Source organism: Pyrgilauda ruficollis, unplaced genomic scaffold, assembly GCF_017590135.1.
Source record: "Pyrgilauda ruficollis isolate IOZ18807 unplaced genomic scaffold, ASM1759013v1 scaffold211, whole genome shotgun sequence".
Classification (NCBI taxonomy): Eukaryota; Metazoa; Chordata; class Aves; order Passeriformes; family Passeridae; genus Pyrgilauda; species Pyrgilauda ruficollis.
The window spans coordinates 4835-75997 of NW_024520429.1; the positions used below are offsets into that span (position 1 = coordinate 4835).

At 45.4% G+C, this 71163-nt stretch overlaps 2 protein-coding genes across 3 annotated transcripts in view; one reads left to right on the plus strand and one right to left on the minus strand.

The window, feature by feature from the left end:
* Positions 1 to 846: 846 nt before the first annotated feature.
* ACSS1 (acyl-CoA synthetase short chain family member 1) lies at positions 847 to 32207 on the minus strand. The gene is made up of 14 exons (XM_041468127.1): positions 31827 to 32207; positions 28557 to 28653; positions 20012 to 20211; positions 18704 to 18879; positions 16642 to 16794; positions 14875 to 15022; positions 14451 to 14588; positions 13774 to 13866; positions 9941 to 10053; positions 9377 to 9503; positions 7610 to 7737; positions 6079 to 6142; positions 5398 to 5516; positions 847 to 4025 (listed from the first exon to the last, which is right to left on the minus strand). The coding sequence occupies exons 1-14, from the start codon at positions 32119 to 32121 to the stop codon at positions 3852 to 3854; spliced, it is 2025 nt and encodes a 674-aa protein (XP_041324061.1). The 5' UTR covers positions 32122 to 32207; the 3' UTR covers positions 847 to 3851.
* A 5580-nt stretch (positions 32208 to 37787) lies between these two features.
* The window catches only part of TTBK1 (tau tubulin kinase 1), a 106924-nt gene continuing 73548 nt past the window's right edge, over positions 37788 to 71163 (plus strand). The window contains exons 1-4 of one of the 2 annotated variants that reach the window (XM_041468129.1): positions 38350 to 38411; positions 38622 to 38631; positions 54051 to 54215; positions 61066 to 61213. In XM_041468129.1, the coding sequence (XP_041324063.1) occupies positions 54108 to 54215; positions 61066 to 61213 (256 nt within the window). In that variant the 5' untranslated portion in view covers positions 38350 to 38411; positions 38622 to 38631; positions 54051 to 54107. Of the gene's footprint in view, positions 38012 to 38349; positions 38412 to 38621; positions 38632 to 54050; positions 54216 to 61065; positions 61214 to 71163 lie in introns of those variants that run through there. The other variant, XM_041468128.1, reaches the window with a different exon arrangement.

Sequence of the window (71163 nt, forward strand, 5' to 3'; positions counted from 1 at the left end):
GAGGATGTGTTTTGTGTCACTTACAAATGATCCAAGGCACCTGGAAAGAAATTCCTTCTCATCTGCTTGTCTCTGGAACAGCTATACACTTTCTACACAATGCTGTCTCTCATGTTGCCCACACACACTCTGCTTTCACTCATTTTCTACTTGTGCAAGGCGTGCACAAAGCAAGGAACTGAACTATCCATATCAACTAATGGTAATTAAATACCCCCACTCCTTATTATCTGTTTGCATCACACAGGAAGAAGTGTAAAGTAGTGGGATCTCAGGATTTATAGGGGACATGCAGTTTATTGACAACCAAACGTTCTTCAACTTAGCTCTTTTTTGCAGTGGCAGTTTTCTGGCATTAACTCATCTCCTCTGAGTTAGAGAAAAGCTCCTCTCTGCTTAGAGAAAAGGAGCAGAGCAAAACAGCAATTTGGATCACAATGCATTCTGATCTCAAACTCCTTTGCCTTCCTTTGAAAGTTCAGAGAACTGAGAAAGTCCCAGACCTTTGAGAGGATAGGTCTGACAGCTACAATGGAAAGCCAACCCATCACACCTATTTCCTTTATTGAAAACATGAATACAGAGATCAATGAAGACACTGGTTTTGATAAAGGACAAGAAATGTGTTTAAAGCAAGATTTTAAGTAAACAAAGTTCAGTTAAAGGCTTAACATTCGACTGTACAAAACATACTTCTAGACAGATGGAGCTTTCCCTTCAGAATTGGAAAAATCATGGTCTGTGTCTCCACCTGGGGGGGAAAGCACCATGACCAGGTCTTACTGGCAAACTGAGTGGGGGAACAAAAGTATTCCAGCCCTTTGCAATAAATGACAACAGGTAAAATTGACTTTGGGTCTCTTTTAATGAAGAATACAAAGGCAATCTGACAAACAACCCATACATCACTCATGAACACACAAAGGTTTAGAAAAATTCAACAACTCTGCTTTTCTAAATGAAGCAATTGCCCCCAAGTTTGTCCCACGATCCTACTGATATCTGACCACTGACTGGTGAAGGCTCTTGTCTTAAGAAGTTTCTGAAGTACCCCAGGCCTGGGGTACTTCAGAAACTTCTCCTTCCTGGCATTTAAGGCACTGAGGAAACCCATTCCAATTCTGTGGGCTGAATCCCTCCCTGAGCCACAAGCCTGCTGCATATGAAGTAGAAAGCATTGTCACCACACACCAGTGCTGCTGTTGATGAAAATGCAAAGCTCAACTCAAGCTTGCAGTGAAGAGGCAACTGCTGCTGTTAGCAGACATAGGGGGTAGAAAGAAGAAATGGGGAGTTCTCTGGATGGAAACTTTAAACTCTGGAATGAAGATGTAAAATTTCAATTTTAACTTAAAGCTTTCTATGAGCAGCCTGCTCAGTAAAGCACAGCGTGCTTCTTTTCATAAGAAGTGCTCTTTCCAAGCCCTGCCTAGCTGTGTTTTTACCAGACTCAGGGTGGCATTGCATGGGCTGGGCACAGGCTGTCAGCTCCACGAGCCAGTGCTGGGACACAGGCAGAAGTGCAGTTTTACCCAGAGACTGAGGCTGCCCAGCACAAGCTGTGCCCACTGCAGAACCCCATGTGGGCAGCACAGCAGCACCACCTGCTCTCTTGGAACACCCCAAGTGGGCCTCGGAGCAGATGGGCATCCCAAGCACCACAGCTCAGCTGTGGAAATGAGGTTTGTATGGAAAGGACCTCAAGGATCATCCAGCTAAACCCCCCCTGCCATGGGCAGGACACCTTCCACTAGACCAGGCAGCTCGCAGCCCCATCCAACCTGGCCTTCAACATTTTCAGGGATGGGGCATCCACAACTTTCCATCTGCACCACAGCTGTGCCAGCTGTGAATTCACTGTGCTTCTGCAGCTTCCCAGTGAGCCTGGAACCTCCCTGGCAGCCATGGTCCCTAAGCCTATGCAAGCTGAGACAAAAGGGATGCAGGTGAGGGAGTGCCCCCATCTCTCATCTTCCCTGAGCAGAGGAATTGGATGACAAATGTCCCAATGCACCAAAGCACATTGCTCCTCACACAGTCAGTGTTTGTGAGACAGTTCAGATGAATTAAACCATGGGTCTGTGACCACTGGGACAACACACAGGGAAATTTCAGGTCTACAAGACAAGTTCTATGTCCATAATATAAGAAATGCTTTCTTGATTAAAGAAAAAGTGTGTAATCTTGTTCAAAAGTAATTTTTCTTCCTCCACACTGTTATTTCAGACTGTGTGGAGACAACTTGTTTAAACAAGTGAGTGCACTTTTTCTGTCAAAAACATTAACTCTTGTCTGCTTCCCACCTGAAAATTACTTAATGAAGCAAGTTGGGTTTGTTTTTTTTTTCCATTGCAATGGCAATAAAGTGGTGTCTGTCTCCTAGAATATTAACAGCCTGTCAAACCTTCAAACCTTCTGATCTTCAACTTCCCAGAAAGTCCACAGGGTGTCTACTTACCTTATGTAAAATGCATTTCAGTCAGAAGGATGGGATATTTAACAAAGCATGTATCCTTACTGTATTATTCAGTCCCTAGAGACATTTAAAATAATTTTTTTAAAAAGCAAATGCAGCTGGTGTCCTCGGAGGAACTCAGGGATGTAAGACAACACACCTGTCTTTGAGAACATACCATACTTCAAGCAGCCTGCTTCCCACTGTGGTACCAGAATTTCTGCTGGCCAAAAAACTCCCCACACCTTTCCCAGTCCTACAGATCACCCACCCCTTTCCCTCCTGCCTTCCCTGCCTCCAGTTAGGTGCACAAGTTATCCTTCTGGTACACAGCCCCCCTGGGAAAAGCAGCGTTGATCCAATTACACTCAGGAGTAAGCAGGACTACTAGCAAATTCTTCTGTACAGCCCAAATGTAAGGAGCACTTCCACTGGAATGTGGTCATGATAAAATTAATCCAGAAATAAAACACTGACTACATTAAGTGCAATTTTGCATTTAAAGCATAGGAACAACAAAGGCAGTTTTTCCCTGCTATTCTGAGGTTGCTGGTCTGGAATGCTGCTGCACTTTCCAAAAGGCAAGAGGCACTTTAATTTTTAGAGGACTGTGCAGTTTGTGGGTACCCACATGGCAATTAACTCTTTGGTAAATCAGCGTGGCAGCAATGCACTGAGGATATGTAGGAAGTCCAGACATGGGCTTTGTGGCTCCTTTTTGCAGCTGCAAGTGCTGGGTGACCTAGGTGGGACAGGAAGGGTCACAGGCTAATAATCTCTGGGAAGCCCCAGGACACATGGTGGTAGGAACAAATCCATATGAGGAAAGCCAGAGGAGATATTAGAATAATGGGTAAAGTCAGGGAAGAATTATCAGAGTAGCCATGTCCTTCTCATGTCCCTAGCAATGCATATGAAACACCTACCAGAATACCCAGAAGTGCTGGAAAGGCACCACAGCTGCAGTGAAATACAGCTGCCTAGACTCAGATACCCAAGCTGAAGGAAAACATTGAAGTGTTTTCCAGGACTTCTTTTAAAACAGTAAGAAGTATTGTGTAAAAAACATTTCCCTGTACAGTAACATTAAAAAGAGGAACATTAAAAAGAGCATCCGCATCTTGCTTTAGCTCATGTTAAATTTCAGCATGGCTCATGGAAGCCACCAACAGCTGCTCTACAACAGCCCTGAGGGCAAGGAAAAGGAGTTCACTGATGGTGGAAAACTGCAGACTGCTCCTAGCCCTGTGCCATCTCAAAAATGTTGTGGAGTGGAAGATCTTGTTCCCCTAGATGGAAACAGTTTTTTAAAAAATGCCAGGAGAGAACGATGTTGTTTGCCTGGTTATTTGAGACCTTCCACATTTCCAAACGAGAGAAATTCCAGAGCCGCCTGTTACGAGGAATTCTTCTCCTTGTATTTCTGGTAAGCATCCAGTATCTCCTTGACAACACTTGGATCATCAAGTGTGGTGACATCTCCCATGTTGCTTGACTGTTCAGTGACTACTTTCCTCAGCAGCCTTCTCATGATCTTCCCTGATCGGGTTTTAGGGAGGCGCTTTACCACCTGCAAAGAAGGGAAGGATGCACTTTTAACAGAACTTGAGTCCTGCTGGAAACCACAAGGAAATCTGGCTGGTCTATCCTAAGCCTGACACACTATTTCATGGCCACAGCTCCTTTGAGGCTCCTGAGAAATAGATCATGCACACAAGATTACATCCAAGGAAAGGAGTGTCACCAACCATACATTTTATTCTTATTTTAAGTGGATTTTGTTCCCCATTTCCATGTCCAGACTGAGTGCTGTAGGATGCACAGCTCCTTTAGCAATCAGGACCTGAATATGCTGTTAACTATTAAAATCTAATCACACGTGAAAACTTAGGCACAAATGGTGACACAAATCTCAACACATTACCAGAACAGACAGAAATATATAGTCAGCTTTACAGAGCAGGAATATAAAGCAACACAATTCTGCACATCAGCTGCAGGGTCTCCTGCTCAAGGGATATCTCCTGTCTGCTGATGTTTCTCTCTGCCTGGTATCTGTCAGCCTACACACCTTCCTTCATAATCAGAACAATCTGAAATGCCTTGGCTAAACCTCCTGGGAAGGACTTAGCAGCAAATAAAAAGGCTTTAGCATAAATGTGAGCCTGATGAAGAGTTCTCAGACACTGAGCAGAGACACCAACAGGTCTCATATTTTGCTACACAATCAGGCCAGTAGGCTACAAAATTCTATAGCATGAACTGACATGCAAGGAAATAGTTAAGAGGACTTCTCTGCAGGACTACACCAAAATACAGAGAAATGGAGGTATTCCCTTCCACACCTGCAAGTTCTGGAAACTTCTCCAATCCACTGAGGATATCCTGGGATGTTCCAAGTTGAAGGAGCCACCCTTGGCTGCTCCTGTTGTATTCTGTTACCTGTGCCTTGGTGTCCACCTTAAAGCACGCGGCTAAAGTGGAGCCCCTCAAAGAAGTATCTGGTCACTGCCTCCAAGAAGAGAGAAATGATGCAGGCAGACCTTGGGGGACAGCTGAAGGACAGCTTTGTGAGCTCTCCCCTAGCAAATAAAGGAAGCTGCTGAAAGGTGAGGAGGCTTGAAGCAGAGCTTGGAGCTCCTCAGTGCTTCCAGGGCCAGGCCTGCTGTGCAACAGACACAGTCAGTGCTTTGAGGTCTGATGCTGATGCTAATCATCACTGCAAGCTAGCTGGGCAGCGTGACTGCATCTCAGTGCCTCTCTCACATGCAGACAGACCACTGCACCTGCCCTCCCCCTCCCTGGATCCCTCCTGCCAGTCCTATTTTCCTGCCTCTTTATCCTGCCAGAGCAGGACAACAGCAGCACTGCAGGCAGGACAGTGAGGGTTGTTTGATGGGACCATTTCCTCTTGCTGGTACCAGTTTCAGTCTCCCACTTACCAGGATGTGGTCAGGCACAGCATACTTTGCTATCTTGGAAGCCACTATGGTTTTGAGCTCTTCTTTGATATGGTCTGCATGAGCTGTCTCCTCCCTTAGCACTATGAAAGCAAAGGCACCTGGAAGACAAAGGAGCAGAAGCCATAAACATTGTATTAGATACTGTCTGGAAAGACCAAGGATGCTCATTTGAATGCCAAGGAAGGTTTCAAGTCATTCATATGCACAATCTAGGGGCTGACAAGAAAATATTGATCTTTTTTTCATAAGCAAGTCAGACTGCACCCCTCAAATGATGGCCCAGCCTTTTCTTGGAATCTGTGACTGATGTCAGTGACAATGACAAGTCAACATAAATTACCAAAGTGTTATTGGGATCAAAGGTTGGCCAACGTAAATCAGCCATTCCCATTCTGTTCCAAGGACATTCTAAGCACAATCCTATAAAGGAAGCTTTACCATATACATGAACATTATGTATGGAAACAGCTTAGGGAGTAACACCCAGGTTAGGAACATGTAGTTATTTTCCTGGCTATCTTTGTCTCTTGGGGCTGCAGTGCCAGTCAGCCTAAGGAAAACTGCCCTCCCATTCCCTCAGCAACTCCTAACATGCAGCCTGGGTTAGAGTTTAAGGGAAATATATGCAGATATCATGTCAGGACACTGCTTTTCACATACCTTCTCCTTTGATCTTATGTGGATACCCAACCACAGCTGTCTCAGGGACCTCAGGGTGATCAGCCTTCACAAAAAGTCAAGCAAAAAATACACAAATCAGAGCTGCTTCAAGCCCTACAGATTTTGTGCCAGTGCTCTACAAACAAAACAGCTTGCCATATCTTGCTCTCCCCTTGACAGATCCTGCTGAAGGCACAACAGGAAAGCTGGATGCCAGCCCCCTGCTGCAGGGTCAGCTGGTGGCCATGGCCACAGCCACGTCTCAGGGAGTAACTCTGTACTGGCCCTGCTTTCATAAACAAAAATAACTACTCCTACATCCACTGCTAAGCCCACTGCACACCAAGCTGAATTTGCAACAGCTGGAAACCCTCCTTCTCTTTCTTTGTGCACGACTGTGGTCCCAAATGGCAACTGGCCACTGCCAAATCACAAGCAAAACCAGTCTTGCAGTGCTCGGTGCTACAGAGAACTGTGGCCAGCAGAGGTAAAAAGTGAAGTTGCCAACATCACAGTGCACACTGGACTTGTGTTTATACGTGCCTAAAGCATACCAGAAGGCAGAAATAATCAGATTTCTTCATTCCCTAACCCAAATGCATTTTTGTTACTACGCTACCCATCAGTGATTACTTCTGTTGCACTGCAGAGTTTAAGTTAACATTCTTCTGCAGTAAGAAGTGCACAGACCAGAAGAAACCATGCATCTGCATCCCACACCAAAGAATGGATTATGTTATCTCAAATTAGCTTAAAATATAAAAGTAAACACCATAGAGCAATCTAGGCACATAAGTATATTTTCTTTTGCACATGCATACACAAACATAGATTGTGAAAGGAACTGGATCCTATAGTATGATCAGAAACTTGCACAGAAAAAAGAATTACTCACAGAGGATAAAGTAGGATCCTGTGCTCCATGTAAACACAGCTCAGGTTCATCAGATGTTACATTTAAGTGCCATTTGCAAGCAAGGCACATAATATAGAAATAAATATACAGGTCAAGCTTTAAATATAAACCCTCTGAGGACATTTTGTTTTCAATTCCCAGAGATAATACTATTTTCTCCCAAAATGACAGGCTAGCTTTGCAGCTGACATAAATCAGCGTTGCTTTGTGTTTAACACTGCTGAATTCTCAGGCGTACTCAGCCAGTTTATATAAACAGGAACCACAGGTTTAGGAAGGAGAGGTCAGCAGAGGGGAAGGAAGAAATAGGAGAGACACTTATGGAGTGCCCACCAGCATCCAAAATGACAACAGCAACAGCACATCACTGAGAGGAAACACAGCTCTGACAGCTCAGTTGCAGGGACTGCCCACAGTGTGGCTCCCCTCACTTGCTCATTTGCTGTCTCCTCAATAAGGGAGCTGTTTCCTCTTGCACCTTTGCTATTCATTGTGCACCAAGCCGTGTCTATGCAGGGGCAGAGGTCTGAAGGCAAGAGACAAAACTGCTTTGAAGGGGCCACCCTACCCAAGGGATATGCCCTGTCAAGGGACCTCCACCTGCGTGGAACTTACCATTGCATCTTCAATTTCTGCCGTCCCCAGCCTGTGTCCGCTTATGTTAATGACATCATCCATGCGCCCTGTGATCTGGTAATAGCCTTTGTGGCTCCTGTAAGCACCATCCCCTGTGAAGTAGTAACCTGCAGCAAGACACAGGGCTGATCAGCAGCAGCAAGTGTGCCAGTGCTGGGCTCTGGGGCAGGACAGACCGTGCTCTAGGATGGCCATTAGGGCAGGGTGCTTCGGGCAGCTCGCAGCCTTCGCAAGCTCACTCATAGCTGTGTGACCTGCCTCCCACCATCTCCCACCACCTCCCACTTCCCTCTGCCATCCCTGCCCTCCTCTGCTCTGCCTGGGCTGTGCTGGCTCCTAATAAGCACCTGAATAGCACCAAGATGGTGAAGCTCAGGTCTCTGCCAAGATGGACAAATCACTGCAGGCAATCAGCAGCAGCCAGTGGCTGATGCTCCTGTCATAAAACCAAGCCCAACAACACAACCCAGCCATGCTCAGCTGGATTTACAGAACCAAGAGGGCCTCTCTGATCTCTCTAGGCTTTGCCTGCCTACATCTGCACAGCAGCTGTGTGCTCACACCTCTTGATGCACACAGTACTAAGGTAAACCACTTCAAATGCCATTTGCCATCATGCCACAGGCTACTGGTCAAGTTCAGAACTGCTGCTGGCAGCACAAGTGGAAAACTACAGCTGTTCAGCTGAAAGGGAGCAGCTCTATTACATTTTGTACATGGGAACACTGCCAGGTTTTTTTTAATCACTTACACTATGAGGGATGAAAAGCCATTTTCCCTCCCAGCTAACGAAGATTCAGATCCCAGAGAACAGTCACTCTCTAGCATGTGAATGTGGGAGAAACACTGCTAATCAGATCAGCTAAAAACTCCAAACCACCCCATGATAAGCATAGAGGGTCTAAAACATTTGATGGAAACTGGAAAAGGCCCAAGGTTTCCTGGAAACTCCAGTGTCACTGAGGAACATCCTGTAACACAGATTGTGTTGGCTCTTCACCAAGCCCATATCTGGATCTGAACTGTTCCAGCAGCACATCTGAGAAGCAGCAGGCAGCTACTGCTGTGAAATCTGAAGGTGGTTCTTGCCAGGACCCATTATTGCCCTATTCAAGGACTCTCAGTCATGTTTTCTGCCCTTCCAGATCAATTAAACAACTATCAACTAAACACCAACAAGACATCAGATGCAAACGTAGTGAGTAATAAGAGACTATGGGGTCATTCAATTTCTTGTACCAGTTTCCCATTCTTATTATCCATCCCATTTTGTACAATTTTCAGGATTGCCTGTCTAATTCTTGCCACTCTGTAGCTTTCAAATCCCTTTCAATTTCTTCCCCTGAGTGAAGACAGTTGTCTTTTCCAATGTCCTACCAAAAATGTTTCCCTGCCGCTTCTAGTTACTTACCAGACAACTTGACCATATTTTAAAAAGGAAGGTTGTATCATAGGGTTAAGATTCAGTGATGCACGAGGTATTTCCCATCCAATATGCCTTTTTCCAAGTGAGATACAAAGCTCCAGAGAAAAGGTACTTGGACTTTAAAGCTTGGGCATTAAAGTTTTTTAGAAAATGCATCCCTTTTGACAGCTAGAAAGGTCAACACTACCTAAAACCATCAGGGCTTGCTCCCAACCTGTTACACACACCCCAAGCCACCATGAAAAAGCAGAAAGTACTGCTGAAAATACCCAGTGTGCTTATACTGCAGTGAAACTGCCTTCCCTTGGCCCTCTCCTTACCTGGGTAGGCTTTGAAATAGGCATCAATGAAGCGCTGGTGATCTCCATGGATTGTTCTTGCCATGCCAGGCCATGGCTGGGCAATGCAGAGTGCACCAGACACATCATTGCCCTCTATAACCTCTCCCTGCAGGTTCAAGCACAGCAAGGATGAACAGGTGAACAAAAGAGGAATAATAAAGAGCTTCTGTGTCATTGATCCAACAAGAGTCAGCCTGTTGCTCACTGCAGACTGCCAGTGGAGGGTCACAGGTGGAGAAAATAAATGCAAACAACTCTTCTAGACACTTGCAATGCCCTGTTGGCAAATCTGTATGGACAGCTGAGATATGATCTCTTTCTATATATATAAATATATAAATATATATAAATATTTATAAATATAAATATATATAAATATTTATAAATATAAATCTATATAAATATATATATAAATTGCTCATCTATTCTACCATTTTTAAGGAGAAACAAGCATCCTTCTGGATCCTGCTCCTTTGCCATCCAAAAGGTGATTAAAGCAGTCACCAGCTTCTCATTTGGGCACCCAGCACAGCTCCAACTCACATTCTCATCCATGAGCACAGGCACAATCCCAAAGAAAGGTCTCATAGCCATAGCTGGAACGATCTCAGCTTTCTCCTCTGAGGGCCGTGGGGCAATGCAGATGCCACCAGTTTCTGGAAGAAAAATGAAAAACAAAATATATGTAGTCCATCCACTGCTGGGTGAAAGCAAATTCCAGCTCTTCTTAGGTCAAGAAGAAAACAGTGAAGCCACCTTGCAAGAAAGATCCACTGGGAATGACTCCTGCAGGACCAAGAAGCACAGACATCTGAAAGCAGCACAGGCCTGGCAGGGGCAGTACTCAGCAGCCCCACTCCTACCCAGAACTGATTTTAAGGGAAAGCATAAGCATGTCAGGGGATTTATCTCCCTCTAGTGTTTCTACAGCTGTCTAAGGTTAGCAGGAAAAGCACTTCAGGAGTCTGAATTACTGTTATTACAGAATATGAGATTAACCCACCCCTTACAGGCAGGTTGAGCTTATCTTCTAGTCAAAATTGAACCTTTTAATCATCCTTTTTCATTCCTGCTGGGATGAACATTAAATCAGACTCCAACCTTAATGAGGTCTTTTCTATTCTAAATCTAATTCAGAAACACAAGAGAGAAACAAAAACAATGGAGAAGAAGGCTTTTAAAATACAGCTCTATAAATAAAGTTATGTTCTGCCACACAGAGAGTGCATTCCTCTACCAGCTTTGCGGAGCTTGTGAAAATTGAAACCAGGGGTTGGAATGGCTGATTTTGACCCTGAATTTGCATCCAGCTCTGAAGAAGGGTCTCTGATGTCCTTAAGCTTTAGACCCGTAGCAAATGTTTTCACACGTGGCTCACACATAGAAACCCATCATGATTTCATCGATGGGCATGCATTCCCTACATGTTTCTCCAAATTTTGAAAAGAGGAGCTTGAATTGTTCCAGGAAGAAGCACCCCAGACACCTGCTGTGCTGTTTGCACAGACAAAACCTGCATCAGAACAGGGACCCTGACTGAACTGAAGGTTGCTCTTGCTAAGCCAGTCCTCATCCTACATGCAGCACTGAGAGCTGTGTGTTCAGCATGTGGTGTTTGCCACATCCTCCAACACCAGGCAGTGAAGTCTCACTCCTGAGGCAGCTGCATGGTAGCAAGGGTGCCTTAAAAATTATTTGCATGGTGAAGACCTATTATAAATTGGTTTAGAAGTACCAGTTTTAGCCCCTGACAGATGACATCAAGCAAAAGCTGGCAGAGAAAATCTGTGTTTCCACATTACCTGTGCCCACGCTGTCAACAGGGTACAAACCCACCCAGACTTTGGGCAAGGACAGAAGTCTGAGCAGGGGATGGGAGCTTTGAACAAGGCTCCCCTCTGCCATGGAGAGATCCTGTCTGGCAGCAGAGTAGAGCAAGTGCTCTCTGCCACCACAGACAGATTGCAGTGACTGCTCTGGAGGGAATCTGTTCCAGAAGCACCAGCCCAGTCTAAGTAAAAGTGAGATGATACCAACAACAACAGCTTCCATAGGGTATTCAGAGATGTCTTTCAAAACCAACTTCTGTTCATGGCTGCTTTTTTTTTTTTTTTTTTTTTTTTTGTGAAATCAGTGACAAAAGTGAAAATACCTAGTGTCTCTTCTGCATCACGAAAAACTACACCTAAAACTCAAACACAGCTTTGATTCTATTACTGTCAATCACAACCTGGTATCTTAACAGCAAGATCCATAGGAATTTTTCATCTGCACACACCACACTATTAAAATTGCCTCTCATGATTGCTCTCTCACCCATTTGCCTCATCCAAAGACTTTAAAGTGGATTCTTAAATCACCATTTGCTGATGCCTGCCAGGCTTTATTAGCTGGCAACAGGTTGCTGCATTGGAGAGCAGTGTCCCGTGGAGGACACTGCACACAGCAGCACAATTAACCAGCCATTCTGAAACTGTACAGGAAAGGTGACACTGCAGGACCACAGCCAGCATCCATCAGATTGCTCCTGTGATCTCTTCCCACGCTCCTTTTATGTTTAAATGGCATATATAATCTTTCCAAGATTAAATTGGCTTCCTCTTTATTAAAGCATCAGCTGTAGAAAAAGATTGATTCCACTTTCTAATAAAATCAATGTCATGAATATTTATCATTAATTATGCTTCCAGGAGCTGGTAACTGTTTATTTACAAAACTGGTGCCTGGTTCAAGGCAAGACCAAGTACTCTGCACTAACAGATTGTCCAGTGAGTGTTTTTTAACCTGTTACCTGACAAAATCTCAGAAGAGATACAGTTTAATACAAGACCTAACGCTGTACTTTGGAGGAAATAGCTAACACAGCGTGAACACTGCATGCACCAGTTAAACAAACCAAAAATTGTTAGGGCAAAACTGGATTCTTCTCAATTACATCAATGTGCAGGAATCAACTGCTTCTCCATGGTGTTTTCTTCCAGAGCAGTGAGCAAGTAAGCATATGATGAGCAAAGACCTAGCCAGTCATCTTTCCTTCTGCTCAGCATGTAGGAACCCAAAAGATATAAGAAATCAGTAGGTGAAGTAGATAGCAGTTAACATTGCTGCTCTGAATTCTGAGGTGGTTTTATTTCAAATCTGAAAATTAAAAAAAAGAGCCTGCAAGTCTGGTCTGGATTAAATGGAACTTGGTTGTGCGCCAGAAGAATATTTATCACTCTGAGATAGAGAGCCTGCTAGCAGGAATAAGGACGAAGTCAGGAGCAGCTTGACTGGAAAGGGAATGAATATGCTGCTCAATGGTAGTTTAAGACTATTTTTCAGCAGAGGCAGAATGCCAGCAGCTGTGCTCCTGTCTCCATGGCAAACTGGATCTCATGACTTGAGAAGGACATATTGCAAGACACTTCTAGCAACTGCTGAGTGCTGGTGCCCAGGAAAGAGAGGACTGGGTGCTGAGGAAGGAGCCAGGAAGGAGCTGCAGGACTCCTTTGAGCAGAGGGCCCCACCAGGCAGTACAACCCCACTTTGGGTACAGCACATGGCCTCTCCCTGCTGCTGGCCAGGGAGGCCAGGAGGAAGAGGCCAGCTCTGCTCCAGCTGGACTGGAGACAGCAGCCACTGTGTCCAGCAGCTAGTACACAGCAAACAAACCTCAACTGCTGCACACAGCTGGGCCAAGCATGCTGCCAACACACAAGTGCATCCCTTCTGAGGCATCAGAGCTCCAGGGCCAACGCAGCTACAGAACATCAATTCAATCCTGGGAGAAGGGGCTCTTCAGCAGCACTGCTGGGTGATGGCCACTGTCCTCCAGCCACCTGATGGGCAGCCAGCAAGTCTCCACTCACTCCTTTCCAATCTGCCCAAGCAGTTGCACCAGGTCCCTTTGGCTTTTCCACCCTCCCCTGATCATTCCCAGAAAAGAGAACAAAGCACACTCAAGTATAGATTGTGGCTATGTGGTGCTATCAGTGCTTTAGCATGATAAGACCATAACAAGGTTAGTACAGTTAATAAACTGAAAATGAGTTTTGCAATTCAAGCTGACTATTGCCAGCTTTGCCCAGAAATTCAATCTCTGCCTCATATTTCTAGGAGCAAATGACATTTTCCAGCACTCAAAATATCAAAGAACATTTAGAGGAAAATAAAAAACCCAACACTGCTATTGCTTTTACATGTTGTATGTGACATTCTGCACATAACATTGCTGTTATGTGCAGAAACTCCCCAGTAGCTTTCAAAAGCTTATCCAGGTGCCAGGAGGGGTTCTTTGACAGACTTGTTGGATCAAATTGAAATGTGTTAATCCTTCTCTCCCCACCAGCAACCTGTCAATGGCCAGGGTCCCCTGTGCCAAGGCTGTCTCTCACCTGTCTGCCACCACGTGTCCACAAGGGCACAGCGCCCTTCTCCCACCACCTCGTAGAACCACTGCCAAGCTTCCTTGTTGATGGGCTCTCCCACTAGACCAAAACAAGAAAGAAAACAACCTGAGAACCAGGACACTGCAGGTAGTTCATTCTCCCTCTTGGTGCACAACAAGCTGAACACATGATCTCCAAGCAGAATGCTCACCACACTTTTCCTGGGATGCACAAAGGACTGCAATGCACTCATGTAACTGAAGACTGATTTTTTCCAGAAGGACCAAAAGGCAAGAAATTAATATCACTGAAAGTAACTAATCAATGCAGGTCATTTAATAAGAACCTCCAGAATATAAAATAATGCAGGAAAATGTTACTTGGTTCACCTATGCCAGTAAAATTCAAAGTGATTTCCTTTGACATTAGATAAATCTTTGTAGCCAAGAATGTGATCTGCAAAATAATCTAGGAAACAGGCAATCATACAAAAGTTCAATGGACCCAAAATGTGATTTTGTTGCTTCTTCTTCTTCGAAAATATCTGAAAAGCCAGACACAGAGCCTGCTTTATCATCTTTTTTCTAACCACATCCCATGTGATCAGCTGAGCTCCTCTGGCATCTTCATTTCACCAGACAGAACCCTTTGTCTTTTTCAGATGAAGATTTCATGTCCCTTACCTGAACCCAAAACCTTCAAGGAAGATCTGTCATATTTCTTCACCCACTCCTCTCCATAATTCAGCAGCAGGCGTATCGCTGTAGGTGCTCCGTAGAACTGATTAATTTTCAACCTTTGCACCACTTCCCAGTAACGACCTGCAAATCACAAACTGGCTTTTTACCCTTCCAGCACTGACATACTGCTGCAAACACTCACCTGAAAGGTCAACAGCTAAAGCTGGAGCTGTTACTACTGTGAGTACAAAGCAGAAGCAATGACAGCTTTTTTTTCCTACCCTGGATTCACAGATGTTCCTGAGTGTTGTACACACACGATCCAAAGCAATGGAGCTTACCTCACCTGAGCAGGCAGGTCATGCTGGACAGGTCTCTAAACATCTTTTGCCACGTCTAACCACTCCTTTTCCCACCACTTCCTCACCTGGGTCAGGATACACTGGAGTGCTTTCAAACAGGACAGAGGTGGCTCCATTGCAGAGTGGTCCATAGACAACATAGCTGTGTCCCGTGATCCAGCCAATGTCGGCCACACAGCCAAAAACATCGCCTTGCTGGTAGTCAAACACATACTGCAAAGATAAACATAAGGCCAGCTGATTTCCTGTTGGCAGGTGCTCAAAGGAAAGGTGCTGGACTGGGCATCCAGCTGGGAGCAGGAGAGGGCATGGGGCAAGTGCCGCACAAAGACGAGCCCGAGGTGAGGAAGCGAGTCAGAGGGACCAGCACCAGGGCTCCCAGGCTCCTGGCATGTTTGCAAACATACAGGAAGCATGGCTCCACCAGCAGCTGCTCAGCTGGAGCAACAAAGCTCAGAGCCTTGGACACCTAAGGATGCCTCCTCCAGGTGGTCCACACGGTAGAGCTGATTCGGAGTCGCAGGGAAACTGCAGACCACGGAGTCTCAGACCCTTCACCAATATCAACAGATTTCCATGAGAGATCTAGAGGAACTCATAGGTGCCCATAAAACATTTCCTGAGAAATATTCTTAGCTGCTTAGCTTCTGTAAATGAATGCATCGTTTCCAAATGCTACCCTCTCCTTGCTCATCAAATTCAAGATAAAGATCTTGGAAAACTCATTATCTTCTCTTGGATATGGCAAATGCTTCCCACTGTAAATCTAACTCCTCTACCATATGGTAAAGAGGTCCTGACTCATAAGGAGTCAGGTTTATGGATCAGAACTAAAAAATCCCCCACTAGTGTGTGACAAGAGTGTCACATGTGAGTGTGCAAAAACCACAGAGATCACACAGATCAGCTGACCCCTTTACCTAGAAAAGACAATTCTCACCTTACTTTTCCAAGTGCCTTTCCCTCTCATGCACTCTGCAGGTGGAGAAAATGCACCAGGGTGCAGATCTACTTTCTGGACTAAGAAAGAGATGCCTTGGTGTTTATGCTGTCACTTAGACAAGGTGACGTAAAAAAAAATGCCCTTCATGAAGAGAAGTCTGATACTTGAACATTCAAATCTTCTAAAAATTCAACTATGTCAGCCTAAAGAAAGAAAACCTTCACGTGAATTGTGTGTGATTACAAACAGGGTGATACCACTAAAACCAGATGGAGATCTTTCACCACAGTCCTCTCCTCATTTCACTGTTACCTTTCAATATGCAGACCTCAGACCAGAAGCTTCAAGAAGCAGTGCCTTGACTCTTTCCATTTTCAGGAGAAAGGAGGTTAAAACATTTTCCCTAGATCACCCAGAAAAGCAGAACAGAAGTGCAACCACAAGAGGAGAAATACAATTTTTGTTCTTCAGACAAGTACAATGTGAAGGGGCTGTTTTAAGAGTCCAGATCCTCTCTGAAATAAAAAAGTAAAGCATCCCAATGCAAAATACTACAATAACATCCACATTACCAATGCCAGTAAGATACTTTCCAGAATCTCCTCAGCTGCAAATTTTGGGCAGCCAACATTGGCACATTTTAAATGCAAGAGCAGCACTGTCATTTCCTTGCTTTCATAATTCTATGTTCAGGTTTGCATAGTATCATATTCCTCAGAACAAATCCTGAAGATTAATGACACAGTTCAGATGTTTTCCAGCTTGTTTACAGCCAATAAGCCAGCTGGGCAGCAGGCAGAGAATACAGCATTCCTCCCTGATCCAGGTCTCTCCAGTCAGCACTGCTAAAAGGTAAGTGAACCTTTCTCAGAGGAGGCAGCTGAGTTACCTTGTGTGTGAGAGCAGCATACAGCAGGTATCCAGCCTGGGTGTGAACGATTCCTTTGGGTTTCCCAGTGCTGCCTGAGGTGTACAGCATGAAGAGCACATCTTCACTGTCCATGCTCTCTGGAATGCAGATGGAATCTGCCTTGGTCATCTCCTAAGAAAGAAAACATGGTAATGACAAAAAGACTGATTATGTGGAGCCAACCATCACTCCCTCTGCAAGCAAGGCCACAGTATCCAGAGACAAGAGCCACCATTGCTGCTGCCCCTCACAAATGTCCATGGATATATCATAGCTTAAATGGGCACACCTGGTGGAAAGGTTCCTAGCATAGCATCTAACATTTCCACCTGTATCTCTGCTGGGCAGAGAAGTCAAGGAGAACTGGCCAGATAAAATAACATTTCTGGGGAAAAAAATGGTAAGTCATAGCTGATTACATTTCAAGCCTTTACAAGCTGCTGGTAGAAATCCAAAATGTGACTGCAAAAACGACAGCAGCAGCAAGGCTGGCTGGGTACTGTTTTGTACCTTTCTTTTCCTGTAAAAACTGCAGTGCTACAGTTAAATTGTGTGTTCATCTCCCTTCCCTGGCCCCAGCAGTGGATGACTGTCCTGTCCATTTGATCTTCAAGTTCTAATTTTTCTACCCAGAAGAAGAGTGCTTTACTCTCCTGCCTCCATCACTCTCTTCATATTCCCCTGTTTGGCCAGCTGGGTGTGATCCTCTCCTCACCCCCACAGTCAGAACCACAGGAGGGAAGGATGCAATGCCCTGCTAGGTCAGAGCCTCTCTCGAGCTCTGTACTGTCCTGATGAATAATTCCTGCAAGAATTATTAGGTGGCTCCTTAAAGGAATTTCTTGGTACTGCCTTTTTATGAGAATACACTATAAACACACTGCATTTACAAGTGAGCATTACCATCAGTAGGTCCAGTTGTTTAAAAGTGTCTGACAAACAAAGCTTAATAAAGTAGGGAGAGTTCACAAAATGTAATTCTTAGCCTCTGAGTTACAGCACTGCTGCTCATCTCAGGTATTTCTCATGACATTTCAGCACGGCCAATTCAGGTTGACTTGTCAGTTTTTGAAACAAAGATGGAATCCTCATATGCTCCATTACAACAAGAGCTTAACTTTTGCAGTAAACCATTGCACAAGAGCTGGAAAGTACAGCTGCTGTAAAGATCAGTAAGGACAGTTAACACCAATAACTGTTTAATTCTTGTTTTGTTTCAGATCCCAAAACTGACAATGGGATGAGCTCAGCTCTCAGATCACTAAAGTACCTCAGGCTGTTTGCAGACCAAGGAAAATAATCAGAATGTCCTTTGTGGAGTAAGGAGTAAGACAATTTCTGAGTAAACTTGTCTTTGCTGTTTAACTTACACTAGTACTTCTTCCTATCTCACGTGACCAGCACAGAGACTCTTGAGCAATTATCTTGCCAGCAGATTAGCTTTTTCCAGGCATTATTAGCATGAGTAGTTCCTGTTTACTGCTGCCAGCAAACTGATAAAACTACTTCTGCATTAGGCTGGAATCCCATGTGTGCCAGCTAAATACATAAAAACAACTGCTGTTTTCTTCCCCAGGAAGCACAGGCTCTAAATATTTCCAAGCCATCACTATTCTACCACCATGGGACAACCACAACTCTATTCATGGCTGGATGAAGCCTCTCTAGGAACTTCATTATTTCTGCACTGCCTTTCAGCAGTGTCCAGTCTGAGTGCACATGCAATCCATAACACAGTGTCTGAAAATAACAACAGCCTCCATGGCTTCTGGGTCTCAGGAAACACTCCTTAAATCTCAGCACTGTTTGCAAGACTTGTGAAATGGAGCAGCATAACCCCTGCCCATGCTGAGATAAACCAGACATAGATTGAGCTACTTCGACTCACAATCCTAGCAGACTGTAAATACAGGCAGTCCATTTGAGGATGAAGATCCAGATGCTGTAAGGAGCAGAACTCAGGTCCCAAAAGCACTTATGGAGAGAAAGATTACCCTAGCCAACACTCAGACCTAAAAGGAGTTATCCAACAACAACATACCTCTTCAAGGGGAATATCACGGTCACCCATGTGGACTTTGTTATCTGTCCTCTGAGCCACAAACACATGTTTGATGCTTGGACAGTTCTTCACAGCTTCATCCACAGTTGCCTTCAGCTCTATGGTTCGGCCTCCCCTGACTCCCTGGTTGTATGTGATAACTGCTTTGCATCCAGCTAAAAAGAGAAAGAATTAGCAGACATGCAGCCTGTCTTCCAGGCCAGTATGCACACCTAACTTTCATTACTTTGGGGGTGATGTATAGGACAACAAGTGTGACAAATACTCAGAACTGCTGTCAGTCAAAACCAGTCAGTGTCACTGAAGAAAACATTTTAAAACCTGAGACACACAGAGATTAAGGGTCCTCCCCTGGGACCTCCATATGTTATCCAGTCCATCTCACCCACCTCAAGGCAGGGTCTGCTTCAGCTAAACCAGTCCTGACAGCTATCTCTTCCATCTTCCTAAAACACTCCAATGGCACCTGCTCTACCCTCTCCCCAGCAGTCCACTCCACTGCCTATCATGAATGTGAGGAAGTCTTTCCCAGCATCCAGCCCAAGTGTCATTCACTGCAGTCTAAATCACCCATCCCTGCCTTGCAAAGCTGACATGCAGAACAGCTTCTTCCCAGTTCCCTGTGCGAGGGATAACTAAAACCTGTACTTGCTCTCTGCAGATCAACTCCACTAAAAAGAAGAAAAGAACATGACAATTTCAGCAAAACTTATTCCCTCACACTAGCCACAAATAAACTGATGTGACTGCTAGGATGTGAGCCACTGGCTATTTCCCTCTTTTGTTGCTATTTTTAGCATCACTTTTTACCTAATCACAGTATACAAGTACTTTGGGGCTGAGAACAGCTCTGTCTGCTGGAAGAAGGGCTCACAGAGCAGGGGCAGGCTGCCAACACTTCCAGTACTGTACATGAATCACAGGATCCCAATTGAGAATGCAGAATTAGTTCTGTCCAAGAGTATCAAAGAAACACTGCAATTATACTGCTAAACAACAAATCAGGCCCTATCCCTAAGCTCTGGTTTTCCTTCCAGTTTCACTGCTGTCAAGCAATAACCCAGTGTACACTGAATGTTAAGCAATTTATTAAGTATTCTAAGGCCAGAGGACACTGCAGGTGTCACTCAGGAAAAGGCTCCTCACTGCACTCTGCAGGGGAGAGTGAACTGCCCTGCTAGGAGAGAATGAACCAAGAAAACTCTTTCTGCCAAGAAAACACAGGGCTGGGATATGCCTTGGAGCACTGAAACAGAGGTGTTTGTTCCCCAGTCTGCATCTACTCACAGTCCATGATTCTGCCAGCCAAGGACTCAGCGCTGAATCCAGCGAAGACCACAGTGTGAACAGCCCCGATCCTGGCACAAGCCAGCATGGCTGCCACTGACAAGGGGGACACAGACATATAGATGGCCACCCTGTCCCCCTTCTGGATCCCATATTTCTTCAGGGTGTTGGCAAGGCGGCAAGTCAGATCCTGAAGTTCCCTGTGGCACAGAAGGAATGTTGTCATGTGACTGCACAACCTGATTTACACACGGGGTGAGCAAAGATGAACTTGGGCAGAGTGAGGCTTCATGATCACCTCTGCACCCCATCTCAGCAGTACAGGGCATCTTAAAGAAGGGTGGCCTGGGGCATGCTGGTAGCCAGGCTGTTCCTGCCATTGTGGAGAGAAGAAGAAAGGGCAGAGTGGTTCTTGCTGCAGAAGGACAGGAGGGAGAGCTGCAGGCATTGTCCAGAGCTGCCAGGCTGTAATGTGGCCACAGCAGCCAGCAAGCCAGGTGCTGTCATGCTGCCTCCAGAAATCAGGGTTCATTTCAGTCACTGCTGATGCCATTTTACCCATGGGGCTCAGTCAGAAGCCACTGGGAACACAAGTGGGATAAACACAAGATGAAATGGAAGTGTTGTCCAAAGATTTGCCACACTGTCTAAGTGGGGCAACAGCTGGAAGTGCTCCACAACCAGGAGCTTCTCTTTAAATTGCAAGGGTAAGCAACACGTTTGCATGCACGAGGAAAGAAAGAACACTTGCATGAGGGGCAGATTTTACAAGATTCTCATCAAAGCTGAATCACCTGCAGCCCAACAGCCTTTCAGAACACAGGTACTGCTGCCACTCTTGCACAGAGAAACTCAGCAACACCAAGAACAGGAAGAAAGTCTCTTTTCATGGGACTCTGCTATGACATGGTGACAATAGCAAAAAGGTTCCTCTAAGGAATGAAACAGCACTTTGTGGGCAAGGGCTTGCACATTCCCTTATTCTGATGCCTGCACAGGGGATAACACAATTACAGGTACACCTGGGACCAGGATGCTGCCATGGGCTGAACAGCTCCGTATGCCTGCAGTGGAAGGGCTTTGGGAACAAGGGATACTGTGCCAGGTGAGGAGTGGGCTCATGCCAAGGGAGGGGATGCACCACAGGGTGCTGACAAGGGGCAGCAGAGCACTCCTTCTGGTGCCAATCATCAGCTCAGAGGAGCTGACTGGCACAGTCTGCCAGGAATTGTCCTTTGGGCTCACGAACTCTGTGACAACCAAGGCTCAGAGAAGAGAGACATCTTCTACTCTCCAGCATGTTCATCATCAACCTGCCACCTGTGAACCCTTAAGCTACACCACCAGGGACCCCCATAACTTTCAACAAAGAAATTCATTTGGGGGGTTGCATTCCCTAATAAGCTGTAAAGCATGAATTCTTATCTTAAGTATCCTCTTCTTTCATAACTGGCAATAGCTGCAAAAAAAACCCAATTTTCAACTGGCGGCTAAGCTGCAAATAAAATGAACAGTTGTTTCTGGTTCATCAAAAATTATTTTGTTCCTTTTTTTAAACCCTTGCAAGTTGGAAATAAAAGCTGAAGTGCTCTGCTTTGGAAGTATCTTATCAAAACCATGGGCTGAGAATAAGTAATTTTTGGAGTGTCCACGCCTTAACTTGCATTAAACCAAGAGAGAAGACAAGGAAAATGAGACAAATCCAAGGCACAGCATTTCATATTATTTATTCTAAGACTATTCCTATAGCATCAAGTAAATAGTCCATTTCTGAACTCAAGACAGGTGGCCAGATGTGTTCAGTGCCTGTTCTCTGGCAGTAGCTGGTAACAGCTGCCCCTGCAGAGCAACCACAAGCCTGCAGAAAGCAGGGATGGAGCAACTGCACCCCAGACTGAATTCTTCCTAATCCCTTATAGTGGAAGATCAGCTTAAACTCTAAAGCACAACATTGAACACCTCTTCCCAAGCCCCTCATGACCACAGAGGTGCAGAGCTAGAAATTTTATTTTGCTTTTACTGAGTTCATGAACTGCATGACTCTGTGCAATAATGAATTCCCACCCAACCATTGGTTTGGTGCCTTGTCCTAAAAGGCCACATTTTCATGTCTGGAATTTACCTGATGCTGAATTAAAGAAAAATTTCAATGTGGATAAATAAAAAAGAGGCAAAACAAAAGCTGCTCAACTACAAAGCACATGAAGGGAAACCAGCCCCAGAGAGACAGCTGTGAGAAAGTAAAATTGAAACTACTTATCTGCAATGGAAAATACTCAAGTGCTTTCGGAGCTGCAGCCTCTTTCTCCTATACAGAAATGCCAGAGTATCTCTGTCTAAGGTTTGTTTTCTGAGCAACTCCATGATTCCTCTTGTTTCTTTTGCTTATTCAGGATCTGGTGACCACAATGGAAGAATCTCTCACTGTTTTTTATGAGTAACCCCAATTTGACATTTGCTTAATGAGCATGTGTAAGATGATAGACAGCATGGATCAGTCTTTAGCCATGGATCTATGGCTGGGATCTATGCTGAAATGCTGGGATAGAAAGGCCTTGGATGCCCCTCAGAGCTGCAGCACATGGAGGAATGGACACAAAGGCAAGGAAAAGGTGAAGCCAAGAACTCCAACAAAGACACCCACAAATCCCTGAGCATCAGGTATGTCTTTTGGCTCCTGTGGCAGAAAGTCAGGCTTGCTCTCCAGTTCAAGAAAGGGAGTTAGCAGAAACACTGTGTTAGGAATCCTTCCCTTGACTCCTTCAAACACATTTTGTTATCTAACAGGCAGGCAGCTGGTACAGGCAGGCAGCGTGTTACACACTGTCAGTCCTCAACCCAGGCACATCCTGGGGAGGAATGAGCACTGTGCAGTCACTGCACCTAAACAAACTGAGCAGCAGGAGACCACAGCCACCATCACCCTCCCCATCTGCTACTACTGCCAAGCTTGGCATTGTAGTTCCTCCATCACACAAGGTCAGAAGAGCCAAGAGTAACTGAAACCCTCAAACCCACCCCTGACGCAGAGGCAATGGCACGGAATGCTGGCCAGAAGGTGTGGCACATCCACCTGCTGCCTGCATTCCCAAGGATTTCAGTGCAGCCACTCAGAGCAGGGCACTGCACTCAGCAGAGGGAGGCAGGAATAACCACCAGAGAGGAACAAAGCCATGGGGCACACAGAGGGTCCTGGAGCACTCAGCTCCCTCTGTGCAAGCAGGGCAGACAGCAGGAGGATCTCAGCAGAGCCACTGCAGGAGAAGGAAATGTGCTCAAGCACAAGGAAGTGCCCAGCCCCTCCTGACAGAGACAGGCGAGAAAGCGAGAAACCACAGAGTCAGTTCATGGCAACAGCACTCTGAGGATCCTCTGCAAAAGCAAATTGCAAGAGCTGAGAGCAAGTAAGAGAACAAATTGTACAGGAAAACACTGCTCCAGTGGGTAAAGTGTCAGAGCAGAGAGGAGAAACGGGGAAGCAGCAACCAGAACGGGAGACCATTTGCTGAGGAGAAAGAGCAAGAGATCCAGCCTGTGCATTTAGAACAAAGCAAGCCAGGAAGATGGCAGAGGCATTAGTGAACACAAAGGACCAGCAAGAGACATGTTCACCTGCTGCTGGACAAATGTGGGTATCAGTGGTAACCAACAGGACCTATTTCTTTCTGTATGATTTAGGATTTGAGTAAGAAGATTAGAGTGTTAAGGGCTAAAACTAATAATTAACTCTTGTGTCTCTCTCTATAACATGTGCTTCCATTTTGTCCATAGATAAGGCTTTGAGCCTGCTGTATTCCAGACTCATCACTCACTATGCAGGCATCTCCTCAGCGACCACAGCATCACTCCTAAGCACAAGACCTACAAGACTGGCCCTCCAACAGAGCCAGCATATCACTGCTCAGGCCAGTCCTTCTGTTTAATCTAACAGACAGCACTCCTCTCCCTGTCCTTACATCTCTGTTCAGGAACTGACAGACCATATTTCTCCCAGATCCCTCCCCAGATACAGCTTCCAGAGCCCACTGCTCAGTGCAGTGTCTGGAACAACTTCTGTAAAAGCCATCAGCGCCACGTGGCACTTCTCTGACGCACTTCAGGGATGCTTTGCACAAACAGCCTTCCAGTAAGTCTGATGTTACCTTTTGCCACAGTAAGAGAGCGTAGAGCTTTCTAAAACAAAGGAAGCCAGTTCCTTTTACATTAAAAAGAAAATTGCAGCAATACCTTCTTTGGGAAGCAGCCTTTTGCAAAATGATTCTAGACTTTTTCTTAATACATTCAATGCCATATACAGGCTTTGACAGTACCTGGTTTAGAGCCTTAGCCCGAGCCATGTTCTCTGCTATCATGGCACAAAAGCTGGGTTGACTATTTCTTGCAGCAATCAGTTTATATCCTGGAACCATGGTTTGAATTAAGCTGAAACTGTTTGAAAATTCAAGTGTCAAGTGTCCAAACTGGGCATCAGAGAACTGCCCAGCCTTCCTGCAGACATCCTGAACCCAAGGCAAGGGAAACCCCTTGTAACCTGTTTCAGGTGACAAAATGAAAAATCCATGAGCTGTCTTGCATGGGGAAAGCTGCAAGCCTGAGCAAGATTTACTTGCAACCTCAACTTACAAAGGCAGCTCTGGAAAAGAGTTTTGCTCCAGAGAACAACTGCCCAGCCTTCCTGCAGACATCCTGAACCCAAGGCAAGGGAAACCCCTTGTAACCTGTTTCAGGTGACAAAATGAAAAATCCATGAGCTGTCTTGCATGGGGAAAGCTGCAAGCCTGAGCAAGATTTACTTGCAACCTCAACTTACAAAGACAGCTCTGGAAAAGAGTTTTGCTGCCAATGGCAAGAACCATCATGGTTTCCAGCTACAGTCTTCACTGTGATCTCTAATACAATTTCATCTACTTTAGCTCAGGCTGAGGAATCCATTTTTAAAGGCATAGCTGTCATGTTGCTCATGAAGATGTCGAACCAGTTCTCTCCCACCTACCTAGGACCCTGATTTCTGGTCCTTTAGCTTTCCTCTCTCTCTACTTTGTATTTTGCATTTTGAACTTTCCCTCTGGCAGCAACATTTTCTGCACCAAAGTGATCACCCTTCTTTTGAGACCTGCAACCCTTCTGAAAAACAGCTTAGCTAATGCATTCTGCTGCCCACTTCCCACAGCTCCCATTGACAACAGCCATGGGATTTTGCAGATCCACTGGGTCACAGGTGGATAAACTGTAGAGACCATGGTAAACCAGGGAACACCAAAGAGAATAAATAACTCCATGTCAGACAGGGGGAAGGCTGGCTAACTTTAGCTGCTGTCTCCAACACCTCCTGTCATTGAACTTACAGAGGCAGCAACCCAACAGCTCTGGCCACCAACTCCACCTGCTTTTAAAAGGCACAGTACTTTAAAAATCCAGGCCCAGCAATGCACTGGGCAATTCCTCTGCAAGGTTTCAAAGGCCCTGAGCCCTGACAACATCCACAGAGCAGGATAAAACACTCCTGGTCTGGTTGGACTCTTCTGACAATAAATTCAGCTGTCAGCTCACAGCACCACAGTGCTGCTAAGCCACTGCCCTACCAATGAGCTTTTGGTGGCTTAGCCTCTGGAGAGCCAGAGAGCCTCTTGATAACGGATTTGCATGACCTGTCCCCACTTTGCTGACTGCAGCCACCAAAGCCCAAGAGGTTTGTACTCCCTGTTGTTACAAAGCAGTAAAAAACCAAGTCTCTTGCCTTCTCATTCAAAACCAGAGATGATTTGAAACTGAGATAAATTTCTACTTGGTAGAAATGAAACCCACAGGGAAGAAAATCAAAAATGGCCAATGAACATTTTTTTTCTTGACATTTGATGTTTCCTTTTCTTGATGTTTCCTTGCATCAGCTAGAGAGACAGGACAAAACTCAGCAATAGAAGATCATCACAACTGAGCTTGTAAGGGCAGCTATCATCTCCTGGTGCAAAAGTGAAATGTTTCACCCATGGCTTTGGGCATCTTTGCCCACCAGCAGATGTTTGGATTCCTTCCCTAGCACACAGCACTTGAACTCTGCTGCACAAATACAACCCACCTTGCTGACAAGTGTGCACAGGGATGTGGGCTGACTGACAGCACAGCCCACCAGCTTTTGCCCACAGTGGAGGCAAAGTGAGGCTTTTATTTCTGCCAAGGATGCGCTAGCTGGGACAGCACTTTCCAGTGCAGCTGTGTTTCCTGCCAGTGCATGGAGGACATCCCACTGATGAAGGTTTTCCCCTTCCTCAGGGAGGAGAAAGCCTGTTCCAGCCCTTTTCCTGCACATCCACCTTCTTCCTTTGCAGGCTGTGATGGGAACAAGGCCAGCACTCAGCTGTTTTCTTGTCCCTGACAACTTCCCAGAGGAGAAGGCAGAGGACCAGGCCAGCAGCTGCATCTTTCCTTGTGTTGCCCAGGGCTTATCTCTGAGGAGAAGCAGCTCACAGCAGCAAGCTTTGCAAAGGAGATAATGCAGAAAACCGGTGCCTTGCAGTATGCTGCACATAAGCCCTGGACAGCTCTCTCCGAGCTGAATCCACGACCTTACTCAAAGCTGGTCCATAAGGCAGTGCCCAAATTAAAGTCTTTGTTTTCCTAGAGTGCTAAATCCTCAATCTAAGGCTGCTGTGCCATTAACAGGACATCCAGATCCTAAGGAAAGGGGAATCTCTCTTCTGCCAAGACATATCCAGCATCCCTTTCATTCCCCCTTTATGCTGAGGCTGATGTGCTGCAGAAGGCTCACCAAGGACTACCAGCACCCCAGCTCCTGGGCCACTTCCTTCTCTGATAGGCTTTCCTTCACAAAATTTCTAGCTCAAATAAGGCACTACTGCAAAAGGTTTTCAACTAAGCTCTGTCTCAAAGGGAAGTCAATGCCAACACACTGTGGGAAAAGCTTCCCAACCCATTAAAAACCTGTAAAAATGCAGCCAAGACCATAGAAAAGGTAAAATACTCATAGAGTACTGCTGTTTTCAACAAAGCTATTCCTGCCTTAATGAGATAAGCAGAGAACCAAGTGACCTGTTTCACCACGTGGTAGGACCAAAGTCTCTTGAGAAACTCAAATGCAGTCACATCTGACCCAGAGTATCAGGCAGAAACAGAAACATGGCTCTCAAATAGAGGCAGAAGTTGGAAAATAGAGATTGCCAATACATCTTTCTCCTTTCTGGTACCAGTTATGTATCTCTGTAAGGCTGCACAAAGAAGGGTCAGTTTTCAGATACGGGTTACTTGTCTTCATGTCACAGCAATCACATTTCCACAGGCTGAAAATATACTTTCTTCCAAATGCACTTGGGCATGGCCAGGAAAAAACACCAGTCCTGCTGCTGTTCAGAAAAGCTGTCCCTTATCTCCAGAGATTGCAGATAAGATGTTCGAGTGTCTGCAGCAGCTCAGTACATTTCAAGCAGCAGCCTGAGGGGGAGGTTAGGGTTGCCTTGAATTAGGCTGTGCTGTTTGTTGGGCTGCTTCTCTGATCAGGTTGATCTGAGCACAATTGTCACCTCTTCCTTACCCCTAGTGTTCGTGCCTGAGGCACAAAGAGAGAGGTAAAAGTGCACAAACCTGGAAGAAAAACATACCTTACATAAACTCCGGGAGAAACCTTAGGCTCCATCTCCGTGTTTACCACAAGAATGGCAAAATGCAAAAGCACCCAGCTCATTACAACACATTTATATCATAACAGGCCTAAACACCCTGCCAAATAACAATATCAAGATTAAAACCAATGCACTCCTTTCACAGATTTGTATCAGACAGTGTTTATTTCTGTTGCATGGAGCACTAACCTCTCAAAGTTATTTTTACACCCACTCCTCCCTGCTGACCACTTTCCTCACTCAAATGAATAACGTTTCCAGGAGCTTTCATAAATTCTGGAGATGAATCAGACCACTAGAACCTATTCAGACCCAAGGAGCTCTAGGAATCCCAACAAGTTCCAGAAAACATTCTGTAAAGGCCTGATGCTAGGGACATTCTTCATATCCTCTGCTTTCTGATCCAGCAGAACATCTGGCTCCCTGAGATTCAGCAGCTCAAATATTTGGCTCCCTAAAACATGCAGTGAGGAACGTGCAAGTCTGGGAAACATTTAGATCTCACTAGAGATGATGTAAAAGGCAAGGCTGTCTCCTAAATGAAGGCACATAGCAAGGAGAAAAGGAATATGCTTAAACCTGCCATATTCTAACAAACCCTGCAATCTATAGCATCAATTACAAGTCAGTGTCCCTCAGAGCAGTCTCAGGGTTGCTCTAAACTGCACTGAGGGTGGGAAAGAGAAACATGGAGAGCTTAAAATACCCTCCAGGTAGGGTTCAGTATCAAGCTGTTGACCATCAACTCAAGATGTTTGCACCAAGACGTTTTCTACTCTGCTGAAACCAGAAGCTACTCACAGAAATTTTCCCATGTGTATCTCCAGCAAGCAAAAAGGAAACTGTCAGGTGAAAAAAATCCCATTTCCTGTGTCCCCCACACTGCCAGGCATAGTGAGAAGGTGCCATACCTGTATGTGACATGCACTGCAGTGCCAGGTTCATCTCTCTCCCAAATCAGAGCCACTCTGTTTGGAGACTTTTCGACGTGCTGATCCAAGCAATTTACTGTAAAAAAACCCAAAGGTTTAAACAAAGCCTGAACACACAAAAGGTGCTTTGTAAACCTAGCTTGGTCAAGTGCAACAGCAAGAAAGTGCAAGACAAAACATCAGTTTTTGGGTTGTTAGACACACTAACGTATAACAGAAGAACTGAGAATATCTGCAGCTCCAGTAAAGCTACTCAAGAAATTCTTAACTGGCACAGTGGCCTTAGAGATGGATGCCCATGAGAGGCCATGGCAAATTCAGATATGGGCTGAATTCATGGCTCTATTCAGCCATTTAGCTCCACTGGCTAAACTTAAGCCAGCCCAAATCCTTCCCCTGCCCCCAGCAGCACAAAGGCAAGACACCCTTTTGATGTTTTTGCTCCCCAGAGCAGCATTCCACTACAGAACTCGGACAGCCTTCCCCAGCTGGCATATTTAGCACTGCACCATTTGGATTCTCTAATTAAAGCTCATGTGAAACATTTTTATTCCAGGATATAACAAAGAGCTGAACCTCAGCTAACTGAAAATGTCTAAAACTGTAGGATCTATGGTAAACTCAAAGTTCAGACATCTACAAATTTTCAGACCCATGGGAAAGATTAATGTGTCTCATGCTGAGTATTCCACCTCCTAAAATTTAAAGGTATAAAATTCCCTTTTAAAGGTGCATCTCTCCCCCTCAGTAACTTGAAATGGAGGACTTAGGGAGAGCACCCAACCTGAAGAAACTTACAGAATCCACAAAAGAAACCTGCCTGCAGGTCCAGTAGCAACTTGCCTGATAATTTGAGAACATCCTTCCTAAATATTAATTCCAAGCTTATATGACACTTACTCATTGCATTGTAATCTTTCAAAGGCAGTTACTTTATTTCAACAGGCAACTGTCGGGGACACTTCTGTATAACTCAGAGAAAACCTTTTTTAAAATTGCTGGATTTCAGGTCATATTTCCTGGAAATATTAATACTGATGGGAAAGGATTTCATTTTTCTAGATAAATATTAAAAAGCTGTGTGCTGTAGTAGCTTTGGCTGTTCTGTGATCACACCATCACACCACCACATGGGGTGGGAATGAACCCCTAAAGGTGCATAGAGAAAGAAATTCCTCAGAATTTAACACATTTCATTCCAAGACCAAGTATTAGTCTCAAAAATTTGAAAAAGCATTCTTCAGCTGTTTAGTCTTTTATTTTTAATGCAAAACCCTGCAGCAGCACTATAAAAATAAGACAAAGCCATTTCTTAAGCCATCCTAATAAGATACAAGAGGACAAAAGCTCTAGTGGGGAATTTTTTAAGCAGTTATACACTGGTTTCCTCCACCTGTGCTCATCGCTGTGGCTTGGTCCACCACAAGCAGCAACTCCCACCTCCAAGCTCCTCACAGCTACACCCTCACATAATGTGCCATGCTACACTGAATCACAAAATGGCATTCATTGCCCAAACAACTTTTCTTACTCATGAGCAGCCACACGGGCCTTCAGAGGGAATTTCTGCTGCAGAAAGCCCTGGCTGAGCCAAGTGGGAGATTTAGCTCTGTGTTCAGTGAGAACCAGCAGGTGAACCAGAGCCAAGTGCTATTATTTCCTTCCTGATCTTAGGCTTACATGAGCCTTTTGCTCATTTTACAAGAATTTAGTGACCTTCCCCTTACTACTACACCCCAGTGGTTTCTCCATACATTTTCTTGCTTCCTTGACTGCTCAGAAACAATTAATCTCAGTAGGACAAGCTCCTGAGAATGTGTCCTGGTGGGAAATGCAGTAGTTTGCCAGGTTATTCTCCTGGCCAGGAGTTACAGTGCAAGAAATCCAAAAGCCCTGAAGCTCACAGGTCCCCAAAATCCTACTGCAAGGGCCCCCAAGCAAAGAGCATCAGATGACTCGGCTGCTCATGGTTCAGCTGTGCTGGGAGATATGCACACAGGATGTTCTGGATCAAGGACCTGAACTGTTGCCATGTTTCTGCACAGTGTTCAAATCAAGAGGGGAAAGGACAAAATCAGTCTCCTAACAGAAGAACAGCCACTTGGCTGTGGCAAAGTACTGAAAAAATCCCACTTCCTTTGTCCCCCACACTGCCTTCATCACGCTTGAAAACAAAACCAGCAACAGCAAACCTGTTTAATTATGTGCATTTGTTTCAAAGGCCTATGATTTCCTTTTATGAATGCAAAAAAAACTAAGTGGCATTTTCTCTCTGCTGAGGAATCAGATCCAAGGCCAAGCAATATCTAGATATCAAATATCTGACACGGGATCCAGAAGAAAGTGTTGATCCCACTCTACAGAGGAAAAAAATAGATCCGTGATAGGCTGTGCTCAGACAAGATCTTCCTTTCAACAGGAATTAATGACAACAAAATTCTGGTTAAAATCCTCTGATTGCTGGGTGCTGGGCAAAGGGCTGTACACACATCTCCATAAGCTTGGGATCCACGGCTGGGCATCATCCCCTGGGAGGACACTCTCTAATGCTCTCGGGAAGACCTGAGGAGGGTTTCCTCTTTTGGCTGTCAAAAAAAAAATGGCCAGAGATGTTACAGTTACTGCACTACTGAACCGGTGCCCTCCCCGAGGAACGGCAAATGAAGGTCAGAAATGTCCAAAGACATCACCACTGCGTGGTACCCTGGATGGGGCTGGGGCTCACTCCCACCGGAGGAAGCACAGCCGCAGCACACAAGAACCTTCAGGGCAGACATGGCATGGACAGAACTCAAAGACAATCAGGGCATCCACTGAAAATTTTACTCTTGCTTCATGTTGAGTGGTGAAATTCGAAGAAAACATCAAGATCCTCGTTTAAAGGGGGAAAAAAATCCCTTTTATGGCAGCTTGGGACTCTACCCCACCTGTGGATCATCCTGAGCCACCATGGGGCCGGGCAGCCCCCGGCAGAGCCCAAACTGGGCATCCCATCCCGGGGCCGATCTCCGCAGGTCGAAGGGCGGCCGCCCGCAAGAGGCTTAGCCAGGGTTATCCCGGCATCGGATTTTCTCCCCGCTTCCAAAATTTCGCAATTCCTGGCTTGTTTCCTCCCAGCGCCGCCCAACCGAAATCCTCGTTTTCACCCCCAAAGACGGGCGACGGCGAAACTTCGCCCTGCGGGGACGCGTCCCGTCCAGCCCGGCGGCAGCGCCGGGGCGCGGGGGATGCGCGGCCGGGACCCCTTACCCGAGACGTTGAGGCGGCCGCCGAGGAACCAGCGGGCGGAACCAGCGGTCTCGCCGGGCTGGCAGGCCGTGTGGAAGGGACTGTCCCAGCGCAGCCACCCCCGCGCCACGTCCGCCCAGAAGCCGGCGGGGTCGCGGGCCGCCCGCTCCTGCCAGGCCCGGTACCCGCCGGGCGGCAGCGCCCCAGGGGCCCCCGCCTGGCTGCAGCAGCTCCGGGCGGCCACCGGGACACGGCCCGGGCGGCGCGGGAGGCTGAGGGCGCGCAGAGTCCGCGCTCGGGCGGCCGCCAGCGCCATGGGGACACAGCCCAGCGCCGCCGTCCCCGCCGCGCTCGCCCGGACCGGGAGAGCGAGAGGGAGCGACCGAAGGAGCGAAAGAGAAAGACCGCCTGCGGGGAGGGGCTGCCCCGGCGGGGCGGCTCCGGGAGCGCCGCACCCCGCACACCCCGGGGAGCACCCTGCGCCCAGGGACACCCCGCACCCAGGGACACCCCGCACCAAGGGACACCCCGCACCCAGGGACACCCCACCCCCGGCAGCACTCCGCACCCAGGGACACCCCGCACCTAGGGACACTCCGCACCCCGGGGAGCACCCTGAGCTCAGGGACACCCTGCAGCCGGGAGCACTCCGCACCTCCGGGACACCCCGCACCCCCGACAGCACTCCGCACCCAGGGACACCCCGCACCCAGGGACACCCTGCACCCCCGGGAGCACTCCGCACCCAGGGACACCCTGCACCCCCGGGAGCACCCTGCAGCCCTGGGACGCCCCGCACGCCCGGGAGCACCCCTCACCCAGGGACACCCTGCACCGGGAGCACCCCGTCTCCAGGAACACCCTGCATTCGGGAGCACCGCGCACCCCCGGGAGCACCCCGTCCCCAGGAACACCCTGCCCCCCTGACAGCACCCCGAGAGATACGCCTGCACCTGGAGAGAGAGACCCAGCACTTTCCCCTGTGGGGACATCACCTGCACGGATGTGCAGGCAGGGGTGCGTCCCTGTTCACATCCTCACGGCCACAACAGGGGTGCCCAGGCACAGGCAGGCACTTTAGCATAAAAAGCGGCTCTCGGCACACGCACGCACGCTGTCCTATCTAGCGGACGCTGAGCACAGAGTGAGCACGGCCAGTGGCACAGTCCTCAGGCACACACAGAGCTTGTGTCGTGGGTAGGTGACAAAGTGCCCTCGTACGCCACCACACACAGCGGTCATAACCCTGTCCCCTCTGCTCGAAATGGGGTGGGTGTCTCTAGGAGAGGTACACATCCACTTTTACTTGGCAGCCCTGCGAGCACCATCATTACCATAAACGTGGAATTCCTGGCTTTGGTATCACAACACTTCTTCCTCCGTATTAATCTAGATTTCACCCCGACTTCATGGTGCCAACCCTCAACGATGAGTAGCAAGGTTTTACAGCAGGTAACACAGAGCTTATTCCTTGTCTATAGCAGAGACATGGTCTTTTCTGGAACGAAGAAACAAATTCTTCTAGACAGCTTGGTCCAGCCTCCCAGCACAGAGTCTGAAAGCTCAGAATGGCACAGTCTGGACATCCTTAAGAAGTGCCAAACTAGCTGAACAACAACTCCACTCACCCCCGGGGTTTGGGTAGGCAAAGCACATTTAGTGTTCAAGATTAAAAACTTCAAATAACTCTATATGCTATGAAACTACTTCTGGCAGTGGTAGAAACAAATGGTGGTTTTCTGTTCTAAATATATCACCATGCACTTTTTCGTGATTTTTGTGTGAGATTTTCTGGCACTGTTAAACATTTCTACCGTGTTTTACAGGTAACAAGCAAGAATAAATACAATTTTAATTTCCTTGTAAAGTTGGCATTAGTACATAGCCGCTGTAGTTCGATATTGCTACCTTGTGTTTTGGCTGTCACTTTCGGTTTGTCCAAGCCCTAAATTCCAAGCGGCAGCACGTGTGCCACCTGGTGCCAGACAGGGGCACGGAGAGCACTTCAGCTTTCACTTGGTTTGCCCAAGGATTGCTCAAAAGTTTCCTATCAAAGGTGACTCATAGGCAAAGTCCTACCCCTTCCAGGATTTCAGAGGAATGCTTTTTCACAAAACAAACAAACGAGTTGTCAAAAAAAAAGAAAGCATGAATTTGAATATTCGGCCTTAAAGCTTACCTGATTCATTTGCAGCCTTTGAAATCTGGAAGCCCTTCTCTGGTTTTCTTCCACCAAGGCTGATTTTCCTCTTCTACCAGCAAGTTTTGTTTTGCTCATGATTCACCAGAACATCCCCTGCTCTCAAATTTTGGCTGCCTTTTTCCTCAGAGAAAACCATGGCCAGCAGCAACACAACCCAAATCCAGTCTGATCACCCCATTGAGATGGGTTGCTGGACCCAAGCACGAGCCCAAGTCTCCTTTCTTGCCTCAAAAAGAGATGAGGAGAGAGGAAAAGAGTCCCTGAGATTTTGCAATGCCTACTTGCTCTACCCATGACTTTCTGAACAAGGGAGTGAAGGCTGGCACATCAGGCTGTCGACTTTTTGAGAACCAAGGGGTGTTACAGCAATTTTCATTTTTAAGTATTTTGAGTGTGTCAGGAAAGGCTGGTGCTGGATAAAAGACAGGTCACAGGATTGCTTCCTGCATTCACTGTGTCTCTCTCCATTCTTAGGGCCCTCTGGCATTATGGAGTCCCAACAGGAATACTGGCATTCCCAGCTCTGGAGGAGCCTGGTGACTGTCATCTGGAAATGCCACGTCTGTGTGGCAGCTTCCAAAGGCTTGTGGCTGCCAGGGCAGAAGAAATCATTCCCTGCTACAGCCAAGCCTCCTGGCACAGTCTCCCAGACCAGCCAGGCACTCTCACTGCCCTGCAGGAGATTTTAGCAGGTAATAGGCACAGCTGCTGAACAGCTGCAGGTCTCAGCCTGGATCTTCTGTGAGGTCTTCTGTGCTGATGTCATGGCAGGCACTGATGAGCAATGCCAGTAGTGGGTTGACTAGGGGCTGAGATTTGTGCTGACAGAACTATAGCAAAAAAACAAAACAAAAAAAAAACTTAAAAAACCAAAATCCAAAACCCCCCAACTTTCCACATCTTTCTACTCCTATTTTCTACCACCAGTTACTTATTGGTCTCATCTTTGATTCCTGTCAGTATATAAAAGACTTACTCAATGAGGTGTTCTGTTTTGCAGTTGCTCATCCCTCTGTTTTTGCTGTTTTTTAATGACCTAAAAAGAAGAATAGTAAAGTTGTGGAATCCAGGACTGTCACTTGGTTTTCACTGATCTGCTCCTAACTGTCCTTTCCAATGGTATTCTCACATGGTGTGCACACAGTTGATATCTGACTCCACAAAGAAAGTCAGGGCCAGACAAAAACCACCACAGAGCAAAAGTACACTCTGGTCTGTGTTAGAAATTCTCCCAAGTCACAATTAACCCAGATTTTAATAAAATCTTTTGATCAGTTTCAGCTACATTTCTGCCTGCAGATTAAATTGGACATGTTCCCAGGTGGCTGTTCTAGCAGGTTTCTAAGCCCATTCAGCTCCATCTGCAGAAGAGCAGGCTTAGAGAGAGGTTTAGACCAAGGATGAAATAAAGCTAAAATGCAGTTGCTCAGGTACCACTTTAAGAGATGAGCATGGACTTTGTGTCCAAAGCAATGGGAACTGCAGCAGGTTTGAAGGAGCTGAGTACCTGAGCTAATCCGGAATGTGAATCTTTGTCAGATCTGCTCACATCTGGTCACACCTGAAAAAAAGGTCAAAACTGTGTGAAAAATGTAGATTTGCTGCACTTCCATTTGTGAATGTGTAATAAATGCCCAATGAGTGATAAGGGAGAAAAACAATACTTACAAATATCCAGATAACTAGACTGCTCTTGTACAGGCCAGGCCATCAGCTGTCCCATTCTCAAGAGTTTTCTGCTCAAGGCTGGATTTCAAACCAAGGGGATTCAGTGCTGCTGCTGACACCCATCAACACAGAACTTCCTTCCCCTTTTGGCTCCTCTCCCACATCAGCAGCCCACACTGGGTTTTCTATGTGCTTTGTTCCCGAAAGTCCTTGCTGATGAATCTCCACATCTCCCCTTAGGCAGCACTTGGGGCTGCCCAGCCTGGGGGTGGACTAAAGGCTCCAGCATCAAACCCTTCCATGCCCTCCAGTTTGGTACTGTTGCTCAACCCAATTTACTGCTGGGTCTGTGCTTGGTGCTCCAGCAGCACCGTGAAAGAGAGATCTGAAGGATACTGACAAGTAAAGACGACCTCTTGGGGAAAACCAGCTCCCTCGCCTCATTTTGGTTTGCCCACTTCCTTTGCCTCTCCAACTCAGCACCATGAACCAGTGCTTGGGAATACTAGTGGACCTGCAGCACAGAGAGCCCACATGGCAACTGCCAATCACCTCTCAGTCATATCCTTGGAGTGACAGGAACCTTGGCATGAGGTGCAGCTGCGGGTGTCGTAACCCCTGGGACTGCAGGATGAGCTGCTACAGGGCTAGAGATTCCCTGGAGTCTCTGTGGAATGCTTCCATGCAGCAAGTCCTCAATGCAGGGGGCTCCAGCCAGTGGAGGAACATTGTGGGGGCCTGGTGGCCCTGTTCTCCCAGATCTGAGAGGCTGGGGGTGGCCAGGGTTGTGCTGGGTCTGCCTTGGCACAAGCATGACTGTCTTGTCACAACAAATCCCCTCTATTTCCTGGCCCCAAGGGACTGCTCTGGTGGGGGAAAAGCCTTGGCTGGGAGGTATGTCCCACAAGGGATGTGGGAGCACAGCAGCCCTGTGGAAGCTGGTGTGATATCCCACACACGAGACAGATGGGAACCTCCATCTATGGATCAGCACCAGGCTGGGTCTGATGGGGACACTCTGATGGGGACAGGGAGAAGGCACCAGTGTGTTGCAGGGAGGGTCTGGCAGCAGCGTCCCTTGCAGCTTGTTTTGTGAAGGCACAGAACAGTGCCCATCCTCAGTTTGGGACAGAGGCATGAATATGGATGATTTGCAGCGAAAAGAAGGCAGAGCCATGAGCGTTGCACAGCACATCTGTAGGAGCCACGTGCTTATCTGTGCTTCAAGTACAATGTGATTTGCAGTGAGCTGGAGCAGGGAGAACGGCGCCTCTCTGGAGCAGGGCCACAGCTGTGCCCCTCAGGGTAGGGGAACAGGCAAACTGCCCAGGGACAGGCACACTGCTCAGCTGCATGCAGGGACAGGCTCACTTGTCTGAGCCTTTTTTGGGTGCTGCACCCAGCTGTGAGCTGCTGGGTTTGTTCCCAGCCCTGGCAGGGCAAGATCTGGCTCTATATGGATGGGGAATGATTCTGATCCTAGCGGTGCAGTGTCCAGGCCACTGCCAGTGGTGCTGGTCCTGGTCCCAGTGTAGTGTCCTGGCCAGACTGTGGTGATGCTGCCACTCGCAGTGCAGTGTAGTGCACCAGTCCCTTCTTGGCCCTTGCCCAGAGGACTGGAGTAAAAAGCTGCAGGTCAGCACAGGGCAGCGCTGGGCCCACAGTGGTGACGCTGCCAGTCCCCGTGCAGTGCAAAGTCCAGCCTCAGGCAGATGTGCTGGCTCTGGCCTTGGTCCCAGCAGTGCAGTCACCCGGCCCTGTGCAGCCTGTGCCAGCGCTGGCCCCGGTCCCAGGGCAGTGCGGTGCCCAGGGCGATGCCAGCTCTGATGCCACCAGCGCAGAGACAGGCACCGGTCCCTGTCCTGGCAGGGCCGGCGATCGCGCTGGCACTGCCGATGCCGGTCCCGTTCCCGGTCCTAGGGCGGGGCAGCGCCCTGCAGCTCCTGTTCCCAGTCCCGGGCCGAGTCCCACGCCAGTGCGCTTCCCAGCACGCGGAGCGGCGGCGCGCTGCGGTGCCCAGCCGCATGTGCCGCCACTCGGTGCCCGGTGCCGGCTGACGGTGGAGGCGGGCCCGGGGCGGGCCCGGCCGGGCGGGGACGGCCCGCGGGTGATGTCAGGCTGATGCTGTCGGTGCGGCGCGCGGTGCATTGTGGGCGAATCCCGCCGCCCGCCGCGGCTCCGAGGGGGAGGATGCGCTCGGGGCCGGCCCGTCCCACAGCCGCAGCCGCAGCGCGCCGGGCCGGCGGCACCGCGCCCGACGAGCCGCACTGAAGGGCGTGGGGCATGCGCTGCCTGCGCCGGCCGCAGCGGGAGGCGCCGGCGGCGGCGGGGCCAGGTGAGCTGGGCGGGCCGGGCCGGGCCGCGCCGCGGCGGGCACGGGGGGGGAAGGGAGGGACGGAGCGAGCGTCCCGCTGGCGGCCTCCGAGATGCGGGACCGGGGACCGCACCGGGCCGGGCCGTGCCGAGGCTGCGCGCGGGGCACTGCGGGAGATGTAGTTTGCCGCCCCACCCGGCGCCTCCAGCCGAAGGGAGAGAGTCCCGCGCGCGGGACTCGGGTTCCCAGCGTGCCCGCGGGGGTGGGCGGGCCAGCGGCGGAGTGACGGCCCGGTGCCACCAATGAGAAGGTGGGCCGGGTGGGGCGAACCAACTGCCGAGAGGGGCGGCGGGGAGTGGGGGGGCGGCGTGCCGGCAGCTGCAGTGCAGGGGCGGACGCGGCCACCTCCTCGGCGGGGGGACCTGCCCGGGCCGGGGGTCGCGGCGATGCCCGGGGCTGCCGCCGCGGGAGGGGCGGGCAGTGGCCTCGCTGCGCTGTGCACGGCAGGGGCGGGGGAGCCCCGAGCCCTGAGAGGCTCCGCCGGAGGGAGCGGCCCCGCCGGGTGGTAGCGGGGTCGCCGCCGCCGGTCCCGGTGTCGGGCGGGGGCCGAGGTGCGAAGGCACGGCCTTGTGGCGGGCCGGGCTCTGGGGAAACCCACGGAGGGTGTCGGCCACCTCAGGAGGTCAGGTGCCGGCCGGGGCTGGGCACGGCATCCTGCGCGGGGCCAGCGGGTGCCTGTCCAGCCGCATGGCAAAAGCCAGCCCGCTCCGCCGAGGTCTCTGGGGAGGGAGCGCGTCCGTCGCGTTACGCTGGGATAACTCCGTGGTGTTCGGGTTTCAGGCAGGAGGCTGAGAGTTTCTCCTTTTCGGCGGGGTGGAAACGATGCTCCTGTGTGCGTGGCCGTGTCTCCTGAAGCTTTGGGGCTCAGTCTCTTGCCATGGTGTCGGTGTTGCTCGTGGCGCCCAAGCTGACATTGCTGGACGTGCCCGTAGTCATTGTGCTTTCCCTGCATTCCGGGAGAGGGGGTATCCGGTAACCTGGGTCTGACCCACTGAGGACTCTCGAGATGAACACCATGACCTTGACGTGCATCTAGGATTTAACAGGGAACCGGAACGCTGCATGAAGCACTGAAGTCACACTGTCACTCTGATGGCTGCTTTCATGACAAGTTCAAGAACCACTGTGTGTTTTGAGGGGTGGGGACTTCAATACCTGTTGGTATCATGTTTCTGAGCTCTTCAAACCAAACCTGGTTTCAATTTTCTTAGTCTTGCAAGGTGGTTTGGTTGATAGAAGGAAAGGTTTCCCAATTTCCCAATTCTACCGTTTCACGTGGATTTGTGTGACACTACATCTTGTAGTGTCACTGAAAATGTTGCTTTTTAGCAATAGACTTCTCAGTGAGTCACAACAGAGATTTTCAGCCTGGGGACTTCCCACGAGTGGAATTTAGCCTGGTGGTGTGTTGTGCCACAGGGTGTGCTGATCTCCCTCAGCTCGTAGGTGCTGTGCCTGTACAGGTGCTCTGACTAAAGAGCGTCAGTTCTGTCTCACAAGTGTCAGTGTGTCACCACATTTCAGTGTGCTGCCTTCTTTTGAGAGGGTAGAGAGGGGCAGAATAGGAATGATGTGTTCTGGCTTTCTTCCTAAGTGTGCCAGTGACCATCCAGCTCATAAGGAGCATCATCCTGCTGGTATAGGTGGAATCAGAAACTTTTGAGATGTGGTGCTCATGAATGGTGTGTGTGTGTGGTATATTCACTGCTGTTAGTACTATGTGCTTTTTCCTGCTTTGTGATAATCTCATTCCTTCAGGAGCAGGCTGCGTTCCTCTTTTCTGATGAAATAAAACACTGGAATCTCCTGTAGGACACTTTTATTACGCCTTGGGGACACCTGCCTAACCTTTTTTAATTTTTTTTGTGTAGTCCTCAAGGGAGAAGTGAGATCCCTATCAATGCTCTTGGTCCTCCAGAAAGGAGTGTCTCTAGTGCTAGGAAATCTATTCCTTCAGGTCCCGGCGTTGGTGCTAATCAAGTGGTGCTCATGGCCCGTGTGTGGATTTCCTTCCCTCTCCATCCCCAGTGTTTGTTGGTGAAGGCAACAGGCAGCCTGCAGCTCTCCTCCAGTGGAAGCAGTTGGCACTTGCTTTTCAAAGCAGGAATGATCAGACAGATCCAGGAAGAGCCAAATCCGTCTTTCTTCTCTGTTTTCAGTGTGGGAACCCCTTCATTCTGTTTCTTGCTCTCTCTTATGGAAAGATTGACTCATCACTTTATGGTTTGTCAGGTAGCACACTCCTCTCACATGGGTCTTGCTGTGGGCTCATCTCTTCAATTGTGTCCTATGAGTTTTTTTGCCTTAGTCTTATCTCTGTGTGTGTATCAATGTGCTGGGTCTACAGAAAACACTTCAGGAGCGGTTCCTCATCCTGGGAAGCTCCTAGGTTAGATTTGTTTGCCAAAGCTCCATAGTGACCTTCTAGTAACATTGAGTGACTTTGAAAACAGAGCAGAGGACAGAAGATAGGTCCTTATGGAGGAATAGGTGTTTATAAAGTCTTCAAGGGCTTTGTAAACTTCCCTTATTTTTAAGGATGTGTGGGCCTCGTTGGTATCTTCCACTTTGAGTATTGCACAGTCTGGATATTTGCTGCAGCTATTGTGGAAGTATTTGCTAAAAAACTGTTTTATCTCTGCTAGTTTACTGAGCAAGATACAGAGTGGACACAACCAGTTCTTCCCTCCCCTTCTTCCACCAAAGATAACAAAAAAATGGGTATTCCTTTGAAACATCGTGAAATCCCCTTAAATGTCATTTTGGGACGCAGTCCCTTTGGAATAAATGTTAAGGTTGCTTTGAGAGGGAGGAATAAGGAAGGCCAGCTATGAGACCTCCCTCCCTAGTCCAGAGGAAGAGTGGGAGAATCTATTGGGTATGTGTTGAAACTTTAGGAATGAGAGGTGAGGGAGATGGTGTGGCTTTTACATGGTACATCTGAAAATGGAGACTCCCTTGCATGTGAGAGCTTGCCCAGGTATGAACTGGGCAGTGGCAATCCTTGTTGGACAGGCCAATCCATGGTCTTCACAACAGTGCCCAGTGCCTGTGGATCACACTGTTGAGAGCCACAACAGTTATCCCCAGAAAATATGGAAAATAGTCTAGCAATGGCAACATGTCTTGGACATTAATGTATCAAGTGATTTTTCACATGAACTTTTCTAGTTTTTGGAGACTGGTGGATACATCAATATATTAAGACTCAACAGGGAAGATATAAAACTGCCACAGTAGGTTTTTTCGTGGGATTCACATTCCCTTGGTCCCTTTTGGTCTTACCCAGTCCCACAGTGTTCTCTGTTGGGCCTTCTCCACTACTCAAGAGCTGCACACATGGAAAAGGATCTTTTTTTTGTAGTTGAGAAGGAAGATGTTGACAGTGTGATGGACTGTAGAGCTAATCAAACAAGATGTGTTTGGAAACCCTTTCCTTTTGGTGTCAAGCTGTGTCATCTTTAATTTGGTGAGCAATATGAAGGGAACAAACTGGATCCTGGGCTGGCTCCAGCCAGACAGGTGCAATGGAGAGCACGGAATGCCTGGGGCACAGATTTCCTCTTAGAAGAAATGAGGCATCCCAGCCTTCAGAAAGAGATCTGGTGTCAGCTGTGGCAGGTGGAAGTGGATTCCTCTCTGTCTGTGCAGCAGGAGATGCTGTCAGGCCCATTGTCAGCCCAGGAGCTGCCTGGGTACAAAGCTTTGGTGGCCTCCCAGCCAGACAGGAAAAGACAAAGGGAGGCATTGATGCCTGGTGAAAAGGTTTTGATTACAGGATCATATACTCAGCTGCTCAGCCCAAACCCCTGGATTGCTCCAGTCCTTTCTCTACCAGTGACCAAGAGATGATGCTCAAGGAAAGGCTAAGAAGATGGGCACACTGTGCTTGCCCTGGTTACACCCCTGTTCACCTTGGGGGTGCAGGATGCAGCTTTTCAGACTTTTTATTTGTTGGCCTGAGTAATTTTCCATGTACACAAGGTGTGACCTGTGTGCTAAGAGCACTCTGTTGTCAAACCTAGCTCTGCATTCCTATGTGTTTTCCTCTCTTTTAGCCAGTTACTAGTTTTAGAGAAACTTTAGTTTTATCCTGGAACATCCTAGTTTCCAAGGCCTTTGGCCTGATACCACAGATGTGCTTGTTGAGTCTTCCTAAAAGCACCTCAGCTATCCTAATAGATCTATAAATCAGGGCTTCTCCCTTCTGCCTGCCACTTAGTTTAATTCTTAATCTTCAGTTTTCTAAACATGTCTGTTGTGGAAGACTGATTTTCCAGATCCTCTGCAGAGCTCTTCAAACGGCAGCCAAAAATTCTAGGTATCTTCTTTCTGATCTTTCCTTCAGTCTTTCTATTTCTTATCTGTCCATCATTTAGCAGACTGGCTGGGTGGCCTGTCATCATGTATGGGTAGAAAATATGTAGATTTTATCCAGAAGAATTTACTTCATCTCTTCTACATCATCAGGAAAAAACATCATCACTTGGAATAATTTGTACTGTTTTCTTCTTTTGCACACATCTTCTGTTCTAAAAACCTTCTGTTGGCCCAGTAAGTCAGAATTAAAATGAAGTAGAAGTTGCACTGGCCAAAGATTTTATTTTTTTTTAAGGTGATACATTGCTGTTTAACAAAGTGGAATTATTTGTAAGTTATATTTAAAATTTCATCTTGGTAATATATCCTGATCTGCATGAGGAAACTGAAGTTCCCCATTGCCTCCTGTTTCCTAAAGGCACAGGCCATCTGTTCTCACATGGCAAATCACTGTTGCTGCTTCATTCTGGTCTGATGGGGTAGCTTTACTATTACATGTTTTCAATTTAGCCTTGATACAAAATTATTTCTTTATCTTCTGTGAGTCTGCCTGTTTATTTTGTAGTATGTAGTACTCTTTCTCCCCTGGAATGGCCTGGCCTTTTTCTGTGTACCTTTTCCATGGAGCACTGGAGAATGTGCCTATGTTCACCCTCAAATCTATTCATCCTTGTTCCCTACCATACCTCTGAAACCTGTTGCATCTCTTTGGTTTTTTGGGTTCCATTTAAATACCTTATAATCCTGAAACGACTCTTTCTATGTGTGTGTGTGTGTGTGTGTGATGTTTCTTCTAAAATTCAGCCCATTTTTTCCCTGAACTTGTAGTTCTTCATGAGAATCTGCCTCCCAGCACCTGCTGTGCCACTCCTACCCCAGACTGATCTATAGCTTCTTGACACGCAGCTTAAATTCTTGGTACCTGTTCTGCTCACAGAAACAAGGGTATGGTGTAGCTGCCCAATACTTTCACCTTCATAGGGGCATCAGCACAGTGCTTCTCTTGATTGGACACTCTAATAAATTGTCTGGCTTGTTTCCCTCATTTCATGAAAGTTGCTTGTTTGCTTCCTGTAGCACATCAGCCAGATAATAGAAGTCACCTTTGCGGTGACATTGTATTAGGAAACTTAGACTTTGTGGTCTAGTTATGTCTTGAATTATTTAAACAGAATCTAGCTGCATTAGACTTCTAAAATTTACTTGCTTAGGAGTTGTGCAAGTCATTTATTGAAACTAACTGATTTCTTTAAATTTTGTTATCCTTGGGGGAAAAAAAAAAAAAGGTTAGCCTCAGGCAGAGTTACTCCAGTAACTCCAGAGTTACTGTTTTTAAGCAGAAGGGACTGAATCTTGTCATCTCACAGAAGGCCAAGAGCTTCCTGCTGTGTTGACAAACACAGAGCACAGCTTGACTGAAGCTGAAATGGATCTGAAGTCTGCTCCTCTGTTGTGCTGCCACTTGCCTTTGACTGACCCTACAGTGAACCAATTCAGGAAGCTCTAAGCCAAGGAAATGCTCTTATTTATTAGGAAGAGGAATCATTTTTCTGCTATTATACATCACTGAACCCATGGTGGCCCACTGGCCCGCGGTGGGATCCTACATACATGAGTTCAGAGCTGGGAGGAGAGAGGGGAACTGTTTCTCTTTATTTCAGGCAGATTTTTAGATTGGCTAATTAGGAACCTGAAGCTGTGATCCAGCATGGGGTCTGTAGGATTTATGGGGTAGTGTAGGTAATATAGTGTAACAGTGCTCCCATTAATTCTCACCTTTCATTCATTAGCATCTAAGCATCCAAAATGTGATTTTTGGGTGGGTGTTGCATTTTTTGGGTTTTGAGAGTTTTTTTGTGTTTTTGCTTTTAGTGAAACTTTTAGTAGCTAAAGCATGCCTTCTTAGAGGTGCCCAACCTTGGTCTGAAAAGAGAATCCACCCTCCTTCTTGTTCCAGATCCTGTCCTTAAGGAAAACACCCATGAAAAACTAATTTGCAGTTGTCAAGTTTCAGCTTCTAGCAGAAGGTGAGCTAGAATGTCAGAGCCCTTCAGTTTCTTAAATTTTCATAATAGAGAAGTACTTCTCCACTACATTCCCTTGCTTTTGGGAGTTTCTTTGGGCTGACTTCCATGTGTTTTAGAGAGTTTTGTTTTCAGGTGGAAGGCACCTTCCAGCCTTTTTTTCTGATTCAGGATTTTTTGTAGCCATGTGGCATGGATTACTGGACTCTACCAGTCTCTACTGTCTCTCACCAGTAGGCAAGGACAGAATTTCCTTCCTTTTTTTTTTTTTTTGTGTTTCTCTCTATAGCAGTGCTCTGCTCTGTGTGCATGACCTCTATGTCTTATTCATAGATGTCTAAATGTGAGTTTGGTTGTATTAAGAAGCATTTTGTTGAAGATGCACTTTTTTCTTTCTGCTGTTCCCCATTTCTATGAAGAAATAAGGAGTGGTTGCTTCTCAAGCAGACACAAGGCTTATGGGGCTTTGTCCAGTGAGCCAATAGGACAAAAAAGAAAATGTGAAAGGTGGACATGCAAAGGGCAGGTAGTCAAGTAGTTTGTCACTCTTGTGACAGTTATCTGGGGGAAATGACAGGAGCCATTTGGTTTCCAGGGCTCAGAGCTATCTGGTTGCACAGGTCCTGCAGCCTCTTTTCCAGTCTGGTGGCAGCTCAGAAGCTGTTATTTTTGGCGTTCTTGTTGCTTCTTTTGCAAAACACATTTTCTTTAACCTTGCTGCCTGTGCTTCTGATTGGGATGAGATTATATACATTTTTCCCCTTCCAAACAGCCCAGGCTGGACTTGAACCAGTAATTGTTCTGTCTGTGGAGTATTTATTATTAGAAGCATTCACCAGGAGCCAGCTTACTCTGGCAAGCTGAGCATAGAATGTACAATTATTCATTTCAGGTTGAGATAGGTTTGAAGAATTGCTATGAGCATTGACCAAGTCACGTACAAAATTTACTTTTCCAGTACTTTACTACAGCTATGAATAGAAAATAATTTTTGCATTAAAAGATGGCGTAAGGTTTATGATGCTCTTTTACAGAAACAAGTTCTGACCATATTGGTTCTGTAAATTCTCAGAATCCAGTTACTTGGCATAGCACTGGAAAATTAAGGATCAAAGTATAAATGAAGTTTGTGTCAATGAATCAGTCCAGAAGAACAAATTTTAAAGTTTTGTTGGGGATTTTACTGGTGTGTTTTTTGTTTGTTTGTACTGAGGGTTTTGTTGGTTTTTAGGGTTTTTTCCCTGACTCAACAAGCTGGTGTAAAATCTGGTAGATTCTGGCAGAAGGAGAAGGCATAGAGCTCAGTCATAGAGCTGCTTAACTCCACAGATAGGAAAACTCCTGGATGGGAAGGAATTGTTTGCATGTTCTGGGAGGGCAGGTACAGACAGTTGTGAACTGGATGGCATTCTCAGCACATGTGGAAATGGCTTTTATAGAGGCAGTCCTGACCAGCTTGTAGAACTCTCCATAATCTTGGTAACACCCTTGTTCCTTGGAAACTGACTCATACAGCAGTGCAGAAAGGAACGAAACAGACCACGCTTGCACGTACAAGAATTTTTGTGTATTTTACTCAGATGTTCTTGCATAGACTAAATACCACCACTGGAAGCAGTGCACAGACTCTGAGGGTGCAGTATCCCAGGGATTCCTTTGTTGGAGGCTCTTCCTCAGAGGCACCAGCTTGAGCTGTTACGCCATTGCTGCACCAACTCTTTTCAAAGGAAAATGACATCTGTGTGGACTCTCGGTGTGCTTTTGGGTTGGGTCATGCAGCAAGAGTCTTATGGAAAGAATGGGGGCTTTTCATATCAGCAGGGAAGAGTGTCTAGTGGAGAGGAAATATGCAGTTTGGTAGAATCAGTACAGTTACCTGCAGAAATTGCTGTGATGCGTTCCCAGCCCCCACTGCAGGAATCTGTAGGAGTTACCCAGCCCAGTGCAGCTGTAAAGGCTGTGGCCAAGCAGCCTCTGGGACAAGGTGCTGTTGTGGCAGTGACCAGAGGCAAAGGCCAAACTTGGTAGGCCCTAGGACTATGTATAAGAAGGACTGCTCAACAGAAGAAGAGAGACAGTGGGAAAAGTGGGAAGCAACCCAAAATGGTGATGGAGTAGGGACAATTGAGGTAAAACTGATTCTGCCAAAGAAATATTTAATCACTCTGGCTGAATGGTTTCATGAAAAAGCCCCAGGGGGAACAGAGGCAATAGCTAACAAAGTACAAAAGGTATGGATGGCTCCAGAGAATCACAAACTGTCTTTGGAAGGTGTTTAGCTAAGAGGAACTTAAATCCCAGTGGTGTCCAGCTTACTGGATGCATGTGAACACTTGATCCAGTATGTTTTCTATATGCACAGAGTTCAAAGAGCAAAGTGTGCTCAGTAGTAATCATCCACTTCCCCTGAAATGCAGGTACATTATATAGAGCCTGGAAGTGAAGTGTTAATTAAGGCATTCTTTAGGAAATCCAAATTAGAACCTGTGCAGGAAGGTCCATATACTGTTTTATTGTGTTCCTAGTTTGCTGTTAAGGATTTAGGTAAGGAAAATTGAATATGCCATTCTCACATCAAACGAGTAGTGATGATGAGTCAGTTGATAAATGACTGGCTTCTGAGAATCCTTAATGATTTTGTATTGGGAATCACTTAAGTATTTGTGCACAGGAATCTATAACCTTGGACTCTACCCTGTGGTAATCTTGTTCGTTTAAATTCTGTAAGTTTGTTATTTGTAATAATGTTGTAGAATTAGTGGTTCAATGCCTCAAAGTTGTTTTCTTCTTCGTTTTACTACATTAGCAGGTGAGATTAATTGAGATAAAGGAAGAACTGTTGAGGAACACACCTGGTGCAGGTAGCTGGGTGTGCAGCTGCAGTGGGAGCTGCAGGTTGTGCCCTGGGTGGCAGGAAATGTCTGGAGGCCCAGGCAAGGGGCCATGAACTGGTGCCACCCCTTTGCCAAACAAAGGTCATGAGGACATGTAGGGCTGGCTGGCTGGTTCATCCAGAGGCTCTGTGGAACCCAAATAAAACAGGAGAAGACCCCAGACCAAATATCCCCATTTACCAAGAGGCACGTGCAGGGGGCACCAAGAGCACGAGAGGAGCACAGCCTGTAAGGGCACAAAAGTCCAGTGGTGCCAGTGGGACTCCCTGAGTGGTTCCTGAATGGTCAAACAGGAAAGTTTCCTTAGCCAGCTGTCTGCAAACTAAAAGGGATGAGAAGAAGATCAGAGAATGAAACTAGAATGAAATGAAGCGGAAGGATGAACCTGCTTCCCTGAGCGTGCTCCAACTAGGGGGAAGAGTTCCTTACAAAAATGGGAAAATGGGCTGTGGAAGCCTGATTTAAGTGACTAACAGTTGGCATGATTTGTCATGTTTTTGTCAGTCCCAGGAAACCTCTTCTGTGTAGTAACAAATAGAATATCTGTTGTGATCAGCATTGGGCTTGAAGACTGAAAAAAATTTTGTCCCATTTAGTCTCATTTAGTCTGATATGAGATCAGTGCAGCAAGTGGCAGTTGCCCCACTTATGCTAATTTTTATTATGAAAGTGCTTGGTAATATGAGGTCTACATGGCAAATCTATAAATACATGAATTTCCTAGCAAAGTACCCTGTCCTCCAGAATTTGAATCAAATTATGACATCTCTCATCAGGAACTTACTGTTACGTTCCTAACCTCTAAAGAATTTTTTTACAAGTTTATTTAATACTTCATGGTTATGATGACTGCATCTATCATAAAAAAATTTGAATGGGTAAGATGAACACAGCTTTCTCTGGAATGTAGGTTTAAAATGATTGATCTGAGGCTGTGGGCCCTTTAATAACCTGACATAATAGGTTGTAATAAGACCATTGAGCAACAGATGTTATCAGTTTGCTGTGTGCCTGAGTGTTTTTTTCAAGATAAAATCCTGTTCTTCAAGAAAAGGACTCAAGGAAGGTCCTGTTGACCACTCTGAAAACTGACTTGGAATGGCCACATTTGATGGAAGATGAATAACAGGCTCTGCACAAAAGCAGAGAGAAGGGAGAGGACGTGGCTGATGGGACATTCTGCATTACCTGAGGATCTGGTCACGCTCTGGTCCACGATCAGGTGATGACAACATGCCCTTGTGTGTCAGGTGTAGGTTGAGTCTGATATCATAAGTACAATCTATGTTTAGTTCTTGCTTTTATTCAGATATATTTGTTTTGGCTGCCAGCAGACTACTCAAGCTTTTCAGTAGTGATTTATATTGATTTTGCAGGTACAGATACTTAAGCTGCAGTTAAATGTTCATTGTAAGCAAAGCGTAATGCTTGCCTGTTAAATTAGTGGAGGTTGAGCTGGTTATGATATCAGAGGGATTTCCTGGAGTTGGATTTAATATTCTGCTTGTTTCAAATTTGGAGCAATTCTGTCAAGGAGATTGGTGGAAGATAATAATAGACTTTCCTTTCAAATTGTCCTGCTCCCCATTGTTTTGCTTCTACTGCTGAGATGTATTTGGGGAGGATTAGGATCACATAAACCCCTGGCAGTGTAGGCGTGCTTATCTGGTGTGCGTTCCTAATGATTTGTTGTCATAATTACCTGTGCTGATTCTCCCTGCAGATAGGTGGGTTTGGCACAGAAATTACTGGTGTGTCTGACTGCTCTGTAATGTGTGTGAATGCCGTCTCTGGCAGTGTGGTGTTGTTTGTTTGGGGGTTTTGTTTGATTTCCTCTAGTCCTATGCTGTTACTTTCACTGCGCAGGCAGTGATAATTCAGTTGGCTGTGCAACTGGGTAGCCATAATAATGCTGTCAAGGTGCATCTGTTACTGTGTTTAATATGTATGTTCTGCTCAGTGCAGCCTTGTGTTAGCAGAGAATCTGGACCTTGATTGATTGCAGTCTGTCTTGATTGCAGCTTTTTTTGTTTGTTTTTCCCAGTTGCTCCTTAATGGTCATAAACCATTCAAAGATGAAAAATAGTCCCAGCATCTTGCAACCTCACCTTTAGATGTTTTGATTTTTACAGAAGTGAAATGCTGTGAGCAGCAAGTCCAGAATTTCTAAGGCTAGTGCCATTCTCTGCTTGTGAGAAGAATATGTCACAGAGGAGGCTTTAGGCTGCAGCTGACAGGAGTTGAGCCTGCTCTCTAAGCGGGGTTTGCTGCAGCAGGGGCAGGCAGTGAAGGGAGATGGCTTCAAGGAATAATTTAGAACCTTATGAGCTCCTGCTGTCAGACCTACCCTAACAGTGTATGGCTTGTTTTTCATTGCTGTTTCAAGTTCAGCAGGGAGCATGGTGTATCCCAGGGCTGAGGGGCTGTTAGTCCAGTGCACTGTATTTTAAAAATCAACTTATTTTCCTGTACTGTTACACTCATTCCTACCCTGATAACAGAATGCTAGTGCATGGTACAAAGATGTAAGGGTTTTTTCTTTGTTTCAATGTGAGTGATTTAATTTTTATGGTTGGTATTGTGTGATGGAAGGAGATGATATTGGAAAACAGTGAGGGACACCGAGCCCATGCAGCTACTGCTGCCATTAACTGAGCCCTAGTGCTGCTGAAAAGTGGCACTTGGAAACTCCACTGGATTTTGTCTAAGCATTCTCAGTCCTACTTGTTATGGTCTCATCTTATTCCCCAGCCCGTCTGTTTCGTTCAGCTAAATTATGCTTAAATTCTATTTACAACTAATTTTTGGTTGTTCCTCTCATGCAGGTATTGGACAGGGAGATTGACCTGATTTCCAGACTGCAGTTTATCGGGCTACTTCTTTTGGTTCTGCAGTTATCCAACTTTGTCTTACACAATAAAGCTGTAGTTTACATCAACGTTCCGTAACACATCTGAGATCCACTCTTAGGGTGGATCATGCTCCTGAGCTGATTCATGATGGGGAATTTGATCAAGTAAAGAGGGTCATGGGTTACAGCAGTCTAAATCGTTCTAATTTGTAGACTTCCAGAGCTAAGTTCATGGTGGGGAATACGATCAAGTAAAGAGGGTCATGGTTACAGCAGTCTAAATCGTTCTAATTTGTAGACTTCCAGAGCTAAGGATGTCCTGAAATGAAGTGGTATATTGCAATTCCTCCACAGAGAGATTAAGACCCTTAGTAAGGTGGTGAGAGACAGAATTCCTTAGCTTTGTTCTGCTGTTTAATAACCACCTCGTGTCTGGTGAGTTTTGAGTTTGATGTGAGTGGGTTGCATTTTGAGCACTCCAACTGTGGTACACTGGGACTGAAGCAAGCCAACATAGGAAAGATCTCATATATTCATTAGGAATTCCTACAGGGTGTGCTTGGTATTTATAAGTGTAATTTTAAGAATGCTATAATCCTGTAAAATTAGGAAATATTTTTATTCCAATAAAGCTGTTTAAATTTTTGCTTGTATGAAAGAGAACATTGTAAAGCTGGTTGGGCTGTGTATATGAGACTTTTTCCCATTGATTCTTTATTTTTTGTTCTCTGGCCACCTTGAAGAGCTAAAGAAGACATATATATATACACTTCTGCTGAAAACACAGTCCTCACCAAAACACAGCTTGGGCCATACTGAGTCCTACCACAGGTCCATCTAGGCCAGTATCCTGACCTGAGCTGGCTAGGAATGGATATCTAGGATAGAGAATAAAAGCTGGAAAGGCATATAAAATGACTTCTCAGACTGCTGTCTGCCACCTTCAGTAAACTGGTGAACATGGGGTGTTTTTTGCATTTCTTTTATTATAAATGCCAAGACTAAATTTATAAAGCTATAAAGTTTATGTGTTTGTAAAGTTTATATAGTTGGCTGAAGGAGATAATCAGTATGGAAGAGCTGATTTCATGCTTCTTCATGCTGAGGTTGGCCAAGAGATGGAATTTGGTCATACTGTTGTCACTGTTTATTTCTCAGCTGCTTTCCTTTGTGCTTCACTTGCTGTTTCTAGGAAGGCAGTTTTAGAGTATCTTAGGTTTGCTCAACTCCCTTGCATGATTTCTTGGGACAGGGGTACAAGAATTTCTTGACGTCTTGTCCATATCCTACAGGAAGAGACAAACTGAAAGTTGTTGTTTTCACAGTCACTGTACTTTAAATTATATCTCTTTATATTCACATTTCAAAGGTAAGGAGAGTGGTGCAGTGTCTGGGTTTCAGATGCTTGGGTAACATTTAACATGCAGAAATGATGCTCTCTGCTGTAGTACTGCCTTACCACTCTCCCACTGGCCATCTCTTGCCTCTTCCCTTCTGTGCTGATGGTTTCTGCACAAAGATACCTTCATTGCTTCTTTTGCTCCTTGTGGTCCTCCTGGGTTTTTAGGTTGATGTGTTACGTCTTGCTTTGGATGTAGCTAATGCTTGGCCCACAGGCTGAGCATGTTTCTGCAGTATTTGTACTACCTCAGGAATAAAGTTTAGATTTGTGCTGCTACTGTGATCTAAAACAGCTTGGAATTAATTTCAGACTATAATTAAATTGGCATTTGCTTTGGCTGCATTGCACTGGCGATACGAGACCATATCTGTAAACTTAGTTCTGAAATTCCATATTGCCCAATGGCTGCTATTCATGGTATTGCCCAGGAGGATTTTATTCTGTTTCAAAGCCAGATTGCTTTAACTAACAGACATGATGTCTTTGTACACATGTATTAAAATTTTGATAAAGGAAAGTGGAATATTGGCCCAGGGAAAGTGATTGTACCTTGCCTGACTTTGAGTGCTCGTGGACTTTCACGCTCAGTCTCTCCTCTAAAATTATTCCTTGGGATTACTTTCCACCACGGGCACCAGACTGAAATCTCACTATGCACGTGCATCACTAAAGTAATGTGAGGAGACCTTCAACAGTAGGGAGGGGATACTTATTTCTGTGTCTTATTATTGTTTGTAATGTTAAAAGTTTGGGGAAGTCTGTAATTAACTAACTTTTCTTTAAATACCAGAAGAAAAGCCAACATTAAGGGAGATTTTTGCAGAGGTTCTCTGTCCTGTGCCTCCTGAGGTGATGTGCAGGGAGGTTGTGTGCTCAGTGCTCACTGGTAGCTAAGGGATGGCCGGTTCAGGTGTTCTGGTGAGCATAAAGGAACTAGGGAATGACATTCCACTTGCTCATTAGAAGAAGAAGCACAAATGTTGTGCTGCCAAACACAGCAGGAACTTTCTCTTTCCAGTTTCTTATTTCTGTACCCAGTGATTGAAAGCACAGCTACCCCATACAGATGCAGGACTCTTTCAGTGAGAATTCGGAACATTTTGCAGCACCTTTCTTCTGAATCTCTTTAATACCCAGTTTTTTCTTATTTCTCTTCTATTATTTTTATTGTCCTTTAGCAGATGTTGGATTGAACATTTCTCAGCAGCCCTCTTGCTGAGTTAGTCTGCTGCTCTTTTTTTCATGTAGTTATCTTCTATATCTGGAATGAAATCTTCTTTTGTGAAGATTTTTATAAGATCTCTTTGAGATCTTTTGTTCATGTTTTGTTTGATCATCCTTTGTCTTGCACTTTTGACATACTTCTGTCTGCTGCTTCCTTGTGCACACTACATGTTGGCCCCTTCACAGCCTTCCCTCTCAGTCCTTTTATTGCTAGGGAATGAGTTATTTTCTCTACTTGAGCTCATAATTAACTGGTAACTTTTTTGCCTTTTTTTTTTGAACCTGAAGAAATGTGATGGTTGAGTGACCAGCTCTAGTATTTTTTTAAAAATCTGGTATTTATGTTGTTAATCTAAGTTTGCAACCACAGTGCTACAGTAACACTCATTTTTAGAAAGGAAGATATTAATATTTTTGGGGAATGACAATAGAATTGCCAAGATCCGTGCTTAGTAAAAGATACAGCCTACTTCTAAAGCCAGTAAAATATCTGAGCAAGATCTTTTATTAGGCCTGCTTCATTCATTTTCTTCTAGAAAGGCCGAGTTAATGTGTTTCTGAAAGTCATTTTTGCTGAAGATTTATAACAAAAAACCCTTAAAATTAATATCAACATAGGCTATCTGGAGCTCCATATAAAAGCAGGAAAAAGGGGCAAGATGAACACCACAGGCTCAAGTTATCTCTCTGTATTTTAATTTGCTCATCTTTAGCACTGTGTGTAGGGTATGAGGAGGACTAGCTTATGCCTGGCTGAAGCCTTTTCTGACGTTCCCCATCTGCTCTGCTTGGCTGTTCATTACAGTGATGTGTCTGTAACCCTGGCCCTGTACAGTCCTTCTACCCTATTCAGACTTTTTAGGCTTATTGAATGCAATACCTGGCAAACCTTTCTGATTTGTGTTGGATGTCATCCAGTGCAAGCCATAAAAACTGCTGAGGTAGCAGCTGCTCTGCTAAAGCAAGACTTCTTCACCTGGTAACAATAAGAGCCCTTGCAACATTTTGGTGTTGGATTCTCATTGCGTTGTCAAGCCCAAGAGCCCTGGACTCCTGCATGGTGTAGCTGGTGGTTGTCACCCTTTAGTTTGTGTGCTGACTTGGAGCAGGGTTTGTCTGTCAGGTTATGCATGGAGTGAGCTCAGGTGTTTGCAGGGTGAGTTTGCCTTCTTTCCTAAGAGGCTGGTTCTGATTTAGTCATAAGCAAGACCTGTGGAAATGCAGAATGTACTTGTACTGCGACCTGCAATAATTTTGTCATTCATTCCCCCTGCCCCTTTTTTTCCCCCAGATAAATGGCTCATTTAAACTGGGAGCTACTGAAATACTCTCTGGCTGGCAAATGCAGTGCCTAGCAGCAGTCATCAAGGACGAACCAAACATGAGTGGTGGAGGGGAGCAGGTCGACATTCTCCCGACCAACTACGTGGTCAAAGATCGCTGGAAAGTGGTGAGTAGCTCTGGCTTCAATGGCCCAAACAAACCTCCTCCTCCTCCTGCAGTGGTACAGCAACTTCCCTGCTTAATCCTGGCCTCTGGCAAGCAACGGTGGAGTGGTAGGGTTTGACATGTCAGCAAGATACTGCAGGAAGAAGGGTTTTTGAGTGGTATTTTCAGAAGGCTAAATCTGACAAGGATTTTTATGTAGGATTGAAATGTTGCAGCAGACTGAATAGTGTTCTAGTAGGAAATTAGATTTCAAATTACTATGGCAAAGAATACTGCAGACATGACTATAAATAGATTGCATTACAATAAAATAATGTAAAACCAAATGTTTTGGGCTGGAATGTCAGCTACTTCAAGAGTCAGAAAGTCCATGATTAACTAGCTGGTTCAACTTCTATGTAAATTTACTGGGATACTTCTTAAAATGATGTCATCATATGTTAAGAGTTTTAGTTCTTATCTCATCTGTTGAGCAAGCTGGACCGGCTTTGCTTTTAAAATGCTGAAAAAGCATTTAAATCCCATGTATACCATTGTCTCAATTTTTAACTAGAATTACCAGTATTCTCTGAATTGTTAAACTCCCAGCAGAAGCCTCGCTAATTTAAACTACAAGTGATTTGCAGTAATAGCACTGAGTTGTTCTTTATGCTGACTGGCTGTGCTACAGTGGCCCTGTGAGTTTTGCAGTGGAGTGTGGAGAGCAGAGGACTAAAGAAGCTTGGGACTCTGAATTCCCTTCAGTTCCAGGCTGTGGATAGGTTATTTTTCAATAGCCCACTTCAGACAAAATCTTATCCTTTCATTAGACCCAGCCCTGTTCTTGTTGCTCCCCATTGCCTCTCTTCACTTTGTTTCAGCATTCTCCTCAGCCTTCACTTTTCTGTCTGGCCAATTGCTGAACAGCCTATTTATATTTAAGCAATTCAAACTGTTCTTCATTCTCCTGGCTTCTTGAGAGCAGATGGAGAAGCTCAGTTTTCTCTGTGATTAGACACCAAAATGGAGACAACCCCTTTGCCCCTCCCAAAGCTTTCTGTCACAGCTGAAGGAAAGCTTTGCTGTGCTCCTGCAGCTCTGGACTGGAGAACATGTACTTGTTTTGGAGGGATGATCCATGGGCAGGTTAGCTGACATACGGGACTTGAAACGTGCCCTGTGCTTACCAGTGTCTCAGAAAATACTGATTGCAGCTTTTATCTCTCTCTCCCTGCACAAATAGAAATTTCCCCAGAGCCTGAAATTTGGTCAGATTGGTGCATGTTCTTTGCCAAGCTGAATTTCAGCACTCTGCTGATGCCTTTGCTTCAGGTGCATGATTGCTAATACTTATTCCTCCTTAAAATGAGGAAGAACTCGTTTACATCGAGGGTGGTAGAGGATTGGAACAGGCTGCCCAGGGAGACTGTGGAGTCTCCATCTCTGGAGACATTCCAAACCCACCTGAATGGGTTCTTGTGTCACCAGCTCCAGGTGACCCTCTCAAGGCAGAGGGGTTGGACTGGGTGATCTGCAGAGGTCTCTTCCAACCCAAACAGTTCTGTGGTTCTGGGATTCTCTGTTCTCCTTTACCTTGGCTAACTTCAGCTTGTACCATTCCCTATTCATCAGTCCTGGAGTTTCTCCTTCATAGAGAGGAGTGCTAAAACTTCTGTAAATGATGGGAGTATTTTTGTAACAGTCTAAACAAAGTAACTTCATTCTTGGCAACAGCAGAACTCCTACAAGCACCAAAACCTCCAAATAAAGTCTAAAATAAGCTTGGTGATGCTTACAGGGAACATTTCAAACCAATTTTTAAGTTGGTAGAGGCACTAAGTGTGGGATTCAGTGCTTCATTGTTGTATGAATCTGTGACTGGGGCCCACTAGAAGCTCTACCCACTAACTTTGCCTTAGAAAAGATAGAAATGTGCAGCTGTGTTGTTAACAACAACTACCTCTAATTAGAGGAATAACCTTTTGTGTTTTATAATGTCTCACAGTAGCCTTAAATACTGCAGTGAGGTCATTGCCCCACTTGAAGGCTCTGAGAAATGACATGACTTGCTAAAGGCTGTAAATAGCAATGAGGAATCCTTTTTCCCAATTTTGAGTAGAGCTGGGAACTTGACCATGTGCTAGCTGATTTGCACATTGTGAACCTTCATTGAACAGTCATTCCCCCCACCCCCCAAAAAAAAGTGTGAAGTGCAGACCCTTTCCTTTCAGACAGGCCTTCTGTGCCTTTCCCTTTCTTTAAGCTGGTGTGGGACCAGTCAGAACCACAAGGTGTGGGGGTCTTGGAGTAATCTGGAAAATACTTCTGGTGGCCCAAGAAAATGGACAGTGTAGGATCAAGTCACCAAGGAAAAAGGGACTATACCTTAAAGTCAGCATACAGCTGTAGTATCAGGAGTAGCATTTTTTCATTTTGTCACAGATCTTTCTGAATCTAGCCCAGAATGTGCCAGCTGTATGGTCCAGTCTTTGCTGTGGGTGATGGATCCTCCTCAAGCAGGTGTGTGACATATTTATGTGATGCTGGGGTGCAACTGCCAGAAGGTCTTTTCTGTAATTTGTCCTCCCAGTGTCTCTGGCTGGGCATCTGCTTGAACCTTGTAGCTCTTAGTGCTGGCATACTTCCATTATTGAGCCGATTTCTAATTTTAGATTGGTGTAATATATTCCTTGAATTCCTTTCCTTCTTTCCTCCTTTCTGCTGGCTGACAAAGCTTTGACAAATTAAGATGCTAGTTCTCTGCAGTTAGCCTGCTGGTCGTTCATTTTCCTGTCACTTGAAGTCAGTAAAGTTTGGCTGTCTGACAGCAGTAACATTTTTGTTCTTATTTATGAAAAAAGACATGGACAGGGTGTGCTTATGGTTTTTATCAAAACTTGTAGATTTGGAAGTATTCTTTTTAGTCATCATTCTTTACTTGCAGATATTTTTGATGCTTTGACTAGATGAAATTTAGGCAATACTGGAACCACATGACTTTTGCTGAGTCCCCAGGGGGTCTTGATCCACGTGTGCTCTGAATGATGTGAACAGTTTTGTTCAGGGGAGGGAACAAAGTGAAACGTAACTTGTACTTGCTTTGAACTGGGTATGGATGTTAAAGCTGAATTTTGATGCATCTCTTTATTTCACATAAATGCCTTTTACTGGGGATTCACAACTGACACTTATTAGCAAGAGAGAGTTGGCAGCTCCTGCACTGAGCTTTGAACACAAATGATGACTCCTGTACATGTGTATGTTCTTTTCCTAGGTGCAATCCATGTTTTATTTTCTTTCAGGTTTCTGAGCTTCTTGATCTGAAGCTATCCAGTTTATTTTGGAAACCTTGCCAGAAACCCCACAAAACTTTAATGGATTCTTTACCTTGTCTTGTTTAGAAAGACAATTTATTATTCCAAGAGGGAACCTGGGGCAAGGAAGGTTCTTTGTCAGACTTAGGGCCTGTTTTGGTCTCACTCTGAATTGCTTTAAGTGGACTTTCACAGGTCTTCAGATGATTTAGCATGTGGCTGGCCGAGTTCTCTGAAGAGTTTGGTGAACAAGGGTCAACTCTTCCTCAGCTGTTAAGTCAGATGAGGCCTACTGGCCTTTTCTGGATCAAGTAGCCCATTGAGTTGGGCTGCAGGAGTTGCAGGCTTGGCTGTACAAGTGCTCCTAGAAGACAGCCACAGTGGTCACTGTTTGACCTTGCCAAATCTTTGAAGCCTGTGGATGACAGTCTTCACCCTGGCTGAGTTCACTAAAGGTTGCTGGCTTTCCATTTGGTCCTTTGCATTTAGAGTGCACATTTCTTTACATTGCCACCAATCCTGACACCAAACCATTCCTGCCTTGGTTCTGGAATATTACCCTGGGAAGGTCTAGTCTTTATATAATATCCTTGGAAGGCAGACTTTGTTCAGAGCAGTGCTATCATACATGTTTCTGGAATAAAAGATTAAATTTGTATTCAAGCTTATTTTTGGCTGGGGTTGTGTGTTGCCTTGGTTTTTTGAACTGTGTCTGAAAGTACTGATTTTTGCTTAGTGAGAAGGCTGCATGTTGCTGTTGTTGTTTGGGGTTTTTTTTTAGTAAGCTTTGGAAGATGGTGCTACAAGAGTCTTTTTCAGGATAAATCAAAAATATTTCAGAATATTTAAAGGAGACTTCAAAGGGAGCCATCTGTGTCCTGTGTAACTCCTGATTGTCTGTGTCCAAGTCCAAATACCTACCTGTTTGATCAGATGAACTATTCACTTGATGCCACAGCCTGGAATCGACACCTGGACACCCAGCTCACACAGGGGCTCCTGCAGTGAGGTGGAATGAATCCTGCTGGTGTTGACAGCCTGTATCCCAGTCATAACAGTAAGTGGGCTGTAGCAGGACCAGAAGAGAATATTCCCAAGGCAGTGAGGCTTAACATGGGCTGATGACTCATGATGACCACTTAGGTGATTCTGGTTAGATGTTTAATTCTCTTCCTTGACTTGGTGTTTGCAGTTTTGTTACTGGTTTGGGGTTTGTTGAGTGGTATGTGCCCATCTCTCCTTTGTGTCCAACAGAAGGCTGTCCCGAGTTCACCTTAGAAAGTGAACTCCCATGGGGCACCCAGACTATGAGACAATGGATGTGACATAAGCCCCTGACCTCAGCCAAGACCTTGACTTACAACAGCTTGCTCTGGAACAAAGCAAAGGAGATGGCTGCTGATGGCCTCTCCGTGTTGCTGAAAACTCAAGAAGTATGGCAGTGCTAGTGGTGATGTTGAATAGATGGTACCATCTGGTGTGCTGGGAAAAGTATGCCAGAGAATAATTTCCATAAGAGTGTGAGCAAGGATGCAAGGAAACAAAGGCAGCTTTGACAGCCTTCCATTGGCTAGAATGTGTGTGTAAAATCAGTTTTCTGATTCAGCAGAAGCCTTGATCTTGATCTCGTGTGATCTCCCATTTGTTTCTCTGTAGGCCTTTGTGTGTCTTCCAGTTTGGCTGTTTTGCCAGGTGTGCAGTCTCAATATTGTCCCTCCAGTTCCCAGTTTACCTTTTTGCCTTCTGTAGCTTTTACTGTCCCTTTCCCTTTCTCATTAATATATCAGACAACAGAAGATCTTGTGTACTGAATCCTGAGGTATTAGCTGACGTGTTGTTGCTATGCTGAATGTAGCACTGTTTTGAAAGAAAGATTTTTAATAGCCAGCTCAGTTAGTGTGAATTTCCAAGTGGAAGTAGGGCTGCACTGTAATAATTTATGAATAATCTGTGGTGACCTAGTTATTGGCTGTTTACTGCATGAATATGTTTGTTTAGCCCCATGGAAGGTCATGAGGAAAAATGACAAGAAGTTGCTCTGGACAGCAGCTTTCAAAGGGTTATCAAGTAATAGCTTCAGAGACAAGGCTGGCTGTCAAACTGTTAATATGGAAAACACTTCTTCATGTGGAACTGTTTTTGTTTTTCTTGATCTGGGAGCCAGAAAAGCAAATTATTTTGCTTCACCTTTGGGAGGAAAAAGCCCTGCTCTTGGTAGGGAGGGCCCTTTGTTCAACAAACTGGACAGATGCAAAGGACAAGCCTTTGGTAGTACAGAAGACACTAAAATATCATCTAAACCTCATTAAACATTGTGTAAGATCCATGTTTGACTATCTGTCTGACTGAAACTTCTTTTCCTCTCTTAAGTATTACTGCTGATGTTGGAAAGAAGTGGCACTCAGGACTTGCAAAGCAGTTGTTAACACAGGGAACACAAAATGCTGAAGGGAAGGGCTGCAGCTTGGCTCAATGAGCAAGTGCTAAGCAGATCAAGGGAGCCCTGATCTATCTCTGCTGTAAACCTGAATTTCCTCCTGGGCAGCACAGTAGGCTTTAAATATATCTAAGAGAAACAAATATAAAATTACTTTCCTGGCATAGACATTGACTCTTGCAACACATAAGGAGTCTTTATTATGCATGATTATTTATAACTATGTGCACATATGCTGTCAAGTCTCAGCAGAAGGAGGATCAAGGAATCACCTTCCAGGAAAGGCAGAGGATCCTGACTTGCTCTCTGAATGGGAGGCTACTCTAGAACAGGCAGACAATCTGTCTCTACAAGGTACATATCAAATATGCTGAAACTTAGACATCTTTAGCTTTGTGTTTTTGTCAACTGAAGTAATGGATTCCTATTGTGGAACACTCTTTAATTTTGCAGAGACACAAAAAGCATAATTTGGTTGGGTTTCAAACTAAAGAGAAAAAGAGACTGAGAAAGAATGGAGTTGTACTGGTGGCTTGTACACAACTGTTTTGAGGTAGTGCTGTTAGCAGTTCTTTGAAATGAAACACTGAAGTAACTTCACTACCAGAGCAGGTAAAGCATCTTGTAAAAGATTCCAGTGGATGTTTTATTCTGTTTTTAAAATCTTTTGAATGAGATGTAAACTTCGTTTAACTTATTTCTTGAAAGATTAATTCCAGCTACCATGGTTATGTTTTACTGCAGAGATGTATTTGTTGGGGGGGAATGACAGTTGCATCTGTCATGGTCTGGACAGTGGTTCTGCTATCTCCTTGAAGGGTCTTTCCTTGAATTTTGGCAAGAACATCATGGAGGCAATAGGCATTATTATTTGCTTTTAAAAGTATCACCTGCCATTGCTTGCTAGGCTCATTCTTTGTTGTTAGAGCAAAGAATTTATACATAGCACAGTCAAGTGGGTAGCTGGATTTTTGCCAAGCTGTGCAGTGAAGGGATTCAGGCACAGCACAGATTGGGAGCTAAGCTTGTTCTCCCTACGCAGTTGAGGAGCAGGCTCTGTGAGAGGCAGCTTGCTGTTCCCTCCTGTGTACATTGTACCAAACCCCTTTGTACTTTTGCAGCTGAAGAAGATCGGTGGAGGTGGCTTTGGGGAGATCTATGAGGCAATGGATTTGCTGACCCGTGAGAATGTGGCCTTGAAGGTGGAATCAGCTCAGCAGCCCAAACAAGTTCTCAAGATGGAAGTGGCTGTCCTGAAAAAGCTGCAAGGTAAGGCAAAAAGCCCTTTGGAAGTACTACAAACCACTGTGCATATTAACAATTAAAATCCAAAGTTGCAAATGGTTTTTATAGTTTTCTCTTCAGCTTCCATCTATACATTATGTTAAGTCATCCAGCTCAGAAAGTTGTTACATTGTGCAACTCAAGTGAGATCAAACAACATGGGCTATTTTGTTTGCCAGGATATGAGGACAGTGAGGAGGCTTAGACTGAGCTATTGGTCCACTAGTGATACTGATTAGAAAATAAGGAATAAAGGGAGCAGCATCTGACTAAAAAATGAGGTTGCCTCCCAGAGGACATGGAGCACTGAAGCATGACACAGTCTCCAAGTAAAATGGTTGACTAGTAGAGAAATGCAAAAAGTGGACAACAGGAGGTATAGGGAAACTGAATATTAACTAATTTTTCATGTACCTCATTGTCCTGAAGGCAAAGCATGAAGTGGTGTGCCTATTCTTAATGAGGCTGGAATGGAGCTGTCTTGATGCAGTTGCTCCTGGTTGAAGGAGGGGGGCTTCTACTGAAAAGATTGCTGTGGAGGGATGTAAACGAGGAATTTCTAAATATGCCTTTGAGGAACTGAGAACTGATGTTGGCTGAAGGGCATTGTGCATGGATTTCCTTTTTAAGGCAAAGCCAGCTATTGCCAGGTACAGTTTATGTGTTATACTATAATATACATTTTTAGGGATGTTCCTTTCTGCAGGATTCCCACTTGGGCTGAGTACCTGCTGAAGCAGTCAGTGAGTAGGATCCTTATCACCAGGGCTCATGTTTCAGAGATTATCTTGTGGCCCTATGAGTCTATACCTTCGCCTTTGTACAAAATCTCCAGAGATTGAATTGAATTCGAGGGTGAGACTGTTGCAGGCCTTGTGAAATGAGTTACTCAATGTTTGTGACAGATTGCCTCTAGGTAAAAGCCAGTGAATTATTTTTGAAGGTCAAATAGTTTTCCACATTTCGGCTCTCCCAAGAGGAGGACCAGTAAGGCCTCTTTTGAATACTCTGGATTGTAAAAGATGCAGCTGAGCTGTGTAAAGAAGAAATCAGCCCAAGTCATTATGAGGACTCTTGCTGATCTGTGAAGGGCCTGGATACACAAGCTCCCAGAGAGCAGCAGAGCGAGTGTCTGAGGTCTGGACACACTGCCATGAGGGCATGTAAGGCTGTGATTGACAGTTTTTTTGTTTGGTTGTACACTTGGAACTGCTCTGAATTGAGTGAGGGTAGGACTATATGGAATGATGGATTTTAGAGTACCACAAGACAATGCTGTCATGCTGGCCACTGCCAATAGGTGCTGCATCCAGGGCAGGGAATGCTTGAAAAGCATGACCTGCAATCACTAAACCAGGACTAGCATCAGAAAATGTGCAAGATGTTGACTAATACTTGTGTTTATTTCTGGAAGATCGTTGAGAATACCAAATGCTTGAATAAACACCCACATTTGTGTACAGGATGATGCTGGTAACTGGGGAGAGGGAGTGGTGGTATATGGAACTAGGAAAAGCCCCTTGGCAAAGCAGTTAGTAAATATTCAGGGAAGGGACAGAAAAGACAGAAGAAGCAGAATTGGCTGTGTATCAGCTATCCTGCATGTAAGAATGACACATTACTTCAGCCATGTTTTTACAAATCAAGCTGTTCTGTGAGGAATTTAGCTTTTTTTGGTTGAAGGTTAATCCCCAAATGCTTTACTGAAATAAATGATAAAGTTAAAATAAGAAATTGGGTTGAGAGCATGGGGAATCACGTATTGTGTATGTTTTTACTGTGAGTGTTGCAAAGAGGTGAGAAACATTTCAGAAAGGGAGATACTGCCTTTTCCCAACAGTTGGTGAGTAGAATAAGTTTTTGTTATTACCTTAGGTGATACAGTCAATTCATGGATTTCCAGATGAAAAGCAAGGGAACAATATTGTCTAAAATTCCTCTGTACTTTTCTGGTAGAATTGAAAATTGCAGTCCCTCTTAAATAGTGCAGCTTTATTGCTTTCTATTTAGGTGTCACACCAACCTTAAGGGACTCATGAATGAGCTGCTGCCCTTTCCAGAGCTTGTGATCAGAATCTTGCAGGTGCTAGAGTTCAGCAGAGTTTGGGATAGAGAAGGTTGGCCATTGGCCCATACTGCAGACCTGGTTTGGGTACAGCCTGATCTCTGAGTGCAGTAGCTCTGTTTGGTGTGGACTGCAGGCTGTTGCCATCAGTTAGGCTTTCTGGGACAGTTTGTGGAATAGCCACAGCTGCAGGTAGGTCCCTCACAATGTCCCTCCTGCACTAGCAATCCCCACAGAGCAGCTGGGGAGCCAGTCAAGTAAGGACTCTTGTAGAGAGTCTCTGAACCTTCTGATAAACACCATGTGTAGCTTTCTGCTCTGAGGGTGGTCATGTGCTGGAGCAGGCTACTCAGAGAGATGGTTAGAGATACTGAAAACCCAGCTGGCTGTGACCATGGACAACCTGCTCTGGCTGTCTCTGCTTGAACAGGGGCATGGACTGGATGATCTCAACAGGTCCCTTCCAACACAAATGGCTCTGAGGTACTTGAGCCTGGCTGTGTGAGATCACTGCCATGTCAGTATCTCTCACCTACTCTGTAGAGTCATTTTGTTCTGCTCATACTTGATTTGAATTTTCTGAATGTATAGTGTGTTTTCTGCACCTGTTTAGATATTACTATGTTTCCCAAAGGCAAAGTTCTTTCTAACTTGCATTGTTGCTTACAGGGATCATAAGTTGTGTTCTGACCAAACTTCCAAATCTGTTCCCTGTCTTGGGTCTGTGAAACACCAGCAATGGTGCCCTTCTATGCTTTGGGTGAAACACAATTCAGAAGTTAGTTTATGAAATTTTTTTGCTCCAGCAGGTCATAAGCTGAAGATCTTAGTTGTCCTGTTGTTGCACCTTTACCCAAGAAATTTTTAGCAATATTTGCCTCTTTTTCTTCCATAGACTTTATTAGTTAAAATCAAAACCTGGTCCCACAAAGTTGCTGTAGAATATTTCCTTGTCCAGGCTGGACTTGCTGGGCTCAGGACATTCTGTCTGGTGCTACTCTATCTGGCCAATTCTAATCAGAGCACCACAAGATAGCTTTTTATTTTAATCCTTGTGAAGCAGTGTTTGCCTTACATTGTCTTGTTGCTCCTAGAGAAGCTAGTAGAGAATTACACTACTAGGGTTGAAAATCTTACCAATAACAAAGTCAGAAACTGTTTCAGGGATAGTTAGTGCACATCTGTACAGTGAATTTGTGCATGAATACAGCTTCTCTGCCAGAATACTGTTTTTGTGCCAAGTCCTCATTTTATTACCTTAACCACTACTGTAAAACTATCTTTAAGTGAGGTGTGTTTGTGTGATTGTACGGCACATCTGTACAGTGAATTTGTGCACGAATACAGCTTCTCTGCCAGAATACTATTTTGTGCCAAGTCCTCATTTTATAACCTTAACCACTACTGTAAAACTGTCTTTAAGTGAGGTGTGTTTGTGTGATTGTACCATTTGCACACAATTTTAACATACTGGGATTTTCTACTTTGCAGTCAAGCATTTTGAAACCAAGCCTAAGCTGCACTGACAAAACACTTCCTGCAGATTGTCACCAGCGGAGGAAGTTGCTGGTTTAGTTGGACCTGCCAGTGTTTTGCTGTGTAGACAAGCCTTTGGATCACATACATTAAAAAGTAAATGTAAATAAGATCTGTATGGCTAAGTGAAGGAGTAACTTGCATATCCAGAGAACAAGAACAGCTTTGGCTGGGTTTTCTGTGTTTCAGTCTCTTTAAGCAATGTCTCCATTAGTGAGCAGTGCAGTACCTGCAGATCAGTGGGTAGCAGCAGTTGCTCATGCCTATACATCTCAAGAAGATATGGTTTGGGGATTTTACACTATAAACTTCATGGATTTGGGGCATTTTGCTTTGGGTTAGTTCTAATCTGCCCTCCTGTCTGAGGGTGCATTTGTTGGTTTGGACTCTCATTTAGGATTTGGAGACTGCTTGGTATGCTCCTGAAATAGAACTTCGTGGTCTGTTTGCTCAGAGAAAACCTTACGTGACCCAAAGCCACTCTGGGAACACTGACACGTGGTAGTTGTGATGGTTTAAGGTAGTATGGAGGCTTTCTTTAAAACCTCATTGCTTCTATAAACCAGGACTCTGGCTCCTGGGTTTTTGAATCATGAAGAGAAAAAATGTGATGGTTTCCTGTCACTGAACATATGGAAGGGAGAGTACTATCACATCTGGATGAGCAGATGCTTTTCCATCTCTTCAATGATTTTCTAACCCTTTGAAATACAAATGGACAGTGACCTGCCTGCTCTCTCTGTGATTTTTTTCCCAATGTTGGATTTGCTGAAGAGCAATATTCAGGTGGCAAAGGAGCATCAGTACTACCCAGACTCAGCTTTCTATATGTGAGATCTTTGAGGTTAATCAAAATGCCACATCTCTGTGAGACCAGCTCTGGCATAGCTTTTGAGGTGCTTGGCTTGGGCTGTCCCTGTCAGTCTGCCTTTCTAACAGAAACCTTAATTGCAGAAATTGTAAACCAGTGTCCCTGATTAAATCCACTGGGCTGCTGCAGAGAGAGGTTTGGAAAGTATCTTTGGTGCCAAACCAGGAATCATGTTCTCTCCAGATGTTCATCTGGGGCTTGTGAGGCTCAGAAGCAGATGCTTTGAATTCAAAGGTATTCTCCCAGTCCTTACCCACTTCTTGGTAGGTGTCTCTGGGAGCACCCTGGGGTCCTGTGTGAGCAGAGCACTGCACAAGGATCTGTCACAAAGAGTGCAGTTTGTATGCCTTCTGGTCCATAGGCTCTCTAAAGCTGAATGTAGCCACAACATTCAGTCTCCTATGCTGGGATTCTCTTTGGAGCAGCCTAGCAGATCGTAATTTAAAATGGCCAGATTATTTTTGTGCTGAGCAGTGTCTTCTGTTCATCTGCAGTGGCAATGTTGCCCTGGTGTGAGGTTACAAGGCCCTGAGTATTTGCTTTTGGTCTCTCTTGGCTGCCAGATATTGCTGAGCTCTCTTCAGTGTGTTGTTTTCTTTGTAAATGCCTTCTTTTCAGTGTAACCAGTTTCATTGTGTAGGACTCTGATTAATATTATTCTGCAGTGCAGAGATCTTCTGCATATTGAGTAGTTGTGCAAGATGCAGCCTGGTCACAGGCAGTGTAGTTTTTGAGTACCTGATTTTGTTACAGCAGATCCTGTACTGCTTGTTCCCTCTTTATTGCTGGGGTTGGATAGATGAGAGTTTCCTGGCAAAATAATGGAAGAGGAACCTTGCTTTTCTTACTTGCTAGTCCTAGGGGTTTTTGTTCTTATTACATACATGTGAATTACATTACTTTTATTACATGTGAGTTTTTTTGTGTTAAAATGGTGCCTTAATGCTCTGTGATTCAGTTTCTTTTACTTTTGTAGACACAGTTTATATGTTTCTACAATATTTTTTTTTTAATTGGATGTAAGCAAGCTGTCTGCAAAGACTAGAAGCAGAGTAAATTGCCCTTGTCAGGCTTTTAGGCCATCACAGGGTGGCAGATTGACAGACTTGCTGTAACTTGAGCCTCTCTACCCATCACTGCATTTTTCCATGCGGAAGTGCTTGAATGAACTGGCATTTGTTACACATGATTTTTGTGCTAATTATGGTGCCATTGGGTGAGGGAAGGTCATGGCAGGGCTGAAAAAGGATTTAAACCACACTTCTATGAGATTGTGTTGAATTTTTGTTCCAGCAGTATTGTGCCTTGACCTGTGTGGGATCTGTTATCAGTACTCCTCTTCAGGTTGTTAGTTTTGGGAAACAACGAGAGGAACTTATGCCGTGCAAGGTCAGGCAGTTTTACCTTTAACTGATTAGAGGACAAGGACCAATCTTTTGGGTTTGTGTCCATTAGTTCATTGACTTATTGCAGAAGCACTAGCAAGCTTAACCCAGTTGGTTAAATACTAGCTGATTACTGTTGAGTAATGCAGTTATTTAAGCCTTACTTCCAGCAGAGAATTTGTCTTCTTTCATGTTCAAAACTCCTTTGTCCAACTGAGTTGACAAGTCCCTGAAGTCTGGCTGGTTTGTCTGGCCAGAGATGAAACTCGGTAACTGCAGAGGAGAGAAGCCTGTGTGAGCCAGCTCTGCCAAGCTAAAGGCAGCATTTCCAAAAAAAGTTAGATGGTGAAAATAATTCTCATTTAATTTTCTAGTCCTGATGAATCCTCCATTTCTTTACAATATTTGTACAGAAGTGAATTCAATATCCCCACAATACAAAACCTGTGATAAGCTGATAAACCTGACACTGACAGGCAAATAAAGAAGAGGATAGCTGTAAAATGTACACTGTAATATAGAGCATTGAGAAACAACTGCAGCTTTCCAAATACATTGAGGGCATTTGTAGAGCTACATGTCCATAGCTGAGCATATCATAGAGACTTCAGCAGTGCCAAGTGCTCAAACAAGTTATGTTATGGTTAGTGACCTAAGCACTTGGTCTTTTCCCAGTATGTGACACAGATCCAGAATAAAATTTAGGTTCTCAGGGAAGACCTCTGGAGGTGTCTAGTACAGTCTCATGCTCCAGGCAGAAAAGAAATATATCTGGTTGCTCTGGGCTTTTGTCAGTGAAGTTTTGAATAACCTCCAGAGATGGAAATCCCACAGCCTCTCTGAGCCCCTGTTCCAGAGTTTCACCATCCACATGGAGGAATAAAGAAATAGCATCTAATAGGAACTTCCCATATTGCAGCTCATGCCCAGTGCCTCTCTGTGTGCCTCTGTCGTGGGTTGACCCTGGCGGGCACTACGTGCCACACAGCTGCTCACTCAGCACCCCTGCCCACATGGGATGGGGAGGAGTGCAAAAATATAAAACCCAAGGGCTGAGATGAGAACAGTTTATTAACTGAAATAAGAACAAGAACAGTAGTAATGAAAAGGGAGATAAGAAAATGAAAGGCGAGAATAAAACCCGAGAAGTGCAATTGATGCACCATCCTCTGAGCAATGCCCAGCACATTCCCAAGCAGTGGTCTGTGGCTCCTGGTGAATCAGCCCCAGTTTGTATACCCAGCATGACATCCCATGGTAAGCAGTATTTGGTTCATTCAGGTCAGCTGTTCCAGCTGTGCTTCTGCAAAGCCCCAAAAAACTCATCAGTGAAGCTTTTAACAGGGCTTGTGGTTGTTCATTTAGACACACAGGAGAAACACTAACAAGATCTTCTCAAGAGGTCTAAACAACATAATAGCTTTGTTGATAGCTTTAGAAAATCAGAGAACTTTGGCAAAAGGGTAGGAGCAGCATTCAACCAACACGAAACACTTCTCAAAGCATTGGCTTAGCCCACTCAACTTCACAAACTTGAACCCCATTTGATTTTAAGTTACTCAAAAAGAGAGAATTAGAAGAAGAAGAAAGAGAAGGACAGAAAAGATACAGAGAAGGACACATACAGCTACCAGATCCTGGGGTCCAGCAATGTTCGGGTGATAGAAACTCCAAGAGGAGATAGGGTCAAGACATGTGCTTGCCATGTATTTGGCCTTAAATACCTCCTGGCCTTCCTGGGCCCTTCCCCCAGGTGGGACTTCTGGTCATTTGGCCACTCAGGAGCTGGGTTAGGGGCTCCAGGGATGGGGTGTGGGGCATTTTCTCCAGTGTGACAATTGGCAGCTCTGTCAGGCTGGGATGCTGGCCCTAGGGGTGCACTGCCAGGGCAAGGCCCAACCTGCCCTTGCTCCACACACGTGCACCATAAAAACATCAACCTCTCCAGTCTCTCACAGCTCCCTCCTGGCTTCTTGTGCAGCTCCTGACTGGCAGAGCAGGAGAACACTGAAAAGTCCTTGACTTAGGGTAGGGACTACTAAGCAACAGCCTAAATATTCATGTGTTATCAACACTGTTCTCATCCTAAATACACACAGCACTGTAACAGCTATTAGGAGTAAAATGAACTCCAGCCCAGACAAAACCAGGACAAGCTCTGAGGAAAGTCAGGCTCCATCTTCTTGGCACTCTCATGTTAGGTCACTTGGACCAGCAGAGAGTTTCCCTTCTGTTGCCTTCCTAAAGGCTGAACAAACCCAGTTCTCTGGAACTTTTTGTTAATGTTACATTTTCCTTGCCTTGCCATCATCCTGGTGGCACTGCTGAAGTTGTGATGTTTTATCTGTGTTGGTCTTGTGCAGGAGAAAATGCAAGAATTGGTAAAGTAACAGTAATAAAAGTAACAATTGCTATGAGATTTATGATAATTCATGCAGTAGAAGTTACTTCAGTGTTTTGGGTGAACTAATAGGAATGAGACAGCCACTCTATGGAGATGAATCACAGAATTTTAGCATAAAATTAAAAGATTAATTTTTTTAACTTCTTTGTGGAGAAGAGTGGTTACTGCTTTTCTTGTGAAAACACAGGAAATATGGAGTCTGTTAAAAAAAAAAAAACTAACTTCAAGTTGCAACAATAATGTCACATATTTCCTTCTTAGTATTTATTTGATTCATTTCATTGCTGCATTGAAAATACATTAGGGATGTTTAAGAACTTAAATGAGTAGAAGATTGGAATGAATATTGGTCCACCAGTTTGAAATTGATCCTTGTGAAAAAAGGATCTTAATTTGGGTTCTTTTAGGGGCTGTGTAATGAAAGCTTTTCATGTAATGAAAGTTTTAAAGTATTCAAATGGGGACTTTAATCATATCTCTACAAGGTGATGAATATCTCTCCAAGGGTTGAAGGGGTTCTTATACATGAGAACATAATTATTGACTGTCATTTTTAAGTTTCTTCAGAAAAAGGATGGTGAAGACCATTTCAGTGACTGAAATATTTCTTACCCCATATTACATGGGATATTATTATATTCATTGTAGTTAAAAGACTGCAGTAGAAAGAATATTTTTCTATGGCTGAACATTAAAATTTTGCCTTAACTAAATGCCTGTGAACAAAATAAAACACTCTGAAACTTTTCTCAAGTCAGTGCTCATGAACATTGGGCCGATGTATTCCTAATTAACTGGCCAAAACTCTTTATAATCTATTGCTTTGTTTTTTTGCTTTATTTTAGTGACAAACAAATGCAGATACAGAGCATCTTTTCTATGGTATAACTTGTGACCCCCTGGAATATCTGGGTGACTGTTGAGCAGAGCAGTCTAGCAAAGGAGCAAGTGTCATCTGGCACTTAGTGCAGTAAAATGGTTGTGAGGCTTCCCCTACCAAGTATACCTTGGGAAAAGAAAAAAAAACCCAACACATTCCCCCCCCCACTTCCTTCTTTCTTTTCTGGGTTAAAGTATGCTTTGCTGCTCTCTGCTATGATCTCCATGCTTGAGGAGGGTGTGTGTGAGAAGAGAGGGCTGTTTCCTGCTGCCTTAAAGGGAAGTTCTTGGATGGAATGACAGTTCCAGCATCCTGTCTGCACAGGAGGCTATTAACATGATTGTTCTTGTGTGCTTCATAATTCTGATCAGCCCCAGGACTGAGCTGCAGGAATCCCAAAGTCACACCTGACTGTCAGCCTCCATCTGCTACTTCAGCATGGCATGAACTGCTCCAAGAGAGCAAACAGTTGTAATCTGGTGCCTCCTTTAGATGACAAATGAGTGAAAGCCTCTGGGACCCAGAGGGTTTGATGCTGCAGGCATTCATCCCACCTGTAGGACTGACTGGCTGTGCATGCAGCACTTCTAAATGTGGCCTGCCTTTCCTACACTCTGTTATATTCTTTTTGTTTCATGCAGAAATGGGTACAGTTTTCCTTCCCCTCCTTTCTTCTGTTTTCCTGGTGTTGCTTGTGTTGCAAAACAGTGCATGGCAGAGGTGTTCCAGGCAGAGCCTAAATTCCCAAGACCAACTGGTCAGGTTCAAGCCTGTTGTAGACTGGAAGGGAGGAT

Bases quoted from the DNA above. Each gene is read 5' to 3' on its own strand.
- ACSS1 (XM_041468127.1), bottom strand. From the start codon at position 32,121: ATGGCGCTGGCGGCCGCCCGAGCGCGGACTCTGCGCGCCCTCAGCCTC. The intron at 14,589-14,874 runs GTGAGGAAGTGG...TGTGATTTGCAG, and splicing joins TCCAGTGTATCCTGACCCAG to GTCGTTACTGGGAAGTGGTG. The intron at 5,517-6,078 runs GTATGTGAAAAG...TTTGTCTTCCAG, and splicing joins ACATAAGATCAAAGGAGAAG to GTGCCTTTGCTTTCATAGTG.